General features: G+C 37.2%; 5 protein-coding genes, 2 long non-coding RNA genes and 1 other non-coding gene across 9 annotated transcripts; 6 read left to right on the top strand and 2 right to left on the bottom strand.

Annotated features, from left to right (window-relative positions):
• Positions 1-3,828: 3,828 nt before the first annotated feature.
• LOC121798990 lies at positions 3,829-5,086 on the top strand. The gene is made up of 2 exons (XR_006050127.1): positions 3,829-4,771; positions 4,864-5,086. It is a non-coding gene; the product is annotated as an uncharacterized LOC121798990 (long non-coding RNA).
• An 18,786-nt stretch (positions 5,087-23,872) lies between these two features.
• Positions 23,873-25,445, top strand: LOC121796437. The gene is made up of 2 exons (XM_042195298.1): positions 23,873-24,157; positions 24,292-25,445. Exon 2 carries the CDS (start codon positions 24,477-24,479, stop codon positions 25,293-25,295), a length of 819 nt encoding a protein of 272 aa, XP_042051232.1. The 5' UTR covers positions 23,873-24,157; positions 24,292-24,476; the 3' UTR covers positions 25,296-25,445.
• A 5,908-nt stretch (positions 25,446-31,353) lies between these two features.
• LOC121743469 (GPI transamidase component PIG-T-like) lies at positions 31,354-34,857 on the top strand. The gene is made up of 5 exons (XM_042136775.1): positions 31,354-31,741; positions 32,028-33,263; positions 33,714-33,860; positions 33,938-34,118; positions 34,495-34,857. The coding sequence occupies exons 1-5, from the start codon at positions 31,520-31,522 to the stop codon at positions 34,674-34,676; spliced, it is 1,968 nt and encodes a 655-aa protein (XP_041992709.1). The 5' UTR covers positions 31,354-31,519; the 3' UTR covers positions 34,677-34,857.
• On the bottom strand, positions 34,796-36,002 carry LOC121743489. Its single transcript, XR_006038285.1, has 2 exons — positions 35,291-36,002; positions 34,796-35,206 (listed from the first exon to the last, which is right to left on the bottom strand). It is a non-coding gene; the product is annotated as an uncharacterized LOC121743489 (long non-coding RNA).
• A 13-nt stretch (positions 36,003-36,015) lies between these two features.
• On the top strand, positions 36,016-39,524 carry LOC121743480 (UBX domain-containing protein 1-like). The gene is made up of 11 exons (XM_042136786.1): positions 36,016-36,224; positions 36,343-36,429; positions 36,567-36,643; positions 36,784-36,872; positions 37,260-37,320; positions 37,963-38,030; positions 38,121-38,208; positions 38,529-38,606; positions 38,693-38,791; positions 38,979-39,098; positions 39,196-39,524. Exons 2-11 carry the CDS (start codon positions 36,345-36,347, stop codon positions 39,376-39,378), a joined length of 948 nt encoding a protein of 315 aa, XP_041992720.1. The 5' UTR covers positions 36,016-36,224; positions 36,343-36,344; the 3' UTR covers positions 39,379-39,524.
• A 2,913-nt stretch (positions 39,525-42,437) lies between these two features.
• Positions 42,438-50,108, top strand: LOC121796423 (ankyrin repeat and SAM domain-containing protein 6-like). Of its 2 annotated transcripts, XR_006049756.1 has the most exons (6): positions 42,438-42,679; positions 48,614-48,891; positions 49,024-49,095; positions 49,180-49,242; positions 49,800-49,901; positions 49,973-50,108. XR_006049756.1 is itself a non-coding variant. In XM_042195292.1 (5 exons), exons 1-5 carry the CDS (start codon positions 42,628-42,630, stop codon positions 49,848-49,850), a joined length of 516 nt encoding a protein of 171 aa, XP_042051226.1. In that variant the 5' UTR covers positions 42,438-42,627; the 3' UTR covers positions 49,851-50,108. The 2 variants fall into 2 exon arrangements, 1 of the variants encoding a protein (XP_042051226.1); XM_042195292.1 differs by having other exon boundaries at positions 49,800-50,108.
• Positions 50,109-51,855: 1,747 nt separating this feature from the next.
• TRNAK-UUU lies at positions 51,856-51,928 on the top strand. Its single transcript has one exon. It is a non-coding gene; the product is annotated as a tRNA-Lys (tRNA).
• Positions 51,929-52,563: 635 nt separating this feature from the next.
• Positions 52,564-54,927, bottom strand: LOC121796413. The gene is made up of 2 exons (XM_042195283.1): positions 54,095-54,927; positions 52,564-53,421 (listed from the first exon to the last, which is right to left on the bottom strand). Exons 1-2 carry the CDS (start codon positions 54,372-54,374, stop codon positions 53,228-53,230), a joined length of 474 nt encoding a protein of 157 aa, XP_042051217.1. The 5' UTR covers positions 54,375-54,927; the 3' UTR covers positions 52,564-53,227.
• Between the last annotated feature and the right edge of the window lie 9,533 nt (positions 54,928-64,460).

Here is a 64,460-nt window from a genome sequence, read left to right as displayed (position 1 = left end):
TCATGTTATGATGTTTGGACACACGTTTCTTGTTTCCCCTAAGGGTTTAATAAGCTTAGGGGCTAGGGTATAGTACGTAGACACGTATGTAATCTTCACATGGTAACGAGTAATGAATATAATTGACTATATAATGCACAATTTGTGAACCGCAATGCATACGAACAAGATGTGCTGTGTTATGATGTTTGACACACGTTTCTTGTTTCCCCTAAGGGTTTAATAAGCTTAGGGGCTAGGGTATAGTACGTACGCATTAATAACAAATTATAAAACGATACGAATAATTCACCAAATTGTCACGAGTAATGGATGTTATTAACTATATAATGCACAATATGTGAACTGCAATGCATACGAATAAGATGTACCATGTTATGATGTTTGACACACTTTTCTTGTTTCCCCTAAGGGTTTAATAAGCTTAGGGGCTAGGGTATAGTACGTAGACATTACTAACAAATATTTGTTATTTGAATATACGTATGTGCATTATTTGGTTTAGGTAGTGCATTGTGTAGCTGTTAATTGTCATTATCTCAGTATATTGTGCATTATTAGAGGTATTGTGTATATGGGTTAATCAACGGATTGAAGATTACATACGTGCATTTAGTAATGTCTACGTACTATACCCTAGCCCCTAAGCTTATTAAACCCTTAGGGGAAACAAGAAACGTGTGTCAAACATCATAAGATGGTACATCTTATTCGTATGCATTGCAGTTCACATATTGTGCATTATATAGTTAATAACATCCATTACTCGTGACAATTTGGTGAATTATTCGTATCGTTTTATAATTTGTTATTAATGCGTACGTACTATACCCTAGCCCCTAAGCTTATTAAACCCTTAGGGGAAACAAGAAACGTGTGTCAAACATCATAACACAGCACATCTTGTTCGTATGCATTGCAGTTCACAAATTATGCATTATATAGTCAAATATATCCATTACTCGTTACCATGTGAAGATTACATACATGTCTACGTACTATACCCTAGCCCCTAAGCTTATTAAACCCTTAGGGGAAACAAGAAACGTGTGTCAAACATCATAACATGGTACATCTTGTTCGTATGCATTGCAGTTCACATATTGTGCATTATATAGGCAATTATATGCATTACTCGTGACCATGTGGTGCATTATTCGTAGCGGTTTCCAGCCATTATTAGATTACTATTGTACCCTCATAATGCACAAAATAGGACAAATAATGCAACACGGGATTAATTACTCAATGTTGATCTTGACCGTCCATTTCTCTAATCTAATGGCTGATATTAAGAAGGAAAAAGGAGGAAATATAGGAAAAGGAAATGAATACATCCCTATATATATATATATATAGGGTTGCGTTAGTGTGCTAACTAATTTACAGTAATAACTAATAACTTTCAATTCTGTGTATTAAAATTATCAACACAAAGACATAATTTATCAACACAAGAAATATTGATAAATTTATGTCTTTGTGTTGATATTTTTAACATACAAAATTGATATTTAGTTATTAATTATTAATGTAAAAAGTTAGTATTTGATCACACACCTCTATATATATATATATATATATATATATAGTATTCTCTCCGGGCCAAGTACTTTATTACTTTAAATGTATTGTCAGTAGAACGAGTATCCTATCTTTATTAATAATTTCATGGTACAACACACGTAATAGGATATTATCGTTGATGGGCCGTCATGTGGACCGCCATGTTTTATACTCCCCCCGTCCCAACTAAATTGAGTCGTATTTCTTTTTGGAATGCCCTAACTAAGTTGAGTCATTTTTTTTGGACAAAAAATAAAACATTCAATCACTCTTATGTTATTCCATCACACTTTACTCTTTCTTTATCTTTCCTACTTTATTCATTTCTCTTTCAACACAATTTCTTAATCTCCGTACCCAAAAGTTTTGACTCAACTTAGTTGGGACGGAGGAAGTACTATTTTAAATGTATTGGGTGTAAAAGATTTGGTAAGCGCTTATGGACTGCCATGTTTGATGACGTTCTGTGGACAATTTGGGATATTATAAATAAAATGGCATTCTAAGGTTTCAATTCTAACCGTGCGTTCGGGAAGAAGCACTTTTGGAGCGTCTTGGAACTTTTTTTTAATAAAAAACACCCATGTTGGGCGGGGGGTTTAGGCAGACCCCCAACCCGTGAATAAAATCAAAATGTAACGTTCCATGATCCTAGCCCAAAAGTGACTAGGATCCAAAATAAGAACATGAAAGAACAAACTGAAGTTCCCACAAGTCGGGATCCTCCATGCTATCAAAACTAAACTAGAAACTAAATGAACAAAAGGAAGACATAAAATAAAGAGAACTACCATAAAGTCACAATCAATCCACATCTCTACGTCGGAAACGAAAGTTGGGATATGGGGCATCTTGAAACTTGGGCGAAAGGATTGTCACGACCACAACTCCCTAGTCAAAGAAAGCATAGTTATTTCGCGACTAAACTTACTAAATGATCTCAAACTCATCATAGATGATACTTAATTCAAGGGAAACATTGTCTGAATGTGATTAAGGATACAACCATATCAAATCAAAGTAATTTCTGGGTGACTTGTCTTTTCTAAAGCAAATTCTAGATCTTGCAGCGGAAGAGTACCAAGACGATGTAATATGTGTGAAGACATACTACATCAACTACCTTACTTCTTATTTTATTTTCTTTCCCAACACCTCCTCTGCTTCGACACCGATCAACCTGCACATTAAGAAAACAATATGCAGGGATGAGTACTTGATATACTCAGTGAGCTCATGCCGAAAACATTTCTCTTTTAGTTGTCAGCCAAACTTGAGTGAACACGAGGTTTTTTTTAAAACAATTCCCGGTCACTAAAACTGTTTATTTCTTTCTGAAAATAGACTGCAGTCATTTAACTTCTCATGAAATACCATATCTGATCTGTGTGAACCGGGAATGTAGCCACATTCCACGACGGTCATTGGACCGGCTAGTGCTAGCACACGGTCCCTATGCGTACAGTAGTCCGAGTAGGGTTTGCGGCCCTACTGGGATCCGAATTCGATTTAACTGATTTGGCATAGCCAACAGATAGGCAATCATAAATAAAAACTAGGCATGACAACTCATCTCAAAATATTCATGTTTTCACATAAAACACATCTCTGAAAGAAAAAGAAGCCCACCTCGTTTGTTTAAACTCTTTCAAACAGGCGCTTCCTGACTCGTTGTGCGACGACGTTCCTTTATAACAAATAATATACTTAAATTAGGCTTTAAGTAACTATTTATCTTGCATGTATGCATGCCTAAGCGTGCGCTTATCTTTATTTCCTTCTTTCTTTCTAGATTCATGAATCTCGAATCTTTAATCCTTAATTAAATCGGTGATTTAATTTATTCGGAACCTTGCCGAACTACTCGAGTACAATAAATTCTGGATTATTTTCTTTAAGTATCTTTAAATACTTACTTGGACTAATAAAAGTCCGCCTTAATTATTTATTGACTTTTATTTCATCACGGCTAATATTTTTCGGGCTCAAGAGATAAATTTCTAAAATTTTGGATTTCGTGGACCGATTTAAATTAACTGGCCCGAACCAGTCTTTTCTCCCACTCGAGCTGCTTCCTATTAATTAATTTGGAGCCCAACTAGAGGAGGCCGAATTTAGTATACTCATCTCCCTTTTTTTTTCTTGAATCTGCTGGCCCAACTGAAAATAAAATTAGGCTTGGCCCATTTCATCATTTTAATTGAAAGGCCCTATTAATTTAAATGAGCAAAGCCCAAGTCTCCACTCCTAATCCATGGAGCCCCTTGTCTCCGAGACGCTGCTGCCTTGTCTCCGGCTTCTCGATGGGCGGACTGTCGTCTGCGGCGTTGCTCAGCCCGACTCTCTCTCCGCCGTCACGCCTGCAACTGCTTGGCGGCCTCCGGGGTTCCGCCGACACTTGGCCATCGTCCGGCAGCCTCGACTACTAAGCTAAGTTTTTCTTCTAGTACATAGCTTATTTCGTGGGTTTCTAGCTACGCGATGTTTGGAAAATTTTGGTGTTTAGAGTTGAAACGGTAGTTGCTGCACTGCCTTGTGGGAATTTGAGTTATAAATTTAGGTAGCCCTTCATGCTATGACATTCTTGATTGAGCATCTTTGGTGTTAGAAGCTTATCCTATGTTTTGCTATGATTCCGGACCTAAGGCATGCTCCTAAGTTCTTGAGCTATACATGTGATGCCATTATGGTGTTAAGGGGATTACCTGTTGTGAATGTGCTGGTTGAAAGCTGTCGGTCTCTGGCTCTGCTGAGCTCTCGGCTTACAATTCTCAATTCCTCTTCCCTCTCTCCCCTTCGGTTTTGGCTAAACTTGGAACTGATAAGTGGTGTGAAGGGGCAGGCTAAGGGTTACTCCCATATTTATCCTGAATCTGTAACTGAAAGCCTGATAAGGCTGATGTACTTGGCTGAAAAGGGTCCTTGGTTGGTTATATGTTTGGTTGCTTTCTCTGCAGAAATGCAGGAATGTACTCGTGCATTTATTGGCATTGTAGCCTCTTTTGTTATCAGCTTGCAGGGTGTTTTAGCTCTCATTGGTGACTTCAAACTCACTGAAATTTGTGTAACCTTTTCGCAGGTACTAGCTGGAGTACAGGTGGTTAGGATTGGAGTGCCATTGCTGCGATTCTATCTGTGATTCGCTGCACTCGGCAGCCTGCGGTGTCCAGCGATTGCAGCCTTCTGTCTTCCCCGAAACCTTAAGGTAGTTTCGCCTCTTTTCCTTGCTTGTTTTGAATATCAAAGGCCTTAGCATCTTATGCATTTTCTTGGTTATTTTTGGTTGGTTATCGACAGGTTTGAGGGGCTAATCATCTACGCCGGTCAACACGCCGCCTCAGCCCAACTCCCGTCGGTAGTCGAGCCGACGGCCGGTGCTAATCGTGCCGAACCTAGCTCTCTCTTCCCCCTCGCATTGTAATAGAGTAGCTCCACTTGTGAGCTTTTTTTCTTCCCCATGTAATAGTTAGTTGACATGTATCTCGGTTGTCTTTATTTTAATCGTCAAGCATTTTGTAAATTTGGACTTAACTTGGAAATTCTAAATATCATGTTTTGATACCTCAAGAATATAAATGAATACTCTTTCATCTTTCTACCTTGAAATTCTAGTATTTATTTCATAAATCTCGAGAAATTAGATCTCGGCTATTACAAGGATGGTGCCCGAAATTTTTATTTCCACCGGGGTTGTTAGTGGATGAGTTGAAGGTTGTTAGAGGTTGGGCAGGAGCAAGAGGTTCACGAAGAGGTATGTTGTAATGATTTTCAGTTGAATTACTGAATACTTGCTTCTTGTTGGTTTATCTTCTCTTGTAGCACTGTTGTGAGTTTGGATTGGTGATGAGGTGGTTGGTTTGTTGCTTTTTTGGAACTGCTTGGTGTTAGGCTGTTTTTTCATGCTTGTTTTGGATCTGCTACTCTTGAAGGTAGGGGGTTTCGAACTTCTTGTTGGTCTCACCTTTTGTAGTTTGCCGGTTTGTGGCTTGAGCATTTGTTTTTCATGAAAAGAAATCGTTGATGGAAAATTGAGAATATTTCCATTCGCTACTTTCGAACCAATAAAAATGAATTCAAAGAACATATTAAAGGGTACGATTGGACCAAACCAATTCAAAGTTGTCACAAATGCAATCATCAAGAGATGCATTATCAAACAAACTACTACTATATACTATTTCGCATCTAACGTAATTTATACAGTGTTATGTGGTTGTATTGCATGACATAATTAGATGGGAGTTGAAATCGGAGACCTTGCCGAGGCCACAGTGAAGTGTCAAAGAAAGAGATACTGAATTAATAAGTGGATTTGAATAAATATATCAGGGAAATTGTTGATTCGGGTTCAGGAATATGAAACACGTACATTAATCATAATGGAAATTATGAAAATCAAAATAGCCATGATTCCAAGTAAAAAACATAGACTTTGAATGGAATCTGGGGACATCAACTTAATGAGATATAACTGTTCTACTTTCTCCTCCGGAATGTGTTTCCTACATATTTCAGATTTTCGGGAGTTTTTCATTGAAAAACATCTCAGATAATTTTTCCTAAGAACATTTTCCAAAGGTATTTACATTAATGTCTGTTTATCCCGACTTTCCTGAATCCCAATGGTATGATTTTCAAATATGACTTATTTTTGGTTGATTTGCAGGATTAATATTACTCTGGCAAAACATACGAGTACTGAGAGAATATGACAAATTTAAGAGCATTTTTATGCTATTTATGTTAAGATTTTTCCAAACTAAAACTGACGTGACTAAGTTATAGTTTGCGTTACAAATCAATGTATCAAACTAAGTTTTTAAAAATTTTAAGAAAAAACCACATGCATCAGTGCCACGGCGCCACTTCCTTTTGCTCTAATACCACGACAAATAGATACTCCAAAATTCACTATTACCACTATGAATTCTATATCAAAATAAAATTATTAGCACAATGAAACTTGCAAGTAAACTACTACTACTAATATAATTATGATCTTTCAAATTCTCAAGGAAATTATGTTTACAAAGTTAAAAATGATATTCACAAGTGACCTTGCATGGTGTTTACAAGATGATGCCTAAAGGTTAATTCTAATTAATCTTTCAAGTTTCAAATATGATGATGAAGGGGCTGACAGCGGAAGCGTGCGTTCGTAACGGATCACATGAATTTGATCTATTTAGCAGATTATTTAGACAAAATCTATTCGCGTAATTATCACATGTATCATGCTCATAACTTGAATTAAAACATGCTTTAGCACATAAAATTCCTAAAACATGCTTACTACGGAATTAGCCAATTTACCTTGTTGATTCAATCAAGAATCGATGATGGCTTGCTTCGTCTCCACGTGAAGATCTTCAATACAAGACCTCGGATCTTCTGACTGGTGTCCCGGACTATACGCTGATATTTGTGTGGGCAAATCTCACCAAGGTACTAGGACTCGAATAATGGAAGGCAGAAACTGCTCACAGAGGAAGCACAATTTTCGAGATCTCTCTTTAGAGGGGGGACGAAAATTTTGACAATAATTGTTGTATATTTTCTGTCTCCTTTATTCTCCTATTTATATTAAGTCACACATTGGGTCCAGTTAGGGATCTAAGGAAGAATTTGGAACAGGCCTCACCCAATTAGCTTTTTACTAATTAAATTGAACCCACAATTTAATATAAGCTTATATTGGAATATTACGAGCAACCACTACAGAAGTAATATTGCACTGCCTTCCAAATCCGAAATTACAAGTATTCCGGGTTTCCTTTAATTGCATTTGATTTATTTCCCGCGCTTAAGATAGAAACATCCATTAATTAATTAATGTCTGCTATAGACTTAATTAATTAACATATTTCGAATTCCAATAGTGGACTTAGCAAGAAACTCTTATTTATTATTCATAGAGTAATCAAACTCCAACTAGCTAGGTTTCGAATAATAAAACCTCGTTTCGAGCTCCTCTTGTGGATGTTATCAAACGAGACTCTCCTCGCGCACGTTTCAACATAATAGCAATCCTAGCACCTCTAGATAATGATCACCACTACCCAATATACCTGGATCGTTGGGTTACGAAAAACCCGCACCTTTGGTAAGTCAAAGTAGTGGATCCTCAATATCGTATGCTCAATGCTAACGTACATTGATTAAGAAATTAATTTTCAAGACCTCGTCTTTCAGTAGATAGCATAAAGACTCGTCTTGCTGTTAGATCCATTTAGTGCTATACCACACCAACGTCATCTTATTTCAATAAGGTTTAGAAATAATCGGACTGACATTGCAACCTTTCGCGATAGGTAGTCTAGGCCTATCTAGGTTGTGAAATTCTTATTTTTCTTTGTTTAGAACTGACCGTGTTACCTTAAATTGGACGACGCCCACAACCGGTCTACTAAAACAAAGACTTAGACTTTGTTACGTTTGCCCATACATTTAAATATGCAATAAACAACCATTAAATGTAAACCATAACAACATTATGACAAAAATAATCTGTTGCATTTATTGGAAAATAACCATTAGAGTTTTACAGTATGCAATCAAACGAAAGGTGATTTCTAGTATACAAAACCCTAACAATCTCCCACTTATACTCAAAACAGCTTTCGAGTATACAAAATGGTAGTGCACACGTCTAAATTTCTCCCACTTATACTGAAAGCAAGTTGAGGTCTTGAATGAGTCGAACTCTCATCCCTTCAACATGGCACTCGAACGGTTTTACCGCCAAAGCCTTTGTAAAAGGATCTGCCAGGTTGTTCTCTGACGCAATCTTGACCACTTTTATGTCTCTTCTCTGCACTATATCTCTAATGATATGATACTTCCGCTCTATGTGTTTGCTCGCTTTGTGAGCTCTTGGTTCTTTCGAGTTTGCCACAGCACCAGAATTGTCACAATAAATGGTGATGCTCTTGGGCAGATTCGAAACCACACTTAAATCCATAAGGAAGTTCTTGAACCATACAGCCTCTTTTGCAGCCTCCGAAGCGGCCACATACCCGGCTTCCATGGTCGAGTCCGCGATGCATTTCTGCTTCACACTCTTCCAAATTACGGCTCCACCTCCTAAGGTGAACACATATCCTGAAGTAGATTTCTCGAGTCCTGATCAGCTTGAAAGTCTGAGTCAGTATATCCCAAAGGACAGAGCTCGGCTGCATTGTAAACTAGAGCATAGTCCTTAGTCCGTTTAACGTACTTGAGTATGTTCTTTACGGCAGTCCAATGTCCTTGGCCTGGATTCGACTGATATCTTGCCACCATGCCAACAACAAAGCAAATATCTAGTCTAGTACAAAGCATAGCATACATGAGACTTCCAACTGCCGAAGCATATGGAATCCTTCTCATTGCTTGTATCTCAGACGGCGTTTTAGGGCACATCTCTTGAGATAAATGGATGCCATGTCTAAAAGGTAAGAAACCTTTCTTGGCGTCCTGCATGCTAAAACGACTAAGTACTGTTTCGATGTAAGATTCTTGAGATAAGCACAACATCTTCTTTTCTCGATTCCGAAGAACCTTGATCCCGAGGATGTGTCCCGCGTCTCCCATATCCTTCATCTCGAACTGGTTTGATAACCATGTTCAAACTGATGACAACATCTTTTTATTGTTTCCAATTAGAAGAATGTCATCTACATATAAAACTAAGAACACCACATTCCCCTTATCAACTTTCTTATACACGCAGCTTTCACTTGGGCACTTTTCGAATCTAAACTTGCAAACAGTTTGATCGAAACATTGGTTCCACGATCTAGATGCTTGCTTGAGGCCATAAATGGCCTTCTTAAGCTTCCAAACCATGTGTTCTTTGCCCTTTATGGCATATCCTTTGGGTTGTTCCATGTAGATGGTCTCCTCAAGACTGTCGTTTAGAAATGCAGTCTTAACGTCCATCTGCCATACATCCCAATCCATATAAGCTGCAATAGACAACAGTATCCAGATCGATTTGAGCATGGCCACTGGGGAGAAGGTCTCATCATAATCGATGCCTTCCTTTTGGGTATACCCCTTGGCCACTAGTCTTGCTTTGAAGACTTTAACTCGTCCATCGGGTCCACGTTTACGTTTATATATCCACTTGCTCCCAATGGCAGTACAACCTTCGGGTAGGATGGACAAATCGTAGACGTCTTTGTCTATCATAGATTGTAGTTCCGAATCCATTGCTTTTACCCATTCGCAATGATCGATATCTGCCTGCGCCTCCGCAAAGTTCCAGGGATCTAATACATTGCTGTCCGAGGAGTGATCCATAGATTCTTCCAAACCAATGCATCTGTCGGGCTCATGTGAGACCCTCCCACTGCGGTGCAGCACTACAATATTTTGAGTAGAAGTTAAAGTTTCGGGAATTGTTTGTACACTTGGTACTTGTTCTTGGTTAATGGAACTTGTGACAGAAGTTAGCTCATCAAGAGCCACTTCACTGCTGGGTTTATGATTCATTACATAGTCTTCCTCTAAGAATGTCGCATGATTGCTCACAATGACTTTCTTATCTCGGAGACTAAAGAATTCATAACCTTTCATTCCTTTGGGGTATCCTATAAACAAACATACCTCCGTCCTAGATCCTAGCTTAGTTGGATCCTTTTCCAATACATGAGTCGGGCAACTCCAAACCTTGAGATGTGCTAGATTGGGCTTACGCCCAGTCCACAACTCATATGGAGTTTTAGGTATGGATTTTGATGGTAAATTGTCTAAAATGTGACTTGCGGAAAGCAAGGCATGTCCCCAAAACGAAATAGGCAGACGTGCATAGCTCATCATCGATCGAACCATGTTTAATAAGGTCTTGTTCCTTCTTTCAGCCACGCCGTTCTGCTGGGGCGTGCCCGGCGCAGTCAGTTGGGATTGAATTCCCACTTCCAATAAGTAGTCCAAAAATTCGGCACTGAGGTATTCGCCTCCACGATCAGATCGTAGGCATTTGATATTCTTCCCATGATACTTCTCCACAAGAGTCTTAAAGTTTTTAAACTTGTCAAAAGACTATGACTTGTGACGCATCAAGTAGACATATCCAATTTTCGAGAAGTCATCAATAAATGTGATAAAGTATCGAAAACCACCTCTTGCCTCAGTTGACATTGGTCCACATACATCGGAATGAACGAGCTCAAGTACTTCCTTGGACCTATTGCCCTTAGCTCAAGTACATTCTTGATGTGCATTGGTTTGATGATTCCTTCCAAATACTTTTCCCTCACTATATGACATTCTATCTCTATATGTTTAGTACGTTCATGAAAAACCGGATTCACACTAATGTGCACCGCAGCTTGATTATCACAAAAGAGAGGGACTGCCTTCTCTACTTTTACTCCAAAGTCTTTTAATAGTGCAATAGCCCAAGTCACTTCACAAGTTGCTTGAGCCATTGCTCGGTACTCAGCTTCGGCAGAGGATCTAGATATGGTTTGTTGCTTCTTGGATTTCCATGACACCAGTGAAGATCCAAGAAAAAGGCAGTATCCAGTCATAGAGCGTCGAGTATCTGGGCAAGCTGCCCAATCAGCATCTGAAAAAATGCTAAGTGTTGGTGTTGCTTTGCTAGAATAGAACAGCCCATGACCTAGTGTAGCTTTCAAGTATCTCAATATCCTCTCACTTGCTTCCCAATGATCAACACATGGATTTGATACGTACTGACTTAGTTTATGCACAGCAAAAGTGATGTCGGGTCTAGTAATGCATAAGTATAGCAGTCTCCCTATTTGCTTTCTATACTTAGAAGAGTCTTCCATCGCATCACCCGCTTGCTGTTGTAATTGTTTTGAAGGATCCATCGGCACAGAAGATGGTTTGCAACCAAGCAAACCTGCATCTCTCACTAAATCCATTGCATATTTTCTTTGGGAGACCATGATGCCTTTTTCACTTCTTGCTATCTCCAAACCAAGAAAATATTTGGGAGTTCCTAAGTCTTTAAACTTGAAGAACTGACTCAGAAACTCTTTGAAATCCTTCATGACCTCAGACTTGTTAGTGGCTGCCATTAAGTCATCCACATACACTACCACTGCAAAGAATAATGAACCCTCATTCTTGAAGAAGAAAGAATGGTCGGAGGCTGATTGTTGCAATCCGAATTTGGCTAGTACTTCAGTAAGCTTCAAGTACCATTGTCTTGATGCTTGCTTCAATCCATATAAGGATTTATTGAGCTTGCAGACCATTCTAGAGCCACTGTGATTGCCCTCCTCAACAAGAAGCCCCGGAGGAATATTCATATAGATCTCTTCTTTGAGATCACCATAAAGGAAAGCATTATTTATATCCAGGTGATAGAGAGACCAACCATGTATAGCAGCTAGAGCAAGGATGAATTTGACAGTAGTCAATTTTGCCACGGGTGAGAATGTGTCTAGAAAGTCAATGCCTTCTAGTTGAGTAAACCCCTTAGCCACCAAACGAGCCTTGTACCTTTCAACAGTGGCCTCTGGTTTAAATTTCACTTTGAATACCCATTTACAATCTATAGGTATTTTCCCAATAGGTAGAGGAAGAATTGTCCATGTGTTGTTCTGTATGAGAGCAGATAATTCTTCTTGGATGGCTTGCTGCCACTCAGGGTATGGAGATGCTTGTTTGTAGGATTTAGGTTCAAACACAGCAGTCATGAGAATGATATATTTGAGGTGAGGAGGAGATAGTTTAGAGAGTGAGAAGTAGGCTGAAATGGGATAGGAAGATGAGGATGAGACAGAATTGCAAAGGTAGTCAGTAAGGTGGGCTGGAGATTTAGTTTGTCTACCAGCTCGTGTGATTTGTAGAGTGACATCTGTGGGCGGGGAAGTTGAAGAATTTTGTAGTATATCAGAAGTGGAAGCTGGAGAATTTTGTGCCATATCAGTAGGAATGGGAAAAACAGAAGGTGCGAGGTGATCAAAGGGAAAGGTATCTTCATGAAACACAACATTTCTGGTAATGATTTCTTGCATTGAATCAATCTCAAGAAGTTTATAGCCCTTATACGACCCTGAGGGATACCCCAAAAAAATGCATTTAGAAGCTCTTGGTGAGAATTTGTCTCTATGGCGATTGAGAGTAGATGCATAGCATAAGCATCCAAAAACCTTGAGATGAGAGTAGGATGGAGGTTTTTGGAAAAGAGCTTGAAAAGGGGATATATTGTTGGGCAACACAGAAGATGGGGTTCTGTTTATGAGGTAAGATGATGCAAGAATGTAGTCACCCCAAAAGGTATTAGGCTAATGAGATTGAAAAAGCAAACTTCTTCCCACATTTAAAAGATGTTGGTGTTTACTTTCCACACGAGCATTTTGTTGTGGAGTTTCCACACAAGAATGTTGTATGACTGTACCAAAGGAAGAATACAGATCTGGAAGATGAAACTCAGGTCCATTATCACACCTAATGGCTTTTATTTTTCTGGAAAACTGAGTATGTATAGTTTTGAAGAACTGTGTGAGGACATTCTTAACATCCGATTTATGTTGCATCAAAAAGGTCCATACAAATCTGGACTTATCATCAACAATGGTAAGAAAGTATGAGAAACCTTGTGAGGTACAAGGAGAGAAAGGTCCCCATATGTCACAGTGTATAAGAGTAAAAATGTCATCAGCAATAGAATCTGATGCATGGAAAGGCAGATGCTTTTGTTTAGCTAAAGGACAAATCTCACATAGTGAGTGAGTTTTATTTGAAAAAGGAAGAAAAGATGACATGGACTTGAGCTTATTAAAGGATAAATGGCCAAGTCTTCTATGCCATAGATCAATAGAAACAACAGAGTTTATAAAAGGAAGAGAAGAAGGAGTAGAAGAACCTGAGGAAGGATCAGGCTCAACAGCAAGTGTGTATAGGTTCCCCATTCTTTTACCCTTCCCAATCACAGTCCCCGGAGAAGTTTCCTGGATAGTGATGGAGTCATGAGTGAAATTAACAAAGCATGATAAAGATGAGGTAAGTGAACTGACAGAGATGAGGTTAAAAGTGAAGGTGGGAACACAGAGAACTGAATGAAGAGTAATGGTGGGAGTGAGATAAACAGAACCTATGTGTGTGACAGTAGCTGTAGCACCATTTGGTAAGTTTACAGATGCATTATCAATTGGAGATGAAGATGTAAACATAGTAATGTCACAGAACACATGATGAGTGGCACCGGTATCAAGTAGCCACAATGAAGTATGAGAAGAAATTGAAGCAATGAAAGGAGAGAAAAGAGTAGTACCAGTGAAAGGAATTTGTGCGGCTGAATTGATAACTGGAGAATTGTTTTGTGCGGCTGAAGGAGGAGGTGGAGATGATGTTGATGGAGCTGAGATGGCAGCAAGCTGTGACTGCAGCAAAGATATTAACTGCTGACACTGATCAGAAGATGGCAAAGAAGGTGATGAAGGTGTAGAGATAGCCTTACCAGTGTTTTCAGGTAAGTAATCATCCACATAGTTTACTGATTTTGTAGGCAAAAACTTTCCTCGACCTCTTCCATAACTCTGAGGAAAACCGTGCAAAGAAAAACATCTATCCACAGTATGATTATTTCTTCCACAGTGAGAACATTGCAGCCTGCCTCGGCCATAGTTCATAGAAGCTGCATTGGCATATGGTTGCTCACTTGCTGTAATTGAAGTAGATGATGGTAGACAACCTTCAATACTCTTTTGTCTTTCATCTTGAACAACCATGGAAAAAACCTTGGAGAGTGAGGGTAATGGAACAGTAGAGAGAATGCTGGATCTGATCTGAGAGAACGATGGATTCAGACCTATGAGAAACTGCATAGTGCAGTCATCCTCCTGATACTTGTGCCATTTCAGAGCACTGTCACAACGACAGGTAGTGCAAGCGCACCAAGCAAGAGGCCGAGAGTGTTTAAACTCATCCCAAACAATTCTGAGATTTGTGAAGTAAGAATTGACATCTGAGTTACCTTGAGTGAGAAACATAAGCTGTTGTTTCAGCTGATAGGATCTGGCAGAGTCGATTTGAGAGAATCGATCATGAAGATCTAACCAAAGCTCATGAGCATCTTCAATATACATTATACTCGAACAGATCTGAGGAGAAACCGAATTTCGCAGCCATGAAATCACCATGCTGTTGCATCTAATCCATGAAGGAGATAGGAGATCATCAATTGGTGGTCGTGGAAGCGATCCATTGACAAACGCAAGCTTGTTCTTAGCAATCAAGGCTGTGACGACGGATCTACTCCAATTGATGTAGTTAGAACTGATTAACAAGTGAGGAACAAGCTGGAGACTTGGATTATCACTAGTATGAAGATAATAAGGACTTGTGTTATCTTCAACCGGAACAATTACATCACCACCGCGATTTCCTCGAATAGGACGAGCCATCAAGTGAAATGAGAGATAAGCGAAGCGGAATTATGGAATAACTGCTGATACCATGTAGAAATTGAGAAACCAAACACACATACTGCGAGATTGAGCTACACACACAAAGCTCACTCGAGCAACATGAAGATATACCAACTGACATGAACATAAAATGATAAAACCATGAATATAGAATGATAAAACTATGAACATAGAATGATAGAACCAACTAGAGAAAAAAAACAGAGAAATTTTATTTGAATATACTCAATCAATGATTACATTCGGTTACAACACGCTTTTATAGCTGATCAAACAAGAAGGGAAAGAAACTAGAAAGTGCCAGCTCATCCATAACTAATTATTTAACTAACTAACTAACTAACTGAAAAATATCTTCCAACGGCTTCCAACGGTAACTTGTTCTCGGCTTCTCACTTCGAGCTTTGTTTGATGTATTTCAACCTTCTGATTTCTCTCTTTTATGATAGATTGAACTGCATATCTATATATAAGAGATTATATCTAACCCTTCTCCGCTGTTTCTATAAGGAAAGTAGTAATCATCTGCAAAAACTTACCTTATTCAAACTATTCCGTAACTAATGTATATAAGGAAATTTTAAGATCCTTTTTACTTACCTTATTCCGTAACTAATGTATATAAGGAAATTTTAAGATCTTTTTTTACTTACCTTATTCAAACTAACGGCATAATAACTTGGGTTAGAAGATTATATCTTTCATGTTAATCTGCTCCATAATTTGTAATGTAAGGAATTACATTTATTCAATCAGGATTAAACCTATTTTTATATATAAAATAAAATTATTTCTTAGTATAATATTCCCAAAACCATGCATTTCAAATTTGAAAATATGGAGTATTCAACAGTTAAATAACTCGTTACTAAATTTATTGTTTTTATTATAGATATATATAGAAATAAGTGTATATGAATTCATATATAGATTCTATTTTGATTTCGGGCTAATCCGATTGTAATTTGATCCAATTAAAAATTTTGATCTTTAATAGCAAACATTCTTAGAGCTAGTTCATGAGTTAGTCTTAGTCGGACTTGTTAAGTCAGGGCATAGTTTCGAACTGCATTTATATACACATTTTGATTGAATATATGATAGTCATATCATACATTTAGATTTCGAGCTAACCCATAATTTAACTAGACTATTCAAGTTAGGGCCTATTTTTGAACTGCATTTATATGAGTACATATTTTAATTAAATAGTCCCTCTGTCCGCGAATAGGAGTCTCGTTATTCTATTTTAGTCCGTCCTCGAATAGGAGTCCCGGTTATTTATACTATTGTAATAGGCATCACATTCTACTAACTCATTTCACTTTCATTTTATTTAAAACTAATAAATACAAGTGAGATTCATATACCATTAACTTTTTTCAATCAACTTTGCATAACATTTCTTAAAACTCGTGCCGGAAAGAAATGAGATTCCTATTCACGGACGAAGGGAGTATTACTTTTCAGATTTCACATAACTATCAGAGCAATTAGAAGTCGCCATAATTTAGCTTTTTTTCTTTGACTTTATACACAAGGCATGAAAGCTAAATGGCATCATATTTAAGTAAACATACATCATTAACAAAGTAATGCCAAATCTCATATCAATCATTATAATCCATAGTTTATACCAGAAGCTAAATCAGATAGATTGGCAATCCAACTAATATTTCAATAACACAATTCTCCAAATTCAAATGGTCTTGATCATGCATGATTTTTTTTTTGCAGAGCTATACAAATTAATAGTACTACAAGATTACAAGTTGGCATAGTGCAAAAGTCCCTCCAACGTGATATTACCATTTGAATAATCTATATTAATGGATATATAGTCAATGCATAATTTTGTCAATTTAAAAACTAAAATAAAATCAATGTTTTAAAAACCAAACCGGACCGGCCGGTTCGACCGGTCGGACCGCGAACCGGTAGGTAGTCTGGTCCGGTTCACCCCTTTAAACCACCACTGCATTGAACCGCCGTGAACCGGTGGAACCGGCCGGTTGGACCGTGAACCGGAAACCGGTTTTCTATTATTTTTTTCAAAATTTTTTAAAATTTGTTGTTGGTAGAGGTTGAACTCATGACCTCTCTTCTAGTTAAGAAGACCTCTACCACTCCACCACATGGGCTCATTGAACAATTTGAACATTAAATATTTTTATACATTAACCATTAATTTTATCTACAAAAACTAATAATTCATTTTAATTTTATTATTCTTTAATATAATTGTTAATTATAATATATATAATTATCATCCTTTATATTTTAATGATGCTCTACTTACCACCTATATTATTATTAGTACCATATAAGATTCATTATTTACTATAAATAATTTTTTTATATTACGTACTTAATTTATATACCCTAGCTATTGACATTAATGAATAATCTTATCTAAACTAATTAATAAGTACTTAATTCATATTTAATTATATATTATTTTACGAAATAAATTTTCTTAAATTAATATAAACATTATCTATTTTAATACATGAAATATTAAATTTTTTATCTAGACTAACTAATATTAAATATATATATCTGAATATATTTACTAAATTTTAATATTATTTATATTTATACATCACTAATTATCTATAAGGTTTAATGTTTTGTGATATATTATTAATTGTAAATCATTTACTAAATTTAATATATTTTTATATATATTTGCAACAGTAAAACGGTTAGACCGGTGGTTCGACCGGTTCGACCGGTTAAACCGTGAACAAGTAAAGTCGACAGTTCACTTGCCGGTCCGGTTTTTAAAACATTGAATAAAATATTCTATAATAGTGCAAAAGTTCCTCCAACATGATTATACCATTTGAATGGCCCATATTAACGGATATATAGTCAATGGACAATTTTATCCTTAGTTCAAAAAATAGCTAAAAGGATAAAAATAATTAATAATATTGCAAAAGCCCCTCCAACATGATTATACCCTTTAAATGATCCATATTAATGGATATAGTCAATGGACAAAAAAATAGCTACAATGAAAAAATTGTCCGGTAATAATGCAAAAGTCCCTCCAACATGATTATACCATGTATATATGGATTAATTATGCTAATAAAATTTCTAAGTATCATAAAGATTAGAATTCAATTGAATAGAAATTAGATTTGTAGTTACTCTTATAAAAAATTATCACGACATGGTATTAAACAAGTCTAACTCTAACACATCAACTGTCACGTATTCAACCTCCAAATTAACAAGTAAACCAGTTAGTGGTGACATTTTATAAGGGAGTGTTGAGCTTGAGAAGTTAATGGCTCTAAGATGGGTTGGCTGACTCAGTTCCTAGTTCATATTTAAAGCCCCAATAATGAGTAATTATGGAAAAGCCCAAACTTGAAGACCCAAAAAAAATTCCTCTATTGATCAAGTCAAGCTTCCAAAATGTTTAGAACAAATAAAAAAAACAAATAATAATAAGAGGGAACATCTTTTTAAGTGCACGAACTTTTCCGAAGTATCATTTTAGGTCCGTGAACTTTAAAAATATCATTTTAGGTCCGTCAACTACAAGTTAATATCATTTGAGGTATTTTGAACTTTTTCCGGATAAAAATGCCCTTAAGGCATTTAAAGGGCAATTTAGAAAATTCTTTCTCCACTCATCTTGCGTCAGAGACCTAGGGTCCAACAATTTGTAACGCCAATTTTTTATATTTAAATTCAATTTGGATGGTAATTGATCTTCATTCTGAAATTCATATAAATAATACTCCGAATGATAATCCAAATTAATAGCTATCTAATTTCAAAATAAATAAATTAAATATAATTCACAAATCACCTATTATAAGTTCATAAAATGCAGTTTAGATTGAAAAAATAAAATAAAGTATCAAGTCCCAATTCACTATTCCTAAATAATTGGTCATCTACTAATTGAAAAATTAACACATATTTTTTACGACAAATTTTAATTATATTTAAATTCAATTTGAATGGTAATTGAATTAAATAGTAGTAAAAAAATTGTTAGACTCTAGGTCTTTGACGCAAGATGAGTGACAAATGAATTGTCCAAATTGCCCTTGAAAGCCTTGAGGGCATTTTCGTTCGGAAAAAGTTCAAAATACCTCAAATGATATTAAATTGTAGTTGACGGACCTAAAATAATATTTTCAAAGTTCACGGACCTAAAATGATACTTTGGCAAAGTTCGTGAACCTAAAAAGATGCCCCCTCTAATAATAATAACAATATTATTATTATTATTATTATTATTAGAGGGAACATCTTTTTAGATCCACGAACTTTGCCAAAGTATCATTTTGGATCCGTGAACTTTGAAAATATCATTTTAGGTCTGTCAACTACAAGTTAATATCATTTGAGGTACCTTTTAAATATTTTGAGATCTTTTGGCCGAAAATGCTCTCAAGGGCTTGAGGGGCAATTCTGTCAATTGTTGATGGGTGGTCTGACACTGCTGCAATAAGATCAACCGTTTAAGTGATTTGACATACTTATGCACTTTGTGTCATACCGATGAGAGAGAAGAGAGAGGTACTTCCTGTATTTACTCAAATAATTCACCCATGTCTCTTTCTTTCTCACATTTTCCCCCATTCCTTTTCCTCCCCTCTTTCTCTCTAATTCGAAATATCTTCTAAAATTTCTACATGTCGACCACTTTTACAAACGGATGTCACTGGTTACGCTTTGAATATGTTAAAATTGTTTGTGCCGTGAACGGGCAGCCCTTAAAATCGTCTCAAATTCGAGGAGGCATTCTCACGGAATGTTATATTTTGTTTGCGAGAAGAAAGGGAAGAATGGTGGGTGCTCGTTTTTCCGCTGGTGCTACCCTATTACCAGCGATTGTGCAAGAAAACCGTCAAACGAAGAAGGAAGAGAAGCCACAATTTCAGGAGTTAGTGGAAATGGAAAGCTTCGCTAAGTTAGCGGCTGTATGAAAGAAAAATTTGTTGTCCTCTTTTGTTGTTATTTTGTTTTCTCAACTATGGCAATTTTGGTTAGTTTAGAGCATCTTCAATGGTAATAGGCCAGCCATAGGCTAGCCACAAATTCATCCTACCACACCATCAGCACTAAAAACTCCTCCTGCCACATCATCAGGACAAGCAACTGGACAAGCAATAGGCTAGCCACAATAAACAAAATTATAAAAAAAATAAATAATTAACAATCACACAAAAAACGGAATTAAATTTATGACACAGATACGGGAAAATTCAATAATAATATTTAAATTTAAAAAAGTACATTAATTAAAAAAAATCTAACGACGTGCAGTCCTCCGCGCCCACAACTCTTCAATTAAATCCTTTTGGAGTCGAAAATGAGCATCCACTTGGCGCATGTCGGCATGTGCCTTGAGGCGACCGATTTCATCGTGAGGTACCCCCCTTCAAACGTTGGGGGTGGCCACGCCGTGGCTTGGGCCGGCTTCATTAACATCGTCATTGGCCCAACTAGTCAGTTGTACACCTTCATCTTCGACAATCATGTTGTGCAGGATAATACATGCGTACATTATATCAGCAATGCAGTCGACATGCCACAAACGCGTTGGACCCCTAATTGCCGCCCATCGAGACTGGAGCACACCAAATGCGCGCTCCACGTCCTTGCGCGCCGACTCATGCCGTTCCGCAAAGTAGGCCTTCCTCTCATCTGATGCGCATCTGATCGTCTTCACAAAGACGGGCCACCTAGGGTATATCCCATCCGCCAAGTAGTAGCCCATATCATGTTGGTTCCCGTTGGTGATAAAACTGATGGTCGGACCGACACCCTGGCACTGCTCGTTGAAAAGGGGCGACGAGTTGAGGACGTTGAGGTCGTTGTTCGACCCGGCTACCCCAAAATATGCATGCCAAATCCACAGCCGGTAATCAGCTACGGCCTCGAGGATCATCGTGGGATTCTTTCCCTTGTAGCCGGTAGTGTAGAACCCTTTCTAGGCAGCGGGGCAGTTCTTCCACTCCCAATGCATACAATCTATGCTGCCCAACATCCCGGGGAACCCATGCTTCTCCCACTATTCAGGGGTAGGGCTTCGAAGATACTGATAACAGAATATTTCAATGACGCCCTGACAGAAATACTTCAGACAATCCAGAGCAGTCGTCTCACCGATGTGGAGGTACTCGTCCCACATGTCTGCCGCGCCTCCGTAGGCCAACTGCCTGATTGCCGCAGTGCACTGGGTCTGCCAGCCGCATCGTACCTGAACCGGAAACACAAATATCGACGCTCCAAAGCATCAACGATACGCATAAGCGCTGCCCTACGCATCCTAAAACGCCGCCTGAAAAGAGGCGCCCCAAACCGCGGCTCCTCCGCAAAGTAGTCTTCATATAGCCGCTGATGTGCAGCTACGTAATCTCGATCAATCACTGCTCGTCGGTGGACAACGGGTGGAGGTCGAGGTACCGTCGGCTGCAAGGCCCTTTGTATCAACCAGTTTATCTCGCGGGACGTATAGGCCTCTAACTCTTCGTTCATTTGCCGTTCGTACTCCTCAGCATCACCACGACTACCACCACTACTACCACCCGCGTTACTCATTTCACGTTGTTGCTCTTGTACAGAAATTAAGATGGAGAGAAAACTCGTTAAAACAAGTGGTGCGAATGAAAATGACGTGCAAATCGAGTATATATAGTGTTTCAAAAAATTAAAAAAAATTGAGCTGGCCGATTGCTCGCCGATCGGGAGCCTGCAATGGCGGCCAGCCGACCGGCGAGCGGATCGGCCAGCGCCCGAAAATTGGTCCCGGGTCGCTGATTTTTTCACCGAAATGGCGCTTGCCGGTTCCAATGGTTCGGCGAGCGGACCGGCCAGCACCGAGAATCAGCTAGCCTGTCCGCTCGCCGCCATTGGAGATGCTCTTATGCAAAAAATTACTCAAATCCTACACATGCAGAGAAGTGACGTCTCTGACGCAGAGATGCAGCGGCGAAGAATTGCTAAAATTGTCATTTGAAGGCCTTAAGGGAATTTTCGCCAGAAAAAAAGTTCAAAATACCTCAAATGATATTAACTCGTAGTTGACGGATCTAAAATGATATTTTCAAAGTTCACGGCCCTAAAATGATACTTTGTCAAAGTTCGTGGACCTAAAAAGATATTCCCTCTTATTACTATTATTATTATATTATTATTATTATTATTAATATTATTTGTGCTTCAGTTCATTACTGTTAGGAATTTATAAATATTGGCCGCAGAGCGCAATACTGCCACATGGTTCCATTTGTAGCTCAATATTGGTTGCAGAGCATAATATTGCAAGCTTATCCTTATCGTAGATGCTCTAAGTTATACACCTTCCGTCCCAACTAAGTTGATACATAATTTTTGGGCAAGAAGATTAAGAAATTGTGTTGAAAAGTATGAGAGATGAATAAAGTAGGAAATATAAAGAGAGAGTAAAATAAATACGGAGTAGTAGAATAAAATAAGAGTGATTGGATGTTTTGTTTTTTTTTTAAAGAAATGACTCAACTTAGTTGGGACCTCCCAAAGAGTAATACGCCTCAATGTAGTTGGAGGATGAAAGAAATATTTAATTATTTAATTGCAATCATTTGTCATAGTTGGCGATAAGGTTAGTTATACTTGCACCTCAATTACCTGAACTCTAAACAATACTGGAGCACAATAATAAACTAGTATTGGAATAATAGAACTTTTGTTCTCTCAACAACCCCATTAAAGTATATATTTGACTATTTCTAATATCTAATAATCTAAACAATATTTCTCCCCTCATCACTTGTTATACTTACTTTATTCTAGTATATTTATTTATTTAAAATTAACTTATGAGATTATTTTAGTTACAAGAGGTGGGTATGACTCATTATCATATAATTATCCGACTCTTAGAATTAAGTTGTGAAATTCAATCATATAAACCAAATATAATGCATATTGATTCATGAGATATTTTCTTTCAATTTTTAATTGCAGTCAACATCAAAAAATTTAAAAGAAATAAAAGAAAATATAATCTTTCAAACATAATAGACCCTAAGGAATGAAATCAGTTCATAACACAGAGAAAACAAAAGTATGCTTATACTCAATACTTCCTCAATCCGTCATTAATTGTCACAAGTTAATTTGCTCAGATTTTAAGAAATACTATAAGGAAAAGTGAGTGGATAAAATTAGTAGAATATGAATCCTATTTTTATACATTAGTTTTATAAATAAAATATGAGCATAATGAGTTAATCAGATAAAATTTATTTACCTAAAAATAAGTAATTAGTAGTACTAGAGAATAAATTAAAAGAAAATTAGTAATAAATAATGATTGAAGGGAGAACAAAATGGGTAGGGAGTCATCTAGTGGATATTGACTATCAATCATAGTAAAACATTTAGGATCTGAAATTTTTTTATTAATTATGCATAATTTTAAATTGATCTATACTAGTACGATACTAAATAATTAAAATAAATTGGTAGTTTGAATTGATACTAATTCAAAATGTTTTGTTGGATTCGAATAAGCAGTAGTCCACATTCTATGTTTCACAAGATGCTACATTGGTGATAAATTATTTACTTCCTCACTGAAATTTACACCACAAAGGTAAAAAAAAATTATTGAATTGCTCAATTTGATTTTTTTTTTTCGCAATTGAATTTCGACTTATCTACACCAAATAAGACATTTAATAACGACATCAATCTTTTCAACAGACAAAAGAGACAAATAAATATTTTTCCTTTGAAAGATATTTTATTAAAATGAGCAATCTACTAATCCAATACATGCCATACAATTTAAACTGGTACTCCAAAATTTAAAAAAAAAAATCAGGAAAAAAAAAAGTGGAAAAGAAAATAAAGACCTTTTTCAGCTACAAAAATTTATAATCAGTATCTTATCACTCTCTACTCATCACTTTCTTGTCTTTTTGACTTGTGCTTTTTTCTCATATTTATATGTTTCTTTCTCAATTATTTAGGCTATCTATATCTTTGTTCTTCATTTTTGTCTCTCAATCCCTATTCCATTTCACCTTTTCCCTTTCTCTAAATTTCGTCATCATTAGAAGCAGCTAATTTCATCCTCAACTTCATCATAATTAAAAGCGGGTAAATTTAATCGCAGCATGCAAAAGCTGTTCGCCATTTCAGATCTGTCTCACTGATTTGGTTTTTCATTTTTCAAGGTATCCTATGTTTATAAAATTTCATCCATCTACAGTAAAGTGCAGTTTTGTTTCTGCATAAATTTCTCTCAGATCTCAGGCTTCTCTATTTGTTTGGCTGAATTGATTTTTTTTTCTTTTTGGTTTTTTCGCAGTTTTCAGATTTCGAGAAATCTCGTCGAGTTTGCCTATGAATGAAACTTCAATTCCTTAAATTCCCAAGGAAGAAGAATTATTAGTTTCTTGTTTCTCTCTCTTGAAATTCCGCCTCATTAATCGGCGTCATTTCCGCTCAAATTCACTCAATTCTTCTGAGAAATCGGTGATTAATTACACGGCAATGGAAATCGTCGTCGGCGGCGAGAAGCTCTACTCTCAGAATCTGAGTGACTTTCTAAGAATCAAAGAAGAAGATCATCGGAGGAATCTCAACCAGAGCACCTCATCCAGTAACGGAAGCTCCTCCCGCCTGACACTAAGCGCCATTCTCAGCGATAAAATCGGCCAGCCTCCGCCGCCAGAGGAGCCGCTGCGGCGCGTCGAGTCGAACCGGACACTGCTCGACGTCATCCGCGAGGACCAAACCATCAGTCTAGGCCGCGGCCGGGGAGATAGCCGCAGGAGTTGGCGGCATTTAAAGGACAAGCTCCGCCTCCGCCGCAGAGGTGCCGCCAACAACCGCCATCGCCACTCGTTCCGGTCCGCCGACTCGGGCGAGTCAACTCAGTCCGATTCCAGAGCACCGATTCCTCTCAGAAACCCTAGGCGGTCAACGGAGACCGCGAGCGAGAGATTCGAGCCGTCGATTTCGCCTCCGAGGAGACAATCGACAGCCGAGGACCGCGGTTCGCCGGCGGAGCAGCCGGTGAGGATGTCCTTGATGGCTTTGCTGGCGGAGAATGATCGGCAAATGGGGTATGATAGCTCAGCGTACGTGATGGGTGAGGAAGAGAGTGATAAGGATGTAAAAGAGGAAATCGCCGTTGGTGGCGGCGTGGAATTGGAAAAGTGCTGCGTTTGCATGGTGAGACATAAGGGGGCGGCTTTTATCCCCTGCGGGCATACATTTTGCAGGCTGTGTTCACGGGAGCTCTGGCTACACAGAGGAAACTGCCCTCTTTGCAACAATTTCATTGTTGAAATTCTTGATATCTTTTGATCACTTTCTACAGGTGTGTGGATATGGATTCTTGAATCCTCATCATTCATTACATTCATCTTCTTGTTGCAATTCTCTTTTCTTTTTATTCTTTTTTTTATAATTCAATTTTTGGTTTTAGTAGACAATGGAAATTCTTTTTGCTTTTAACTGCTGGAAATTATTGAATTTTGGACAGCAAGTCTGTTTGGGGTGGGGATCCTCTGCTGTGCTTTTCAGCACAGCAGCCCCTGCTGCCCCTCCCAACAAATAAAATAATTAATTAAATAAAAATAAATTAAATTAAAAATATATATATTATTTTAATTTGTTGTGAGGGGCAGCAGGGGCTGCTGTGCTGAAAAGCACAGCAGAGGATCCCACCCCGTCTGTTTGTCTTTCAGTATATTGTGGTGAGTTTTAAATAATATACATGTCGTTAATTGATGGAGTACTTTTTTATGACAATTTTTATTTAAAGAGAGTTTTAAAATTGATTGCAATAATTAATAAATTATTCATAGATTGGATAAAATTGTATGTTAAATAAATTATTATATCAAATTTGTCCTAAATTTAAATTTCTATTATATAAAATGATTTGTATTTGAATAAGCTCCTTTTAGATGAAAAATAAATTTATGATGTCCTACTCATAGTAGTCCGTAGTTCATTAGAATTAGATTGGAATATAACTGTAGATTCAGAGTATCATGGCGTAAATATTTTAAACACTTATATATATATATATATGGGAGCGTTATTCTCCTATTCATTCCTTAGATCTTTTATTCTTCTTAATATGGGCCATTAGATCTCATTCATCAACGGTCCAGATGATCTGCATTATTACACTATAATGGTGCATTATTAGTCGGTGTGCATTATTCAACTGAAAATCTGCATTATTAAATGACACGTGGCACCAATCTAACCGTCGGATGACAAAATCGTGGGGCTGAGATTAAAAAGAACAAAGAACAAAAGATACAAAAAGGAAATGAATACATCCATATATATATATATATATATATATATATATATATCAAACCATACATCAAATTCAAATCTATTTTTGAATTTTTTTATGAAACAATACCAAATATGGTGCTACTATAAAAATTGTGTGAGACATGTACTAAAAAATGGTGTAAAATTTGAGGTTAGTGTAGATGGTTGAAATAAAATTACATTTTAGTATGACTTATCCTTAAAAATGAGTTTTTAAGTTTGAGTTTAGTTTAAATAGTTGGAGACGAAAATAGAGTTCGAAAATTTATCACAATTTAAATTTAAAAATCATTTAATATTTCAAAATATTTTATTTCAATATTAATTCAATTAAGTCAAATTTACCAGTCTTCTTTTGCAAATGCTTATAAAGGTATATCAAAATGAGCCTACATTTGAAATGAAAAAGGGCATGCGTTGTATATTCTTCTTTATGGGACCATTTTTAGGCTTGCATTTTAAATTTTTTGAAAGCGCATGTGTCGGTGATATCTTGATAGAGAAACTACGGGGGTGCAAGTGCAATTATTTTAAATTGTTATTGTAGTTTTTACATCTGATAATGGATATAGATTAAAATAATTGAAGAGCATCGACAAATAATTAAATATACCGTTTACTTATAAATTGGAAATCAAGTAGTTACTTATAAATTTCGATAGAATATGTGATAGGTATATATGATACCGCTATTTGCTCAATGCTCATCAATTTCTGGAAAATGGCTTTTGAAAATTAGATAATTAATACGCACGACATATTTTTTTTAAAATAATTAAATAAAACATTCTATGATGATTAATTAAAGACAACGGAGGAAAAATATACTTTATAGAGCGAAAGAATACTTTGAACTATATTGAATTGAATGACGTAATTGTTTTAAAGCGATTATCTTACTACAGAAACACGTATATTTGTTACACTCATATTAGAAACATGCATCCTTAGGGGCGGGTGGTACCTTGAAAAGTAATTTTCATGGGAGTGGAGATAGTGGGCTTTTCATGAACACGTGAATAGTTGCAATAAAAAAGGTGATTCTGTCGTTTTGACGGTTGTGAACCGAACCATTCGGGGTTCCAACCGTGGGAGCCCGTAGAGTTATCGTCTTGGCCGGACATAGTGATGTTGTAGGGTATGAGAGAATGAAGATGAAAATGGATATGAGAGATTGAAGATGAAAATGGATATGAGAGAATGAAGATGAGAATTGTGTAGTTTGATGTGAATTTTTGGGAGTGAAATTGGAGGTATTTATAGATGAAAGTGTGTATTTTTGGGATAAAAAATGAAAAAAAAATTAAAAAGTGGAAAAAAACGGTTATAAACAGATATATTTTTTTTGGGAAGTGAATTTTTTTTATTGGTTTTTTTAATTAAAAAAAATTTAAACACAACGGCCATGCCGTTGACGAATCCCAGCGCGCCACGTCAGCTGCTCGATGCATCGAGCAGCGTCGTGCTAGCGGCACGAGCGTAGCGGCGGTGGGTAGGGTCCGTGCCAGTGACGCGGACGGCCGTGGCGACGGACGCCACCGTTGTGGATGCTCTAACCCTACATTCTACGTATTGATTTATTGAATATTTTTAGGTGTTGGATTTTCTTTAGGTATTAAATTGTACTATAAATTTAGGTATTGAATGATTAATACTGTTGGTTTGTATTTTTTTTAGTTGATTTCAATTTTTAGGTATTTAATTCATGAATTTGTTATATTTTTAGTTGTTTGGTTATTAATTTTTTTCGCAATGAATTGTTAATATTTTTATCTGAATAAATTCAAATTAAAATTGAATGAAAAAACCAGTTCCTCGGTTTCTACACTAACCGATGATTAGCGTAGGAATTGAATTTTTTTTCTTAACTAATTCATTTTCTTGGATTGCTAAAAATTCACATTTGGTTAACCAATTTTCCGGTCTAATTAGAAACGAGACCAGTCGAATAAGCAGACATGAAGCCTTGTGTTAATGAACAACAATTCCTAATCTAGTTTAGCCTCTATCTCCTAGAAAGGTGGGGAACAAGGTGAAAGTGAAATGTATCACTACTATGTGAATATAATTAATTTTTAGCTTTTCCAATTAAAATTTATGGGAATAATGTGTGTGCTGACATTTTAGTTAGAATTTGTTATGACAATAAATGCAAGTGTAAATTCATGGATGCAGAAATGGATGGTGAAAATGACCCTGCCCAAAATTCACAAAAGAGAGGAAAAAAGTAGTGTCTTAGTTTGATCATACGTTTGGTCATCGATAACAACTTTCCCACATTAAAGGGATGCTTCACCACGAATATTAAGCTGTCAATCTATCACCAGTTACGTAAAATAAGAAAATACTTATTACAAAGAGTACTGCAATATTTTACGGTGAAGGATGCATGGACCCAACCCATATTTTATAATGTACTGTACTACATTTTTTATATAGTAAAAAATATAATTACTCAAGATATCGTTTTTTCTGTTGGCGTATTCTAAATGTTTGGAGTAGGTACTACCAATTATCTACTTTCTTGAAAAATTAATTGATATGTGATGCGAACCATATTTCCTATATTTTTCTCCTTATACTACACATTTTTATGTTAATTATAACTCATCAAGTGTGCTTTTATTGAAGTTTAGGAGGGTTGAAAGCTAGAAGTTCGCCGGAAATGCATGTTAGAGGATTCCAGAACTTACCCCGGCCGGGCAGTGGCGGATCCAGAACTTTTAATCTGGGGGTACGAATTGTGCAACAAATAATTACAATATAGTATTAGTATGCAAGGAGTATTAAAAATAATATAAAAATAGTAGCATAACAAAACAAATAATTTGTATTTGTAAAAAAAACTCAAGACAAAATAAGAAAAATAGCAAACTAGTAGTAGTATTTAATTTTGAACTTTAAAATTCGTACCTAAGCATTAAAAATATAACTGAATCAAAAAATATAAATATACCTAATCTTTGAAAGAAACTCATGGTACTTACTATTAAGAATATAATTGAAATAAAAAAATACATGCAACACATACCTAATCTTTGAAATAGAAAATAGACTAACTGAATTTTCAAATTTTATATCATATCACGAATATATTTCAGATTATACTTAGTAAAAATGCAATAAAAAAATACAGATATAAAAATAAATTGCAATAGATCATTTATAAATATTCTAGGCTAATTGAATTTTAAATTTTATAACACATTAAAAATATAATTCAAATTAAAGTAAAAAACTATCGAGATAGAAGTAAAATCAAATAAGATCATTGAGACAAAACAAAATAATTGAACTTGATACGTCTAATACTAGTAAGAGGAAAAGCAGAGCAATAATTACGCATCAAGGGGATTCAAACCTTGGCCAAAGGGTAGGAAAAGTTAGTTCTTAACCACCCGACCAACAAAGGTTTTTAGGAAATTCTACTACAATAATACATTAAGAGGGAAATATTTGGGGGTACAGCGGTACTCCCTTGTTCCCATGTGGCTCCGCCACTGCGGCCAGGTGAATTTCTAGATTCAAGACACCCGGTAGGGTGAAATTCGCGAGGCAGGAGGAGTCCAGAGAACACCCGGTCGAGTGATTTTAACTTTCAAAACACCCGGCCGGGTGAAATTCTTGTTGAAGTCCAGAAGCATTTCGCCCGGTCGGGCGATTTTCATTTCCATTTCGCTCGGCCGGGCAGTTCATTTATAACTGCAAGTGGCAGTTTCTCGGTGGTTGCATGGATAAAAAAAGAATCATACGACAGAAAAAGGGGAGACGAAATTGGGGAGAAAGAGATTGGAGAAAAAGAAGGGAGAAGAGGAAGAAGAAAGGAGGAGGATCCGACATCCAATCTTCACCATCTCAGAGACGGACTACCGCCGGCTATCGGAGAACACCATTAGTCTTACGGTTTTTCTTCTTTAGCATGTGTGGCTAGTTTTTCTTCATTGCTCCTAACACTAGTAGGATGGATTGATTGTAGAGATTCTATATTTAATCATTTGCTTTGGTTTTCGTCTATGGTTTGCATTTTATATATGCTATGTTATGATGCATCTAATGTAGTATATTATTTGCCTCTTTCTAATGTGTCTTCAACTTGGAAATTGGATGATAACATAGATGAAGAACTTATGAATTTTACCTTGTTCAGAGATAAATGCATAAGTGAATATTGATTAAAAAAAGTCTTCAAAGTTGAATTATTACTTACTACGCATTCGTGGGAGTTTAGTTTGATGAGAAGATGTTTATGTGTTAAGTGTTCAGCTAACCATAATATTTGTTGGCTTTGAGAAGTTAGTCTAGTATTTACTGCGCTTTCGCGTGAATAATAGTCTAATGAGTAGGTACTTTTAGCTATGTGTTCAGTTAGCATTAGTACTTCTTTAAGTATGTTCAATACTTTTAGAGTGTAAAATTGATCATCGTTCTCAATAGCGTATGAACTTGAATATAGAATCAATACAATAGTGATTCATCCGAATGTTGTTGGGAGCAATGTTCTTTATCTCTTGAGTTTCTCTATTTTCGTACTTTAGTTCTTAAATTTAGTTTATTAATCTTGTCAAGTCTTGTTAAATAATCAAACGCCTCCCTGTGGTTCGACACTCTTTTACTACAACTACATCTGTACTCTTGCAGAAAGGTTGTAATTTTAGAGCTAATTTATTAAGCTTGTGTGTTATTAGTTCATTGATATAAAAGCTCGAAAAATACACATGTACTTGAATTATTATAAGTATTATTCAATGACATAAAAACAAATCACATAAAAACAGATTTTATGCCAAATGGCAGTTTACCTGAAATATAATTTTCAACTACTTTAGGTGCATGCTAACATCATCCCAAGTTTTTAGTTATAAAGATGTGTTGTATTTAAAAGAGTTATACTCCTACTTCATATTCAAAAGCATTTTATGAGTATTTCTAAATTTATAATATTTTAATGAAAATAAAAATTTTAACTGTTTATAAGCCGAGCCCATTATATACTGTCCCCGACAAATATTGAAAGCCCAAAAGCTTAACCGGATTTGTATTTGACCCGAGCAAGTAATACATAAACGGGGTCATTAGATCCGGATCTCCCAATTTGAAATCGGGTTAATAGAGAGCACTTCAACGAGCTTTGATCGATCTTCCATGGCGGAAAGTGCAGTCACCATACCTTCGTTATTCGAATTAACAGTTTTTTAATTCCTAATAAGTATATTCTAGCAGTTTGATGAGACGCAATGAGCCGCTTAGAATCCTGCTTGTTGATGTTTCTTGCGCTGTTTTCGGTCACTCAATCGATAAATGTAGAAGAGCTGAATGAAGAGTTTACGGAGTCGTTACTGCTGAGGCCACTGCCCGATCGAAAAGTTTTGGCTCATTTCTACTTCCGAAGCAGTGCGCCGCCATCTAAAAGATATGGCCGCCACCATCACATCTTCCCCAAATCTATTTACCAGCTGGTAAAAATTATTAGATTAAAGCTAAATTTTCCAATTCAGCACTAAATTTAATATCTGGACAATTGTTTGTCTTGTTGATTCGTTTGTTACGAATACCTATTGCTAGTTCCCGGGAATGAGTTTGTTTTGTGTGTTTTTGAATTTTGGATTATTTGGATTGGTGAATGCTGAGACTTAGATATGGATGCACTAGATCGAACTATTAATTAGACCACAAACTATTTTGAACTAGATCAAAACTGGGTAAAAAAGTGCAGAATTTTGAAGTGTTGTTTTGCACAAGCAGGTTCATAAATTCCAAGTTCGAGAGATGGAGCTTTCATTCACGCAAGGACGCTGGAATTACGAAAAATGGGGAGGATATGACCCGATTTCGAGCAGCAATGCAAAGCCTCCTGGAGTAGAACTATGGGCTAAGTTTGATGTTCCTCAAGATCAAGTTGATGAATCATGGAAGAATCTGACACATGCTCTTTCGGGGCTCTTCTGCGCCTCAATCAATTTCTTGGAGCATTCGACTAGTTACTCTGCACCTCAGTGGAGTTTTGGATCGGCTGCAGGCAAATTACGCTATGGCACATTGCCTCGTGAAGCTGTTTGCACAGAGAATCTCACACCATGGTTGAAGTTGCTTCCCTGCAGAGACAAAACTGGCCTTTCTTTACTGATGGACAGGCCTTCCATATACCGGGGGTATTATCATTCCCAGAGGTTGCATTTGAAATCAGATGAATTTGGTGCATCTGAGATGAGTACTGGAATGGTGCTTGAACAAACACTTACAGTTTTTCTTCGACCAGACACATTTTCTGGGCAAGCACTGCAACCAAGTTGGTCTTTGAGCTCATTATTTGGAAGGTCAGTTAGCAGGAAATGCTCTCTTTCTAGTTCTAGTAATGTGTATGTGCAATTTGAGCAGAATTTATTATTTGAGTGGGATAAATTAAAGGAAGATAGTGAAGCATCGGAGAGTGCTATTTCTGTTGGCGATGGCTTCGAAGATAATCCCCTATTTGAATTATCACTAGCTCCAAAAAGGGTTATAAAAGAATCCGGGAACTTGCAGAAAGCAGGCTCTATCCTTTATGAATTTTCAGTTGAGGATTCCAATGAATTCAAACCATTTGATTTGGGATTAAACTGGAAGGTGCCTGTAGCCTGGTCATGCCCGCAGGCACCCTTACAAGCTAGCCGGTTTTTATTAGGAAGTGGGAACGAAAGGGGAGCTATTGCTATCTCAATGAAATCTACTAGGAGCAACAATGTAAAAAGAACTAGTAGTTATGATGAGAATGAATGTTGGCTCAGAGTGGGCATCTTCCAAATGGTACCTTGGTATGTCAAGGTCTACTATCATACATTGAAATTGTTTCTAGATGGAGTACCTCAATCTTCCATGGAGTACATAGAGAAAATACTTGTTTCACCTTCTGAAGACAAGGTGTCCACTGGAGTGATGGAAATGATCTTGAGATTACCCTGTAGTGTTAATACGGCGGTATTGACTTTGGAGTTTGATAAGGTATGTTCTGTCAATATCTTCTTTAGTTACTATATGCTGCTCAGGAAATAAATTTAACTACTCAGTTTAAAGCAACCATTTTATATTTAAAGAGTACCTTTTTTATGCATGAGATCTAATTTTTTACACTACTGAAGAAATGAAACGTGGAGCTATAGTGCCTTCTATTTGCCATTTTTCCTTTAAGCTCTTAGTTGCTAATGCAATTAATCTCTTAACAGTTAATTCCAGGTGCAAAGAAATTATTTTGAATCATTACTTAGAAACATTGAAGTGTGAAAACTTATTTCCACCATCGTGAGTGCTTCTCAAATGGTCTGAAAAAGTAGTTTAGTTTTTACGATTTCCACTATTTATTTCTTTAATTTGAGTTTAATTCAGCTCACTTTTTGGTGATACTCTATTCAGCATTGTTTTCCCTGTGTTTAATTCTTATTGCTGTTCCAACAGGGGTTTCTTCACATCGATGAATATCCTCCAGATGCAAATCAGGGCTTCGACATTCCATCAGCAGTGATACACTTTACTGATTTCGGAGCAAACATGAGTTTTCATGATGACTCCTTAAAACAAGTACCTATATTGTCCAAGTTACAGGTATTGATACAAATAATTGGATGCATTTAATGTATATCTTCATAGTTTGATTCACTATTCATGGCTTCTCTTCTTAGGAAGAAGTTCCAGTTGTCTCTTACACCGAAGTACTCCTTGTGCCTTTGACAACGCCAGATTTTAGCATGCCTTATAATGTGATAACAATTACATGCACGGTTTTTGCTTTATACTTTGGATCACTGCTGAATGCACTTAGAAGGCGAGTGGGTGAGGAAGAAAGGCTTCTAAGTGGAAAAGGTATTGTTGCACTCTCCTTCTTGATCTAATGAGGTGGGACCATTCCCCATTAGCAATACTTCAATCATTTTTTCTTTCTATCTCTCTTACTTTACCAATTGTGCATTAAAACTTGTTTCTATTTTTAAAGGACGGAGGTAGTATTTAGTAACCATATAGTACCAATTACCAAGAGATAGAAGAGCATTTATTGATAGGTTTTTGACAAATCGAATAACATTAAAAAGTTATCGTGATCAATAAACAGTTCAGTTAGGCTGATAAGATGATTTCTGCTACTGATTCTCGCATATTGTCCTATTCATATATGCTACTGCTTGAGTTTCATGGCATTTCAGCACAGCTCTGACATGCTTGAGTTATTGTCTCCTTGCAGGTGCAAGGAAGGCAGGCCCGTTGATGCTGATGATATCTAAACTCTCTGCTAAGTTGCGAGGGAAGCCATGGGAACCTCCGAAACAATCAGAGTCTGGGAGGTCCTCCTCGAAGTATAAGCTACTAGCAAAAGTCGTGTTAGTAGCCGGTGTAGCTGCTGCTTGGCAATTCTATATTCAATGACAGCAGCAACCTCCCATGTATGATTATGTATCATGTAGAGAGGGATTAGCTAGTTTGAAACCTCATACTACATTTTTTGTTTTCTAATTCAGTTAGTGATCATTTTTCTATCCTTGTGATTTACCATATTCCAGTACCATATATTGATTGTCATATATCAAAAGATGATAGTTTCATAGCACGCACACTCTCTCTCTTTCACACGCATCATTTTACAACAGAAGCAAACAATTGGCATTTTTCAGGTTCTACTTATCTTAGTTTCTTAAAAGGTGGAGCAGCAACGATCTCATCAATTAGCATTCGTTTCAAGTTTCTGCTGTTAAAACTGCACGAAAACCGGCCTTCATCCGAGCTTGCTCTCTTCACATGACTTTCGTCTTCCAACCCCCACTCTCTCTTCAGACACAACCCACTAGATTTGTTGAGATTACCTGGATTGCTACTACTGCTGCAATGGTGCCTTTTACTATCTCTAAAGCAGCCTGTGTCTCTGGTGACATCTGCAGCATCTTCAACTTGGTGGGATCCTAATAAAAAAAAGAAGGAAAATTCACATAAATCAATCTGCCAAGAGATTAATAGTCCTCGAAAATAAGTAGTTTGAGACAGACTTAGGAGCAAATCTTGCCGTGAACGAGGAGAGGGGCCACGAGCGGTGAAGAAGCGAATGAGAGAGTTCCAGGTGAGAGAAGAAGCGATGTGATCGGGGGATGTAGCGATGAAGTAGGCGTTGAGCTCGCGGGCTATGGACCCGAGGTCCAGTTTCTGGTCATCCACTGCAACTATTTGGATTGCTTTGGGTAATACAGCTTTACTCTTCTCTCTCCTCCTTCCATCACCTCTTGTATACAGAGAAGCCGCAGTTTGTGTGATACTAGTTCTGATTCTGGCTTACTATGTAGGTTCTTTCAGTTCATTCTCGAATCGTTTAAAACAGTATCTCAATTTCTCAAACAAATTTAATTCTTTTTTTTCAAATTAAAATATATACTAGAATAAAACAAATCTTAATTAAATTACCACAAATATGAGTCTATAAAATATAAAAAAATTCTCGTAACTAATCATTCTGGCAATTTGATTTCTACTCACTATGTTCGTCGATCGATTATATAATAGTACAGTACTTCTTAAATGGAGTAATTAACTATTTATGTGTTGTATGGCTTCATTATTATTTTTAATTAACAAAACTTAACCCTATAATAGTGTCACGTTTTCTCCGCTTTCAGATAAAAATTATTGTGTCAACTTTTTATTTTACAGAATGTTCTTCCCCAAATTTTTTATTGGTCTAAAATTTGCTAAATATCTAAAATGGGATTTCTTATTAAAGTAATGCAATAACCTCACAAAACTCTTGAACCAAAAGAAGAAACCGGAGAATGAAGAAGCTGAATTGGGTTAGGAGTTAGGGCAAGGAATCGGAATCTCTATGCTTCCAATGGCGGACTCTTCTCAGAAACCTTATTCACAAACCATCCTTCACCGCCTATTCTTTCAGCCGCGGAAAAATTGTTTTCTCAACCCTGCAACTCGGAAAGAGTAAGCACGCTCTCTCTGTTAGTTTATGGAAAAATTATTCAAATATCCCCATTTTTCTTCACCTAGATTGTTGTAGTTCATGTCCCTGATTGTTGTTTGTTGCTTTTTTGGATATTAGAAATGGAAGTAGATGAGAGAATGCTGGGCGAACTCGAAGCGATGGGATTCTCCAAGGCATTGGCCGCAAAGGCACTTACTTCTTCTGGTATATTTGCATCCTAATAAAAAAATAAATGTTGAATCTTTCTGATAGTTAAGAGGATTAACTATCTGCATTTGGCCAATTCCTGCTGGATGCTTGTGTATTTTATCATTCATGAATTAATTCCTAAACTTCTGCAGGTAATTCAAGTATTGAGGATGCTATTAATTGGGTTGTTGATCATGGGGATGATGTACCTACAAGTGAACCTTCACCGGTACATTTCTTTGTATGAGCTTTATTAGTATGCGTTCCTTTGATTTTACATATTCCCATGATCTTTCTTTTATAAAACTGTGCTTCATTTTATGCAATATCATCACACCATTTCATACCTCTTTCTTCTTATGTTACAAGGGGCCTGAGGTTCTTGAAAACATAATCATTGAAGCATCTTTGCCCATTCAGATTTCTGAACAAGTTAAGTTGAGAGCGCAGGAGCTGAGGTTAGTTTTATGTGCTCTTTAATCTTTATGAGGAAGTTTGCTTTTTTTATAAAGTATATAGTATTTGACCCTTTGCTGTATACACTTTTCACCTTCTACTTTCTCTGATCATCTTCAAAGTCAAATTAAATCACTATACACAATATAGGTGGATTTGGTCAAAAGTTGCGAGAATAAGGCATTATCATAACTGATTGTCATTTAATTACCAAATTTATCCTTGAACGTTTTGCTTAGTTAAATATGGGTGACATGTGGCATCACAGTTTGATACTGCAATCCTAAGATTGATATTTAGTCTTAGTTATGTATAGTTGACTTTCTTACTTGAAGACTGGTATTTCCTTTTCTGATACTTTCACATGTTCTGAACTCATCTAAATTTAGGGGTCAAGCACGTAAAAGGAGAGCAGAGCGAGATGCGAGACTAGATAGACAAAGGGAGAAGGTACCACACACAACTTTTCTGTATATCTTACATTGGTGCCACAATATTAGCACGTGTACACTGAGGTTCAGTTCGGTTGCCATTACTCATTATCATATGATTATCCATCTACGATTGAGTTGTGAGATTATTTTAGTTGAATGGGGGTGGCTATGACTCATTATCATGTGAATGTCCATCTTGGATTAAGTTGGGAGATTCAATCTCATTAACCAAACATAATACGTAATCATGAGATATAATCCTTAACACTGAACGGTCCCAGACTAGTTTACATTGCCTCCGTGTTGTGTTGAAGCATTTCAAATTGTTGATCGAAGAGTCCTTTATCAATTGGTGAGGACTTCAGGACGATGAATAATAAAAGAGAAGAAGCTCTTAGATCCTATGTTTGTTCTGTTCATATGTTTCTTCAGTAGTTGAGTAATCTTTGGCATTATATCTGTGCCTTGTTGCTTCATTTGAAGTCACAATATGTTTTAGCTTCCTTTCTCTGGGTTCAATTTGGCAGCTTTTATGAAAACTTAGCCAGGTTAGTTTGGCGTGTCTGATCAACAGTATAGGCTTACAGGTTCATATGGTTGGGTTTACTTCAGTCAATCTATTTGGTATTCTCTCATCAGATACCTTTGCTATATGCAGGAAAGAATTCGAACAGGGAAAGAACTGTTAGAGGCTAAAAGGATGGCGGAAGAAAGTGAAAGGAAAAGGTTTGCATCTTTGTTACACGTTCAGTCTTCAGAAGTTCGTCTTTTGTGCTTTTGGTGCTTATCATATTTCTTTCATTTGCTTGGAGTCAGTTTCAGGCTTCTATCACAACGAAAAGCAGACAAAGAGGAAGAGAAAAGAGCACGCGAAAGAATTCGTCAAAAACTGCAGCATGACAAGGTACACCCAAATTATTGCATGCCAGGCTCCCTGCAATTAACAAAGTCTCGTTTCTACCAGTTCGTTGCATTATAAATAAATACCATGAAGCTAGAATTATTGGGACAAAAAGTAAAGGAACATTGAAGACTAGTAAAGAAATTATACTCCTCACCACACTAAATTGCTTTGTGAGTTTGTTTCATGATTTCACTCTACATTTTGTGTTCTTTGCATCAGCCATCTGCCGAAATGGCTGAGCTCCGAGATTATGAAAGTATCGATTTCCTACTAATTGAAATGTTGTTATTTCTTATACTATATTTCCTTTCATATGGTAGTTAGAAAGACAACGGATGCTTGGATTGCCTATGGAGGTTCCTGCATCAGTGAATACTGAATTGCCACAACAAACAAATGTATGAAACACTTGACTTTTTGTGTCTCCTTTAGTTACTACTTAGCAGGTCTCGTAGCTCCTTACATATTTATATTTGTAATGCAGAACCCAGAGCAAGTTGATCCTGCTGCTTTGCCTGAAATGCCTGCGTCAGCAAGAGAGTGCATGAGAGAATGTTTAAGAACTCTTAAACATCAAAATAAGGTAGCTAATCTCAACCCTCCATTCAGTGTGAGGATATTACTTGTACACTGAGAGAAGGGATATGAATTGCTCCTATTTCTTTTTTTTTTCCCCCAAATGACTGAAGTACTAATGAATTTTTCTAATTTAGAAAAAACTCAAATCTTACCATCTAGCTGTTTTAAAATCATTGCATCTGATGTGCTAGGATGACAATACCCGAGCTATGAGAGCATTTCAAACTCTCTTGATTTATGTTAAAAACGTCTTCAAGGATCCTGACGAAGAGAAGTTCAGAAAGATCCGCATCAGCAATCCTGCATTCCAGGTAACTTGCTCGTTTCTCTGGTGGGGTCCATTTCCTTCTCTTGAGAACGGAAAACAGTTGTAGCGATGTTGATGTGTGTTTCTTGGCCTTTCAACAGGAGAGAGTCGGAAGATTCGAGGAAGGTGTGAAGTTTCTTGAGCTCTGTGGGTTTGAAAGAGTTGAGGGCGACAACTTTCTGTTTATGGCTCGAGAAAGAGTTGATAGAAGCTTGTTGAAGTCTGCTGCGGCAGAGTTGCATAAGGCATTGACAAATCCTTTCTTTGGACTCTTCTCATCATAACTTGGCCTTGAATCTATTTTATTATTATTTGATATAATTATATGTATAGTACTAGTAATATTGATTTGAGAAAATGCGTGTGAAATTTGAATCTCGAATTTTAAGTACTTCAAAATAATGGAGGGATGGATGAAATTGAAACCAAATGTCTGATATCGTGTTTTCAGAATAAGTATCAACTTTTTACACTCTTCCACTTCCAGAATGGAAGAAATATACAAACTTGTTTCTGTTTGAGAGAATAGAAACATACACAAACTTTGGTAACAATCTACACTATACTCAACCATTTTTACATATTACTACTATAGATTAACAAAAAAAATCCTCGTTTGTAATTTCATTAAAAATAAAGGCACAACAAATCCTTAGTCCTTGTACTTAGATTGTTTATTTCAATAGATCATTGTACAATTTTTCCGTTTTAGTAAGTCCTTGTACTTTTATATTCGATATATTCCAATCCTTATTTAACGGAATTGTTAACTTTTCCGTTATAAAATAACACATCATATATTAATTATTTATAAAAAAAATGACAAAAACAAAAAAAATTAAAATAAAACCTAAAATGGGGAACAAAGAAATTTGTTGTTTGATTATAAGAGTTGGAACTCATATAAAAAAAGAGTGATATATGCTTAGGTTATTTAATTGAAGTTTGAATATTAATTAATTTAATATTTGAATCTCGAATTTTAAGTACTTCAAAATAATGGAGGGATGGATGAAATTGAAACCAAATGTCTGATATCGTGTTTTCAGAATAAGTATCAACTTTTTACACTCTTCCACTTCCAGAATGGAAGAAATATACAAACTTGTTTCTGTTTGAGAGAATAGAAACATACACAAACTTTGGTAACAATCTACACTATACTCAACCATTTTTACATATTACTACTATAGATTAACAAAAAAAATCCTCGTTTGTAATTTCATTAAAAATAAAGGCACAACAAATCCTTAGTCCTTGTACTTAGATTGTTTATTTCAATAGATCATTGTACAATTTTTCCGTTTTAGTAAGTCCTTGTACTTTTATATTCGATATATTCCAATCCTTATTTAACGGAATTGTTAACTTTTCCGTTATAAAATAACACATCATATATTAATTATTTATAAAAAAAATGACAAAAACAAAAAAATTAAAATAAAACCTAAAATGGGGAACAAAGAAATTTGTTGTTTGATTATAAGAGTTGGAACTCATATAAAAAAAGAGTGATATATGCTTAGGTTATTTAATTGAAGTTTGAATATTAATTAATTTAATATTTGAATCTCGAATTTTAAGTACTTCAAAATAATGGAGGGATGGATGAAATTGAAACCAAATGTCTGATATCGTGTTTTCAGAATAAGTATCAACTTTTTACACTCTTCCACTTCCAGAATGGAAGAAATATACAAACTTGTTTCTGTTTGAGAGAATAGAAACATACACAAACTTTGGTAACAATCTACACTATACTCAACCATTTTTACATATTACTACTATAGATTAACAAAAAAAATCCTCGTTTGTAATTTCATTAAAAATAAAGGCACAACAAATCCTTAGTCCTTGTACTTAGATTGTTTATTTCAATAGATCATTGTACAATTTTTCCGTTTTAGTAAGTCCTTGAACTTTTATATTCGATATATTCCAATCCTTATTTAACGGAATTGTTAACTTTTCCGTTATAAAATAACACATCATATATTAATTATTTATAAAAAAAATGACAAAAACAAAAAAAATTAAAATAAAACCTAAAATGGGGAACAAAGAAATTTGTTGTTTGATTATAAGAGTTGGAACTCATATAAAAAAAGAGTGATATATGCTTAGGTTATTTAATTGAAGTTTGAATATTAATTAATTTAATATTTGAATCTCGAATTTTAAGTACTTCAAAATAATGGAGGGATGGATGAAATTGAAACCAAATGTCTGATATCGTGTTTTCAGAATAAGTATCAACTTTTTACACTCTTCCACTTCCAGAATGGAAGAAATATACAAACTTGTTTCTGTTTGAGAGAATAGAAACATACACAAACTTTGGTAACAATCTACACTATACTCAACCATTTTTACATATTACTACTATAGATTAACAAAAAAAATCCTCGTTTGTAATTTCATTAAAAATAAAGGCACAACAAATCCTTAGTCCTTGTACTTAGATTGTTTATTTCAATAGATCATTGTACAATTTTTCCGTTTTAGTAAGTCCTTGTACTTTTATATTCGATATATTCCAATCCTTATTTAACGGAATTGTTAACTTTTCCGTTATAAAATAACACATCATATATTAATTATTTATAAAAAAAATGACAAAAACAAAAAAAATTAAAATAAAACCTAAAATGGGGAACAAAGAAATTTGTTGTTTGATTATAAGAGTTGGAACTCATATAAAAAAAGAGTGATATATGCTTAGGTTATTTAATTGAAGTTTGAATATTAATTAATTTAATATTTGGTTCCAATGATATAAATCCAAATCCGTGAAATTCTTTTAAAGTTTTGGAAATTTTTAGGTTTTATTTTTATTTTTGTTTTTGTCTTTTTGTAATATTTATGTTATGTTGATATTTTCCAATTAGGATATTAGGTGGAATATATTTAAATAATTAATATATGATGCGTTATTTTATAACAGAAAAGTTAATGGTTCCGTTAAAAAGGATTGAAATATATCGAATATAAAAGTATAAGGACTTATTAACACGGAAAAATTATATAAGGATCTATTAAAATAAACAATCAAAGTACAAGGTGATGTGTTTTGCCAAAAATAAATGCATCTTATAACAGCCGTACTCATATTTCAATAATTTTTATAAAAAAAATACCACTGTATTATTTACCTTGAAAAGATAGAAATATTAATATCGCAGTGAATTTATACCAAATAGTGAAATGCATGCTCATGGTATCTTAATCAATCCATTGTTATATAGTTGCAAAAATTATACCTTTAATTTGAAATCTATACATTACAATGGTATACTCCTATATAAATATACTGCATCTAATTCCAAAGGGCTGACACCTGGCCTATCAGATTTTATGCATTTTCAGTTTTTCACTAAAATCTCAAAAACATATTCCCCCTCTTTTCCCTTTTGATTAGGCTATTTGGGGCTTAGGGTTTTTGAGCAAAAAAATTTGTCGATTTTAGTGCACAATGTACGCTGATCAAATTGAGGCTCAAGCTAATAGCCATAGGTCGGCCAAGGATCGCCTTGATGGAAATTCCGCCGCTGGTCCCGGCCGCCGCAGACCTATCTTCGGCAAGAGGTTAACTTCCAATTACTCTTCCTCTTAGCAGATGGAAGTTTCGTGACTTGCAGTAATAGCGCAGCTGTTTTTCTTTCAATTAGAAGTACTTTGAAACTTTATGATTAGTGGCTATGAATTATTTAGATTTTGGAAAATGTTATGCACTAATTTGGGAGAATTCGATAGGTTTGTGCATAAAAGCTACGTTGTTTCTAGTTTTTTATAAGTTCAGATGCCAAACTTCCTTGTGTTCCTGGTAAATTATGAGTTGAGGTTGGGTGGTTTTGGATAGAATAGTCTGTTTCTTGTAGAGGACATTTAACTCGTGAGGTGCAGATAATATGTTGTAAGATTAAGTGTGAAATGTCTGTTTAATTGGAATGAAGCAGGGCAACTTTTCTTGTGGAAGAAGTATCTAGAAGATCATTGTTTTTCCTTTCCTGGAGCAAATGAGGCCCCTTATTTAGCAAATTCCATTATTTCATGCAGACAAAGAGAAGATGATGACAAATGGGCACATGACCTTTATGAGGATAATGAACCCCTAGTCTCAAGTATGGATATTTTTTCTAATTAAAGCTGTAATAATGGAGTGCTCATTTCAGTTGGAAGAAGAAGGCAGAGTTCGGTAAGCTCGGCTTTGAGCTGGAACTAGCCGAGAAGAAGAAGGCAGAAGAAGGAAGCTCGGCTTTGAGCTGGAACTAGCCGAGAAGGGAGTTCGGTTGTGAGCCGAGAAGGGAGTTCGGTCTTGAGCCGAGAAGGGAGTTCGGTCTTGAGCCGATAAGGGAGTTCGGTCTTGAGCCGAGAAGGGAGTTCGGTCTTGAGCCGAGAAGGAAGAAGGAGTTCGGTCTTGAGCCGAGAAGGAAGAAGCAACCTAGAGAAACTAGCCGTTGGAGCAGCAGTTAGTTAGCTGAGATGTAGCGGTTATTCTTCTTGTTTTCTTGATCCTTGTTGAAGTTAGTTAGTAGCAGTTGCTACTTGATTGTAGAGCTTTAAATAGCTCATAAACCGTGTATGTAGTAGTAGTTTTAATCAATAAAGAGTTTTCCAGTTTCTCTCCAAGATTATCATCTTCAATACTCAAAGTGTGAGTGTGTGTGTTTCTGCATTGTGTGATCTCATACAACAGTGAGTGTGTGTGTGATCTTCTTGAGTGTGTGAAAGCCTTGTGTGCAAATCACAACAAGTGGCGCCGTCTGTGGGAAGGGATATTGAAGCTGATTTGCAGAGGATCAAACGGTTTCAGAGATGGCAGCAAGGCTTGATGCAGAAAAGTTCACAGGCAAGAATGATTATAGCCTGTGGAAGATGAAGATGAAGGCGGTTTTGATTCAACAAGGCTTGGCCGCAGTTCTTACAAAACCAGAGGAGAAAGGAAAGGCTCCAGTGCTTGATGATAAAGCTCAGGCAAAGATGGAGGAGATGCAGCTCAAGGCACATTCTGCAGTGATTCTGTGCCTTGGAGATAAGGTCTTGAGGGATGTTCAAGAAGCCAAGACTGCGGTGGAGATCTTGGACAAGTTGGATGAAGTTTACTTGGCCAAATCCTTGGCTAACCGGCTGTATCTCAAGAAGAGGCTGTATGCCTATAGTTTTTCTGGAGATAGGTCCATCATTGAGCAGCTAGAGGAGTTCAACAAGATCATTGATGACCTGAGATCTGTTGATGTCAAGATTTCAGATGAGGATAAGGCCATTCTCACATTGAATGCCTTGCCTAGCTCGTATGACCAGTTAAGTGATGCAATTATCTATGGAAGAGATAAACCTATCACCTATGCAGAAGTCTATTCAGCCTTGATGGCCAAAGAACTCCAGAAGACAGCCAACAGAGGCTCTGCAAACTCCAATGTTCAAGCTGCAGAGGCCTTGAATGTGAAGAAGTTCAAGAAGCAGAACTTCAAGAAGAAGTTTGAGGGCCCTAAACCCTCAAGTTCTGATGCTCAGAAGGAAACCAGAGCTTGCTATTGGTGCAAGAAACCTGGACATTTGAAGAAAGATTGTCATGCATGGAAGAGAAAGATGGCCTCTGAGGGACACAACCAATCTGATTGTGTGGAGAGTGCTGATCCCCCGGCTCAACTTATGAATATTAGTGACAGTGGGGTCAGTCACAGGTGGATAATGGACTCGGGGTGCAGCTTCCATATGTGCCCCAATAGAAGCTGGTTTCATGATCTTCAAGAAGCATCGGGTACGGTTGTTCTTGGAAATAATCATACTTGTCAGATAAAAGGGATAGGGAAGGTGAAGCTAAGCCTACAAGATGGCTCTGTGAAGATCCTGACTGGGGTGAGGTATATTCCAGAAGTGAAGAGGAACCTCATCTCATTGGGAATGCTGGAGCAGAGGGGGTTCACTATATTAATGAGTCAAGGAAAATTGTTTGTGAAATCTGGAGATGCAGTGATGATGGAGGCTGACAGAGAGCATATTCTCTATTATTTGAAGGCTAAGGCTGTTGATGGAGAAAGCAATGCTGTGTCAGATGATTCCCTAATGCTATGGCACAAGAGGCTGGGCCATCCAGCAGAAGGAAGTTTGAAAGAACTCATCAAGAAGGGCCTGATCTCTGGAGATTTCAACAAGATGGACCCCTGTGAGCAGTGTATACTTGGAAAAGCAAAGAAGGCACCCTATCCTACAGGTATTCACTCTTCTACTGCCCCTTTAGACTACATACATAGTGACCTTTGGGGGCCTTCACCGGTGTGTTCAATTGGTGGAGGAAAGTATTATCTAGCTATCATTGATGACTATACAAGGAAGTTGTGGGTATATATTCTTAAGGAAAAATCTGAAACACTCACTAAGTTCAAGATATGGTGTAAGGAGGTGGAGCTAGAGAAAGGAAGGAGTGTTAAATGTTTAAGAACTGACAATGGCTTGGAATTCTTGTCTGCTGAATTTGATATATTTTGCAAAGAGAAGGGTATGAAGAGGCACCGTACTGTTCCTGGTAATCCCCAGCAAAATGGTGTTGTGGAGAGGATGAATAGGACTATCCTAGAGAGGGTGAGGTGCCTGCTTCTTGGTTCTGGTTTGAGCAGCAGGTTCTGGGGAGAGGCGGTGTATACAGCAGCCTATCTCATCAATAAATGCCCATCTACTGCCCTGAAATCTGAAACTCCTGATTACATGTGGTATGGAGCTCATAGTGACTACTCAAAATACAAGGTGTTTGGGTGTGCAGCCTATGCTCATGCTAGGCAAAGTAAGCTTGAAGCTAGGGCTCTGAAATGTATCTTGCTGGGATATCAGAGGGGTGTTAAGGGGTATAGGCTCTGGTGTATTGAGCCTGGTAGGCAGAAGGTGGTGGTGAGTAGGGATGTGGTGTTCTTGGAGGATCAGATGCCCTACTTGAAAGATAAGCTGGACTCCAGTGACTCCAGTGAAGTTGAGAGTGATTTCTTCAAGGTGGAGCCTATGGGAGTTGGCCTAGGAGCAGGTGGAGTCACTGACTCAGAAAATGAACCTGATCCAGAGGGTGATGGTGCTCCAGCTCAAGGTAGAAGAAATGATGAGCCCACAGCAGATCCTACCAGAGAGTACCAGATTGCAAGAGATAGGGGAAGGAGAAATGCAAAGCCTCTTGAGAAATTTGCAGATATGGTCTATTATGCACTGTGTGCTGCTGAGAGTATTGATATTGCTGATCCTCTCACCTATAAAGAGGCCATGAGAAGCAAAGACAGAGAGAGATGGATAGAGGCCATGAATGAAGAAATAGAGTCTTTACTCAAGAACAAAACCTGGATTTTGGTGGACAAATCCAAGCTGAATACAGATGGAAAGGAGAGGAAGCTGATCAGTTGCAAGTGGTTGTTTAAAAAGAAGGTAGAGACCACTGATAAAGACAGAATCAGGTTCAAAGCAAGGCTGGTGGCAAGGGGATTTACACAGCAAGAAGGAGTTGACTTCAATGAGGTGTTTGCTCCGGTTGTTAAGCACACTTCTATTAGGATTTTGTTGGCTGTGGTGAATCAGCTAGATTGGGAGTTGCAGCAGCTTGATGTGAAGACTGCCTTCCTAAATGGAGACCTAGAGGAGACTATCTTCATGGATCAGCCAGAGGGCTATGTGAAGAGTGGTGAAGAAAGCAAGGTGTGCTTGCTACAAAAGAGTCTTTATGGTCTTAAGCAAAGTCCTAGACAGTGGAACAAGAAGTTTGATGCACAAATGAAGAAGATTGGCTTCATTAGATCAGAGTTTGATGATTGCATCTACATCAAGAGGAAGGGCAAAACACCTATTGCCTATCTATTGCTCTATGTGGATGATATGCTACTTGCAGGACCTTCTATGACAGAAATTCAGCAAGTCAAGGAGGATTTGAAGTCTAGCTTTGAAATGAAGGATCTAGGAGAGTCAAGGAAGATCCTAGGCATACACATTCAGAGAGACAGAGGCTGCAAGAAGCTGTGGATGCTTCAAACTGACTATATTGAGAAAGTTTTGCAGAGATTCAAAATGGAAAATGCAAAAGCTGCATCAACTCCTCTGTCCCAGAGTTTTAAGCTTTCAAAGGAGCAGGCCCCTAAATCTAAGCAAGAGGCTGAGGAGATGGAGTCTATTCCTTATGCTAGTGTGGTTGGAAGTGTTATGTATACTATGATCTGTACCAGACCAGATCTGGCACATGCTATCTCAGTGACTAGCAGATACATGGCTGACCCGGGGAAGGAGCATTGGAATGCTCTTAAGTGGATATTGAGATACATGAAGTCAACCAGTGGCTGGGGAATTGTCTTCAATGGCTGGGAAGGTGAATCTGAGGAGGTTGTGCAGGGCTATTGTGATGCAGACTATGCTGCAAACCTGGACAACAGAAAGTCCCAAACATGTTATCTTTTCACCATGTTTGGAACTGTAATCAGCTGGAAATCAGGATTGCAAAGTGTTGTTGCTCTCTCAACAACAGAATCAGAGTATATATCTCTCACTGCAGCTGTACAGGAGAGCTTTTGGATTCAGGGAGTGATTTCTGACTTTGGTTTTGACCAAAAGACAATGGTGATTCATTGTGACAGCAGCTCAGCTATGTGCTTGGCTAAACATCCGGGTTTTCATGAAAGGAGCAAGCACATAGACATAAAGTTGCATTTTATTAGAGACGAGATTGAGAAGGGGAGAGTGAAGGTGATTAAGATTAACACCTTGCACAATCCGGCTGACATGCTAACAAAGTCTCTAGGTAGAGACAAGTTTGATCATTGCAAGAAGTTGATCAATGTTTGTGCAAGAACTGAGATGAGCCCTCAGGTGGAGAATTGTAATAATGGAGTGCTCATTTCAGTTGGAAGAAGAAGGCAGAGTTCGCTAAGCTCGGCTTTGAGCTGGAACTAGCCGAGAAGAAGAAGGCAGAAGAAGGAAGCTCGGCTTTGAGCTGGAACTAGCCGAGAAGGGAGTTCGGTTGTGAGCCGAGAAGGGAGTTCGGTCTTGAGCCGAGAAGGGAGTTCGGTCTTGAGCCGATAAGGGAGTTCGGTCTTGAGCCGAGAAGGGAGTTCGGTCTTGAGCCGAGAAGGAAGAAGGAGTTCGGTCTTGAGCCGAGAAGGAAGAAGCAACCTAGAGAAACTAGCCGTTGGAGCAGCAGTTAGTTAGCTGAGATGTAGCGGTTATTCTTCTTGTTTTCTTGATCCTTGTTGAAGTTAGTTAGTAGCAGTTGCTACTTGATTGTAGAGCTTTAAATAGCTCATAAACCGTGTATGTAGTAGTAGTTTTAATCAATAAAGAGTTTTCCAGTTTCTCTCCAAGATTATCATCTTCAATACTCAAAGTGTGAGTGTGTGTGTTTCTGCATTGTGTGATCTCATACAACAGTGAGTGTGTGTGTGATCTTCTTGAGTGTGTGAAAGCCTTGTGTGCAAATCACAACAAAAGCCTCATTAAATCTTGGTAGTGCTGTGTTGCTTTGGCTGATATGTCTCTGGTTTTTATCCATGGCCTGTAAAGGTCGAAAGGTTGGTGCCAGAGATCTTCGCCTGAAGCTCCAAAGAAAGAGTATTGATCAAGCTTCACAAAGTGTGCGAGGACCTGGAGGTGGAAGGGATCTACGTGAGAAGCTCTCTGGTGCGCTCTATTCTCGTCCTGTTGAGTACAAGCCTCCAGCTGTGCGGCCAAAGCCTGCAATCGAATCCAGTAAACCACCTAGGAAGAGTGTCATATCTCAAGCCTCTGCACAAGAAGTAAAGGTTTCTAGCTCTGTATCAAAGAAAAAGGTTCAGCAGAAGGTAAAACACTATCATCTTATCCATTGACTGTCTGAGGGTGTGAGAGATGCATGCCACTTAGCGTCTTCTTGTAACTTGGCATGAGTATTATCCTTCAGGATGGAAAAGTATAATTGTGTATTCTATATGCAGGTCAATTCTGTGGAAAGTTTCCTGCAGTCTCTGGGTCTCGATAAATATTCGATTACATTTCAGGCTGAAGAAGTATGATTATTTTATTTCTGTTTCTTTTTAGTTATCAGTCCTGTTTTTGGTTTGATCAATTAGTTATTTGCTCTTATTTCACAGGTCGATATGGCAGCACTAGTACACATGAGTGATGATGATCTTAAAGCTATGGGAATTCCGATGGTGATTATTTCCTATTAAGCTTTTCTTATTAATTAGCACTTCCTTATTTCCACCTTAGAGTCCCATATTGCTTGTTAAGTATGTCCAATATTAGTTTGATTGTGTTTTCTTGTGTTGCTGCCATAACTATATAAATGAGAGAGATTAAGAGGAGGGTTCCTTAAATGGTGCGGGGTTGTTTTCCTTAACAATGATATAATAATTGTCTGGTCATCTTTGCTGAAGTAAGAATCACAGCTATTCGAGCTCTAGTCAAATACTATAACGAAAGGAAAAGCCAAATAACTTTGTAGAGCTTGGAAGCCATAGACATTTGACAGTATAAAAATTCATTTCAAAAGGTAAAAATGTCTCTTGAGGGCCACTTCATGTACATTTTCTGATCCTTCATTTTCCAGTTGTCCTTGATTACCTTTTGTGGTCAAGATATGAGAGGCTATTTTTTTACCGCACTGTTTTGTTATACTTCCATTGAGGCTTCTGTTCTTTGCATTGTTAGATTTTTTGTCCCTAGAGTTTGTCTGGCCATATCTCAAGTTCTGCCACTAATGTTTCAGGGTCCAAGAAAAAAAATACTTCTGGAATTGGAGTCGAAGCGTGAAGCCTGAGTGCAGCAAGCCCATTTTGGATTCTTTTATGAGTGGCCGTATCAATTGTTGGTGAGCCATAAGCAAGGTTTTCATTTTTTTGTGTTTCTACAACTTCCATGGTAATTAGTTATCTATTGTAGTTTCAGGTTTTTGTTGGTGAAAGTTTGGCTTGAACGAGATATAAATCATATATATTCGAACCTTTAGATGTTCAGTTGGTCATTTGTTGCATAATGATCTTATGATATTCAATCAAATAAAAACCTTGTTATAGTGTGGGGTGTGTGAGTTGTAATTCAATATATATACATATAGGTAGACGTGTGAGGAATCTCAAATAACCAACATCTGTCAATTGACAATGAAGTTGGCTTTATCTTTTGTACAAAAACACATTATTTAAATTACTTAATTATGTTTAGCGTAGGAGGAGGGTATTATTAATGCAACTGTGAAGATGACTCTAGTAGTAAAGGACTCTGCTCAATGGGAAGTTGTTGAATCTAATCTTGTTAAGGAATCTCATACTGTGTGCTGTATGATCAAGTAAAGCTTCCTATAAGGAATTGACTATTTTCATCATTTATGTCCGTTGTGTTATTATTAAAGATATATCCAAAATTTTGAATTTTAGATTGCGATAAATAATTACATAATGTCGTGTTGGAGCTTTAGATTGCGATAAATAATTGCATAATGTCGTGTTGGAGCATGTAGCATAGCCATCAATAGGAGGTGAGAGTCGACTCACTCTCTTTTTTTTTTGGTAAGAAAAGCGGGCAGAGTCTGATTAGACATTGATGAACGTAAACTCTCTTTTTATTTTTTGCTACTTTTTGTTTATCACGCTCTACATTGAATTAGTTATGTACTCTATCCTTTTCTTTATCATTGAATTAGTCATGACTCTGTCCTTTTCTTTACCATTGAGTGTATTGAGAAAATATGGATAAATGAGCTATGGATTATACAAGTGTAAATAAAAGAGACTAAAGAATATGAATTTGGATTATAAATTATAGAGTAAAGGTCAAACTCGTCCTGAACATATGTACATTTTATGATTTTAGTCCTATACTTTATCTTTTGAATTTTTACATCCTGAACATTTCAACTCGAATCACAATTGGTCTTATACTAACAATTCTGTCAATTTTTAAACTGTTTTAATCCGATTTTTAAACTGTTTTAACCCGAATGAGACTGTTAAAACCGTTTAAAATTGACAGAATTGTTAGTATAGGACAAATTGTGATCCGAGCTGAAATGTTCAGGATGCAAAAATTCAAAAGATAAAGTATATGACCAAAATCGTAAAATGAGCATATGTTCAGGACCAGTTTTGGCCTTTACTCTAGATTATAAAACTTGTGGGGACAATTATACCTTCTTGTTTTCACATAAATACACTATTGATTATCATTACCGTACAATTAGTCACTGAAGAACTTTTGTAACATCAACGGAATTTGATTTTGATTTCTTATACTCTTCCCATTCGTCTATAGTTAAAGTGTTTCTTTGGGACACGGGTTAAGGAATGATGCTTTTAGTAAATTAAGTAGAAAGAAAATAAAATATAAGTGTGAAAAAAGATAAGTGATGAGAAAATAAAGTAGGAGAGAATAAAATAAATAATTAAAAATAAATAAAGTAAGAGATAGAATAAGACATGAATGATTAAATATGTTAATAATGTTGTCAAACTAAAAATGACTCAAATTGTAATACGAGTAACATAACCCAAAAATAAATACTAGTACAACTCCACTGCATAGCACGACTGACGAATTAGTGCCTCAATTTAGTACTCCACTTTGTCTGTTTCGTGTTACCAGATAATATCCGTAAAATAAAGTACACAAAATATTAACAATGCAAAACGATACAAGAACCAGCAAATATTTAATTTCAGTTAGACTAAAACATGAAACAGACAAAATAATTGTTTAATATTTGTATAGTGCGAATATTATCTGGTAAGACCTATTAATATTATTTATTGTGAACTATTAAGCATAAAGCCGTCTTAGCTCAGCTGGTAGAGCGCGTGGCTTTTAACCACGTGGTCGTGGGTTCGATTCCCACAGACGGCGTTTTTGTTTTGTCTTTGTAAAGAAGGTCAGGGAATGACGAATCTTATAACAACTTTTATTCTTATAAATGTCAATTTATAAATCAAATATCTCAAGAAACTGTTGCTCATTTTGAGAGGGAGTTTTGGAAAAAGGAAAATATAAATGGTCATCCACATTGATTCCTGTAGACTTCCTAGAATATTTAATAAGTGTAGAGTTCCTAGTTGAAATGTAGTCTCAATACTCATTTATGGGTGTATTCTACGAGATTCAAATATTTTGCGTATCAAAACACACATGAAAAATATCTCTTCTTACATTCAAAATGCCTAACCAATCTCTCTACATCTCTCACGACTACCATCATTAAGAGTTTTTTACTGAATTAATTTGATTTTGATTAGATCTCTACTTCACTTATTGTTATTGCATTCACTCCAGTTTATAGAGTGGAGTATATTTAATTCTTCAAAATATGACTATTAAGGCGTACTAGGAAAATAATTTGAGTTATGAACAATTGATTATTGGTCATTTGAAATATTTATAGCTTCTTCATGCATAGACTACAGATGAAGAATAGTTCTATTTGGCTTAGATTCAATGTGAAAACTCAAATGAACAATGGTGGAAATTTGAGCAAAATTATAGTCTAGCAACACTGAAAACTTGTTGGAAAATTTGAGATATACAAATCTTGCCGGGCGAAATTATAATGGAAAATAAAACAAGGAAATTACACGAAAAATAACTGAACAAAATTACACAGAAAACTTGTGGAAAGTGGTAAGCCGAGTCGAGGAGTCCTCTTTCCGCAAGACGAGATACGCCCTGGTAGTGCTCTCGGTTTGGCGTGTCGTCCCCAAAGATAAAACGGCTTCGTCTCTGAAGTAGCAGCACCGCTAGCAACAGAGCTCCGACGAACGGGAGTAAGGCGGGGCAGAGCTTCGACGGGGAAGATTATGCAGAGAGGGAGATAGCGTGTATGCAAGATGCTTATGTATGTTCTGTTTTTGAATGCAATGGATGCATGCCTATTTATAGGCCAAGTCCACCTGCAGGGCATTGATGGAGTCAACAACCATTATGTGTGCCATGATGGTTTGATTGTAACCGCCGGGGGTTATTGACTCGTGCACTAGCCAGTGAGAGCTGAAAAGACACGATGCACCTGGACATGCTACACGAAGGGATACACCATGGACCGTCGGGGTCCATCGGAGACCTTTTATCTCCCGTTATGCGTCGGGGTCCAGTGGGGACCTTTTGTCTCCCGTTGTGCGTCGGGGTGGTCCAGCATGAACCTTTTGTCTCTCGTCATACGTCGGGGTCCAGCGGGACCATGACGTGGACTAGGACCCGTTGGGGATAGCGTGGAGTTTGGGGTGGTCTAAAAAACTCAAGATTCTCCACTTCTTGCTTTGAAACTCCGGTGTCGCTCCTCACTTTTATCAATTTCTGTATGTAATGATGCATACGATCAATCAAGAAGCCGAGGAACAGAGAAAAGCCTGCGAGATCATATAAGTCAATGTTCAGACAGTATTATTGCATTGCAGCGAGCCAACGGAATAAGGGAGTCCATTCCTTTACCATTAGTTACAAATATTTACAATCATCTCATAACACTTCTTATTTAGTAAAATCACACACTGCTATCCATGAGCAAATATTATAATTTAGATGAAAATGACACTTTCTATCTCATCTTTCCCCTCTCCCTTACATATGCAAAGCCGGTTGGATATGATCTTCGTTGTTTACATGTTTAAGAGAGAATGAGTATAACACTAAATCACACAAACAAACTGGAAATCATGTGATAAGTCCTCACAAGATAAGCAAAAAATGTGAAAATCTAAGAAGGCAAGATTATCACTTTTCCACCACATGATTTCACTGCCTCCCCTTCTTTGCCTATTCCAACTCTTTGCACTACTTTAAGCGACGAATTTACAAAACTTGTGAGTATCATCTACTCACAGTCTTTCACTAGTAGCATTGAGCTCTCACACAGTAATTCTAGACATCCTCAGTAACCACAAAACCACTACATTTCACTACATCATACAACTAACATTGACATCGACGAAACAATACAGAATTGGAAGGATACATGAATCAATTAAGAACTAAAACAAGAAAACATGATCCATGAAGCAACCAAGGATGAAAGAACCATACCCATAAGAGTTGCCTCTAGCAAGTTTGTCCTCCAAAGAACTTGATCCATTGGCGTCATAGTGCCATGTTTGGTGCCCTTGTTCTGAATCTTGAGAATGCTATATAAATCAGACAACAAAATGGCAAGGATAGTTCCAGCAATGGTTAGAATTGTAGCCCTTCTCGTCTTCACTTGATCTAAACCCTTTATTACAAGCTCCCTAAACGGGCCAATCTTCACCATTAAAAGGAATGCGATCAAACCCTCCGCACTCACAACCAGAAAGAACAAAGGAATCATCTTTGTAACAACCAAAATTACTCCTATCCCAAAAGGCTAAACCAAGTTTCAATTTTTTCTGAACTGGGATCAATTTTCATGGAAAATAAGGAAACCTCACTTTGCCGCCGGGTAGATTTTTTCAAGAAATGTGCGGGCAAGAAAAAGTACAGCTAGCAAATCGTTTTCTTGATTGAAAAAAACCCTTCCGTTGTAGATATCTATTCAGAGTCAAGTAAGAAACTGTGTTCGAAAAGAAAAAAGAAAAATCAAATCTTTGAACTAGTTGGTATGCGATGGAGGAGAATCTTGAATTCCTATTTATCCTCTGCCAAGAAAGTAAAACCCCAGTTCTCTTTCAGCTGAAAGCGAGGGGTCAAGGCCACAGATCTGTAAAAAAAAAGTGAGCTGCCAAGCTAAGAAGAACACTATTTTGAAAACCTCTGTCTCTTGTTATTATTCAACCGATTCAATATTAAAGATTTGAAATCCACTCGCTCTCTATATGCTTCACAGCGAGGAAAGGATGAAAAACTAAAGCAGTGGGGAGAATGTTTATGAAGTTGAGAGGAGTTTTTATTATTGGAGAGTGAATTCATTTTGTGTAGTGAACTTTTATGCTGCTGCTACTACTACTTAGGGCTGACAAATCGTGCAGATTGGGTCGTTATCGGGTCAACCTGATAATGACCCAACCTAATAAGGCCTAACCTGAACCCGACCTGTTAAGGAAACTGTAAATCCGAACACGAACCCGACCTGCTACCTTCAAATCCGAACACGACCCACACCCGACACGAAACCGTTATCGACAAGATATAATATGGGTTGACATGACACGATAACAACCCGAACCTGATATTACACGATTAAAACCTAATATTACACGATTAAACCTTAATTTTTAACCTAATTTACACAATTAAAATTCGTTTTATACTATTTAAACCTAATTTATAAGAAATTAAAAAATTAAAGTAATATATATTTTTTTTAAATAATAATAAAAATAATAATATTATTTCTTAATGGGTTACCCGTATCCGACCCGCATCCGACCTGAACCCAACCCGAAATTATCGAGTTCTTAATGGGTCAACCCGATAAGGACACGGATCCAATAAGACTTGACCCCAACCCAATAATTTCGTGCGGATTCGTGTCAGATTATCGTGTCGTGTCGAAAATTGCCAGCCCTACTACTACTACTCCTCCTCCACTGCAGTAATTCAAATTTGTTTGACTTCTTGGGTTTTGGCACACAGATTTATGAATTTAACCAATGGTTCTGGACATGCAATAGCCCTCCCATAGCCTTCCCACTGTCACATCATCTGCACTAAAATCTTCCTGCCACATCATCTGGACATGCAAATGGACATGCAATAGCCCTCCCATAGCCCTCTCATAGCCTATCCACATCACCAATAACAATTATATAATTTAATTCACAATCGTAGCAGCATACAGAATTTAATTTACGAGACAAATACATGAAAATTGAATAATAAAATTAAAATTTATAAAAAAGTACAACAATTTATAAAAAAAAGTACATTAATTTAAAAAAATACAAAAATTTAAAAGTACAAAAAAAAATACATAAAAAATCACTCCTCGCCGCCGCCGTCGCCCAGCCCTTCGTCGTCGCGGCCGCCGCCTCCGTCGCCCCCAACGCCGCCGCTACTCCCGCCGGTATCCCTCTGAAACCCCTCCAATTCTTCACGCATGCTCCGGAGCAATACACGAAGATAAGTCTTCTCCTCGGGGTCCACCGCCGTCCGGAAGTCGGCTAAGTCTTCACCATTTGAGCGCGCGTTTGTTGACGCGCGAAGAATTTGAGCTCATCGATGGACCTGCCGAGGGGGGACGCCGACTGGACCTCCTGGGAACTCGGGGTGCCCCCCCTCGCTTCCCGTTGCGCCCGCCTTTGGCCAACCGGGCGAGGTAGGCGACCGAACGAACGAGGGGTCGGGAGCTCCTGGGTCGTCTCGGGGAGGTCGTGGGAACCACCGCTGCCGCCGCTATACTCACTGGTATAGTTCAGTTTCTGCTTCTTCGGCCAGCCAGCCTCGACACTTGCCTGGAATTTCTCCGACTCGTGGAGCACAAGGTAGGAGGTCCAGTAGGTGAAGTTGTAGTACTTCCCGGGATCCGGGTAGGCTCTCTCCGCAATCCTCCTACAGTCCTCCTCTGTTTGACCACTGGTCAGCATGCGGAGGGCGTTGGCGTACAAACCCGAAAATCGAGAGACGGCAGACCAGATTCGGTCCCAGCATTTCCGGCACTCCTCCCCGGTGCGCGGTCTCCCTTCAGGGCAAAATGCCCTGTAAGCTGCGGCTATCTTGGCCCACAAGTTGACGATCCTCTGGTTGTTCGAAACGAGAGGATCATCGTAGACACTCACCCACGCCTTGGCCAGCGCAACGTTCTCCGCGTCCGTCCACTTCCTCCGGACCCCGCTATCCTCAACTGACTGCGACGACTCGCCGACCTTCTTGGCCTTGCCCTTCTTCTTAGGGGAGCTCGGACCCCGCCCTACTCCCCGACTAGGAATGGGGGTTTCCGGAACCTCGTTAATATCAAAACCCAACTCCTCTAAGGAGAAGCTCTCAAACGGCGTGTACTGTGCATCCGTTGGGGTCGATGTGTGCGAAGAACCGGTGGAAAAATCCAAAGCCGGCCGATAGACGTTTCCCCCCCCGGGCGTCCCCTGCGGCGGTGGCATCATCTGCTGCGCGGGTGGCTGCATCCCGGGTGCCCACCCCGGCATCATCTGCATAGGGGGTTGCATCGGCGGTACCCCATGCTAAGGCGGCAAACTTCCCCCGGCGACCATCGGTGGCATCATCTGCTGCCACGGGTACATGTTGTAGTACCCGGTCATCGAAGGCCAACCACCTCCCACGGGAGCCGGGGGAGTCTGAGACCCTCCCCCGGGAGTCTGAGACCCGGTCGTCACTGGAGTACCTTCGTAGTTGTTCTCCATTTCTCATTGTTGATCTTGTACAGAAATTAAGATAGAGAGAGTACTCGTTAATACAAGTGGTGCGAATGAAAATGACGTCCAAAGCGCGTATATATAGTGTTTCGAAATTTTTTTTAAAAAAATAAAATTCTGACGCCGGTCTGATGCCGATTCGGGGCCTACAATGGCGCCGTGAGAGTCGGCGTCAGTCCAAGAATCGGCGTAGGCGCGCCGATTTTGACGCCGGCTGCAATGGTTCGGCGTCAGCACCGGCGTCCTCAAAAAATTGGCGTGCCTACGCTGACGCTGCCGTTGGAGATGCTCTTAGGAAATGCAAAATGCTGATTTTACAATTTTGTGGGGATCGAATTTGAATGTTGGCACACATAATTATGAATACTACTATCATAAGGTTTTAGGAAATGCATAATGCTAATTATACAAACTAGTGTAACACCCGTGCTTGCACGGACATTAATTACTTTCTAATTAATTTAAATTTTTCAAAAAAATAAGTAATATCTAAATGACACAAAAGTAATATAAGTAAATATGTATACAACAATAATTTAGCCTGGTAAACAGTAATACAGTAACAAATGGAGTAAATTGGCAAATCATATTACTCACTACCATTGTTTAATAATAATTCTAAAATTAAATTAAATTAAATTATGTATTATTAATTATTGAAAGTTTAGAATTATTATAAAACAACTTTTATATAATTACATAAAAATTAGAATAAAAATGTAATTTATACACATCTAATTACTATAATCTAACTATAATTCTAATTATGTTTCTTATCTACACTCTCTCATATATAGAAGAATGATATGCATACCTTATGTGAGTATCACTCTTGTTTAACGCACGTTTAACGTTGTTCATTTTGGTTTATATATTTAGTTTGATTATAATACATTAAAAAATGTTATTGAAATTTTTAATTTCACAAAATTCATAAAAATCAAAGTTCGATTATACATACATAAATTTATTAATTCATCATAAGTGATCAAATATTAGTTCTTGTGATACCACTTGTAAAACTATATACCGTGATAATATAATGTAAAATAAATGTTATAAAAATAATATGGATTGTGCACGCACGAGTGTGATACTAGTTACTACTAAACAATCATGTTTGTTATTATATTGATTTAAGAATTACACAACTATTTCAACAGAGTAAAATAAATTATCATAGTTGAGTATAAATCATAGGGATGTCAATCGGGCCGGCTCACTGGGTTTCGGGTCAACCCTGCTCGGGTTGCGGGTCAATCAGGTGCGGGCTAATCGGGTTGTGATTTTATTTTCAGGTTATAAAAATTCAACCCTAACCCTAAAAACTCAGGTTTCGGGCTAGCCCAGCGGGTTAATCGGGTTGCTACCGATAAAATTAACATGCGATCAATCCAATAAATAATGGCAAAAATTAGTTACATTTATAAAATATAAAATATTTAATTATGATAAATTTGAGATATATACTTAAACTCAAACACAAATATGATCAAATACTAAGATTTGAGATTTGTGCAAAATAAAACATAAATTTAAATATTTTAAAGCATGTTTAGAAATTTAAATATTTTTTAATGAATTTGAAGTTTGTAATTTATTTATTTACTATTATATTAATAAAACGTTAATATATAATTTGTATAATTAATATAAAATTGAAAGTTATTTTATTTAGTTATCTATATTATAAAAATAATCAATGAATATGTCCAATTATGAGTCAAACAAATAGAACAATAAAAACTTTATCGGGTTTTTGAGTCTGGCTCTAACGGATTGCGGGTTAATCGGGTGCGAGTGAAAGCTCGGTTTGGAGTGTGTGTATCTCTCGTAGTTGTTTTCTGAGTTCTCCTATCGTTGAGAACTGATCAAGTCAGAGTGTCGAACTAATCCAGCTGGTCGATGTATGCCTTTACCTGCAAACGCATGTGAACGGATCCAATGACAATTCAAACTGATCAACTCGATTCAAACCAACTTATTCTTGTTCCGTCGAGTGTGCAACGGAGGAACTCAGGGCTTTCAAAACCGTAACCCACAATACTATAAACTAGTAAAGGAACGTAAGGGTCGAATCCCACAGCGACGATGTATTCTACATTTGTTGAGGACAAGTTGGGAATGACTGCTGCCACGCTTTACAATGTGTTAAGTTAAACTACTTGACTCGACAAACTGAGAGACTAAACTAATTAAACTAATCCATTTGCTAAGACTTGACTAAACTTGTAAACTATAATTGATCAACCTGTCTGAACTGAAGAACTCATACTGTGATTTCCTGAAATAGCCAAACAAAGTAAAAGTGATCGGATGTCAGTGCCCTGCAAAACGTACGATAAAATAAACTTTTCCCAACAACTTCATCTTTCTCACAGCATCAGAAGAAAACAGAGTATAATCAGATCTCGACCACTTCCTCACTAATGAACTACTTTCGACCAAACAAACTTAACATAGTAAACTTGTAGTTTTAAATCTACGCTACGGGATCGATTGAGTCTATGTAAATAAACTAAGTCATAATCATGCAGAAATAGCAAAGATTACTTCCAGATCTATAATTATAAATCTTAATCATACGCGAACATACTTTCATTCATCGTAAACACGTTCAGATCTGCTTCACCACCTTTCAACAAACTAGATCTAAGCAACCCAACACCTTCCATCCAAAATTTCTCCACAATCCAACAAAAAGGGTAAACTAGCAACTCAGATTTAACAGATCACACCACAACAAAATTACTTAACCAAAATATACTCCTAAATCAGAAACACAAATAAACCAGTAAGATCATGCATGGAGAAACAAAATATTTCAAGAAAAACTGACTTCATAACTTCAAGTGCATCCAAGCCTCCTAGCTCAACTGGTTGAGAAGGGAGGCAAGGATATGGCGCCATCCAGGAGGTCCTGAGTTCGAATCCTGGATGGCGCAACTTGGGATTAATTTCACTGTGGGCCCAAGGCTTGTTGCCTTGGGACTTTGCAAGCATACGGGCCAGAACCAGTCTGAGGGTGGTCAACTTACGAGCCGAGACCCGTCTGAGGGTGGTTAAGCAGCTAGTTCGTGGGCCACGAGGGAAAGGGAGAGGCCGGTGCTTGGCCTGGACCCGTCTGAGGGTGGTTAAGCGGCTAGTTCGTGGGCCACGAGGGGCAGGAGGAGGCTAGTTCGGACGTGACCACGAGGGGCTGGTTCGCTTGCCAATGTATCTCGAACTCCGATGTGTGTGTGTAAAAAAAAAAAAAACTTCAAGTGCTTCCAAAGATATCTAAGTCGATAAACAACAAAACAAACTTAAAAGAAATTGTAGCAAACAACGAAATAGAAAGATTGTATCTTCGCCTCTTCTCGGAACGGTGTTACACAACTTCAACTCCAAATAGAACCACTACTCAACCACAACTAAAACCCAGGACCCAAGTGTGTGCGACGGAAATCAAGAATGTGAAGTATAGTGAGCTCCCATTTCAGCCCTAGAAGAGAGCTGAATTTCTAAATGTATATGTGTCCCCCCTACTCGCGCGTAGCTTCCTATTTATAAAGAGATGTAGGGCTCTGATCCCTAGGTAGCCATGATCTCGAAAAGTCCTTTCTGCCCTTGGATTTTGGGGGTCTTTAAGTTATGCTCAATCTTCTATACGGGCGCTCCTGCTGCCTCCATTTGATCTGACTTGATCCACTCAGCGCAACAACTTGACTCCATTCTTCTTGATCCGTCTGTCCGCCCAGTTAATCCATGCAGCTCTTGATTATGGCAGACTTTACACACACCTGGCTCACAATTGTACGTTAGCTTACAGGAATGAGTGTAGTTTTATCAGAACAAATGTATAAAAGAGCCTCATCAATGGGCTAATCGGGCTGTGATTTTATCGGGCTATAAATTTTCAACCCCAACCATATAAATTTTGCGGGCTATTCGGGCCAGCCCACAGGTTACGAGTTTCATTGACATCCCAAATAAATCATAAAATTGAGTGCTTATAAATACAGTAACTAATACAAAGCCAATTATAATTTCTGGTATTTCTAATACAAAATAAAATCCTAATAAATGGTTAGAATGCATTAAAAAGCCATAATATTAAAATCCTATCAAGTGGTCTAGTCACAAAATTTTTGTCACAAGTAAACAGTGATGAAGTCAAGCCGCGTCATGAAATAGGCACAAAAGAAGAGGACGCGGTTGTATTGTTCGATCGTTTGTCCAATAGTATATAGTATGTAACAGTAGCCTGCTATATATATATATATATATATAGGACTATGATCAATGCCAAACCAGTCTTAAACCTTAAACGCCGAACAACATCATTATAAGACAACCTGGAGTTCATTATAATGAACTAATGATAAACTTATAATGAACTTCAGATCTTTATATTATGCTTGATGATGTCATTGTTTTTATATCTTTAAATTCCCTATAATGAACTACAAACAAAATTGTAATGAACTCCGCGTTGTTTTATAATGATATGTTTGGTGTTTAGCGTTTAAAATTAGTTTGGTATATAAAACAACCCTATATATATATATATATATATAGTAGTGATCTAGAGCAAATGCCCCTTAACCAAATAACTAGAGAACAAATCATAGCCACAAGATCAAAAAAATCAAGGGCTAGTATTAATACATGTCATTTTTTAATTTAAGGAGAAATTAGTTCCCTCAATCACAAATTTACTCCACAATAACAAGGCGGGGATATAATGGTCATTGCACATCCAAAATTAGGCTACGTCATTGGCATTTGAAAAAGAAACCGCGTTCTTCTCATCTTCTCCTCTTCCTTCTTTTGCAAAATTAGGCGGGGAGAGGACTACGAGGAGGAGATCTTCGCTGTCGTAGGCGACTTCTCTGGTCTCGGCGATCCAGTTGTGGATTCCTTTGTCGATTTCATGCTTGGCATCGGCGATCTCGAGGATGGATTGCAGCTGCCGGAGCTTCATTTGGATCACCTCGATTCGGCCGCCGAGCTCGGGGATGTGGCGTGCTTCGTATATTAGGAGCTCGCTGAGGCTGCGTATTACACAGAATACGACGTATTCCGCTATTGTTGGTTGGGGATTGATACAATTCAACTGCCAATTTGATTTTTGAGAAAATGGTTGTGTACTGCAAGTTGACTTTGAGTTGATGCCCAACCGTGTTGAATTTTGGACTATATTATTATACTATTGCAAGTTCATATATTCAAGTCAGGAATTTGGAATGGTGATTACTAGTTGAGATTGCATTACATGGCAGAATGTTAATTGAATTTTTCAAAACTTTTATACTCTCAGATACCATGCTGATAGTGATATGTTTTGTAAATAAGAGTGAAGTAAAATCATGCTAAGAGTGATGTGTTTTGTAAACAAGAGTGAAATAAAATCACAATAAGAGTGATGTGTTTTGTAAACAAGAATGAAGTAAAATCACAATAAGAGTGATGTGTTTTGTTAACAAGAGTGAAGTAAAATAAGAATAAGAGTGATGTGTTTTGTTAACAAGAGTAGAGTAAAATCAGAATAAGAGTGATGTATTTTGTTAACAAGAGTGGAGTAAAATCATGCTAAGAGTGATGTGTTTTGTAAACAAGAGTGAAGTAAAATCAGAATAAGAGTGATGTGTTTTGTTAACAAGAGTGAAGTAAAATCAGAATAAGAGTGATGTGTTTTGTTAACAAGAGTGAAGTAAAATCAGAATAAGAGTGATGTGTTTTGTTAACAAGAGTGAAGTAAAATGAGAATAAGAGTAATGTGTTTTGTAAACAAGAGTGAAGTAAAATCAGAATAAGAGTGATGTGTTTTGTTAACAAGAGTGAAGTAAAATGAGAATAAGAGTGATGTGTTTTGTAAACATGAGTGAAGTAAAATCACAATAAGAGTAATGTGTTTTGTTAACAAGAGTGAAGTAAAATGAGAATAAGAGTGATGTATTTTGTAAACAAGAGTGAAGTAAAATCACAATAAGAGTGATGTGTTTTGTAAACAAGAGTGAAGTAAAATCACAATAAGAGTGATGTGTTTTGTTAACAAGAGTGGAGTAAAATCAGAATAAGAGTGATGTGTTTTGTTAACAAGAGTGAAGTAAAATCATGCTAAGAGTGATGTGTTTTGTAAACAAGAGTGGAGTAAAATGAGAATAAGAGTGATGTGTTTTGTAAACATGAGTGAAGTAAAATGAGAATAAGAGTGATGTGTTTTGTAAACAAGAGTGAAGTAAAATCACAATAAGAGTGATGTGTTTTGTAAACAAGAGTGAAGTAAAATCACAATAAGAGTGATGTGTTTTGTTAACAAGAGTGAAGTAAAATTAGAATAAGAGTGATGTGTTTTGTTAACAAGAGTGAAGTAAAATCATGCTAAGAGTGATGTGTTTTGTAAACAAGAGTGGAGTAAAATCATGCTAAGAGTGATGTGTTTTGTAAACAAGAGTGAAGTAAAATCACAATAAGAGTGATGTGTTTTGTTAACAAGAGTGAAGTAAAATCACAATAAGAGTGATGTGTTTTGTAAACAAGAGTGAAGTAAAATCACAATAAGAGTGATGTGTTTTGTAAACAAGAGTGAAGTAAAATGAGAATAAGAGTGATGTGTTTTGTAAACAAGAGTGAAGTAAAATCACAATAAGAGTGATGTGTTTTGTTAACAAGAGTGAAGTAAAATCAGAATAAGAGTGATGTGTTTTGTTAATGAGTTGCTGCATTTGCTCTCGTCTGTGTACAGTTGCTGCATTTTTTTTCTAACTGTTCCTTTATATTTTCAAACGGAGAAGGCGATGCGGTCGTCGTTGTTGCTGGAGATGCGGTAGTCGTGGAAGAGGGATTCCTTGCTGAATTGAGCGACGGAGTGGACGCCGTCGACGGAGAGGAGGTTGTGGAGGAAGAAGGCATGGTCGCGGGTCAGGTACAGGTGGCATACCCGCCCCATTTTATCCAGGGCGGGTAGGATCCGCTTCTCCAATAGGTTGATGCCGTTGTCTGTGAGGAATGCTTTGAATTTCATCTTTCAACTTTCAATTTTCAATTTTGTGTGGGTGAGAAATTGGGGAAAGAAGAAGACGAAGATTTAGGATGAAGGGTTTCAACTCCCAATATAAGAA

The sequence above is a fragment of the Salvia splendens genome, chromosome 1 (assembly GCF_004379255.2).
Source record: "Salvia splendens isolate huo1 chromosome 1, SspV2, whole genome shotgun sequence".
Taxonomy (NCBI): domain Eukaryota; kingdom Viridiplantae; phylum Streptophyta; class Magnoliopsida; order Lamiales; family Lamiaceae; genus Salvia; species Salvia splendens.
The sequence above is the reverse complement of the archived record's forward strand: the minus strand, read 5'-3'. Positions and strand labels throughout refer to the sequence as shown.

Coding starts and splice junctions, on each gene's coding strand:
- LOC121796437 (XM_042195298.1), top strand. CDS start 24,477: ATGGAAATCGTCGTCGGCGGCGAGAAGCTCTACTCTCAGAATCTGAGT.
- LOC121743480 (XM_042136786.1), top strand. CDS start 36,345: ATGGAAGTAGATGAGAGAATGCTGGGCGAACTCGAAGCGATGGGATTC. Junction 36,430..36,566: donor AAAGGCACTTACTTCTTCTG/GTATATTTGCAT, acceptor AAACTTCTGCAG/GTAATTCAAGTATTGAGGAT. Junction 37,321..37,962: donor TAGATAGACAAAGGGAGAAG/GTACCACACACA, acceptor TGCTATATGCAG/GAAAGAATTCGAACAGGGAA.
- LOC121796413 (XM_042195283.1), bottom strand. CDS start 54,374: ATGATTCCTTTGTTCTTTCTGGTTGTGAGTGCGGAGGGTTTGATCGCA. Junction 53,422..54,094: donor GCTAGAGGCAACTCTTATGG/GTATGGTTCTTT, acceptor ATGATCTCGCAG/GCTTTTCTCTGTTCCTCGGC.
- LOC121796423 (XM_042195292.1), top strand. CDS start 42,628: ATGGAAATTCCGCCGCTGGTCCCGGCCGCCGCAGACCTATCTTCGGCA. Junction 42,680..48,613: donor AGACCTATCTTCGGCAAGAG/GTTAACTTCCAA, acceptor TGGCCTGTAAAG/GTCGAAAGGTTGGTGCCAGA. Junction 49,243..49,799: donor AAGCTATGGGAATTCCGATG/GTGATTATTTCC, acceptor CTAATGTTTCAG/GGTCCAAGAAAAAAAATACT.
- LOC121743469 (XM_042136775.1), top strand. CDS start 31,520: ATGAGCCGCTTAGAATCCTGCTTGTTGATGTTTCTTGCGCTGTTTTCG. Junction 33,264..33,713: donor TGACTTTGGAGTTTGATAAG/GTATGTTCTGTC, acceptor CTGTTCCAACAG/GGGTTTCTTCACATCGATGA. Junction 34,119..34,494: donor AAGGCTTCTAAGTGGAAAAG/GTATTGTTGCAC, acceptor GTCTCCTTGCAG/GTGCAAGGAAGGCAGGCCCG.